Here is a 72,089-nt window from a genome sequence, read left to right as displayed (position 1 = left end):
CATCTTAGATTTCTGACAGAAACATTCTCCACAGATTTCACAGTGATAGGCCTTTTTACCAGGGTGTATTCGTTTATGGACTATAAGACTAGGATTACCAGAGTAAGATTTCTTGAGCATTTCACAGTGAAACGGTTTTTCGCTTGTGTGACTGCAAACGTGGATAATAAGACTAGAATTATTACTACATATTTCACAGCCCAACGGTTTGACTTGGGCGTGTTTTCGTTGGTGTATTCCTAAAACATTAACAGAGACAAAATACTCCTCACATTGATAATGTTTCTCTTTACTGTGTATTTCTTTATGCGTGAAGACTTCACGTTCTGAAGAGAATGTCTTCCTACAAACATCACATCTATATTCAGTAACATTTTCCTGTAACGATCTTTCTTGAGTAAATACTTCACCAAGAACAGGTTTCTCATCTATATCAGTCTGTGCAACCATATCTAAATTGTTAAAAACATTTGTGTTTGAAGTATCCAAGTGATTATCGTTCTCCATATTAATTCTTGAGGAATTCTTTAAAAACCGACACGTGTCTGTGAGTTAATCTATTATGGTTTAGTTTCCTGACTTAGATATCATATCTCCGTTTACATGTGTGGAACAGATGTAATGTAGATATACTTTCTACTCACCAGTAGAATGTTTGATATAAAGTCCGAATGAAAAGTTCATTGATTGATTTGTTGTTGATTAAAAGCCATGTTATCTGTCCTGTAAAATAGGGAACAACTAATTAACGATGTAAATCTGTGATGAAATGACATATTTAATCATGAAGGTGATAGAACGCCGAGCCTGAAACATGTAACATCACCCAGTCTTAAGCACAAACATTAACGTTCACCTACCTAAACATGAGATAATTACAACGTATGATATAATTAGCACAGTTAAAAACACAGCCTGTAGGCGGTGTCGTTGATAATTATTCCCCTTGTTTCAATGACACCGGTGACGTACGTTAAAAGTCGCCGACATCTTTCTTACATATAAAACGGTGTCACTCTTCAGTGACGCCGGAACACGGACAGTAAAACGGCAAACGGAGTGGGAGTGAGTGATGGTCGAAGAAGATAACCGAAGGCAACCAGCATTCAAAGGTTTTGTTCCGAAGATGTTAGTAGTTTAATCGAGTGCAACACAAAGTGGTGTTCCATGGACCGTGAGCTATCAGCTGCCGGTACGTGGCGAGTTTCCAGAAAAGAAACAATAGCATAATTTCCGTAATTTCGCCTTATGCACTGCAGTAAACAACTTATCAGCTTATGTAATGTTGTATTATTTGTATACAAAATAAATATAAGATAAAAAAAAAATTGTCAACTTTTAATATATTCATTATATATATTTAAAGTTTTGAAAATTTCGAAAAAAGTTCATGATTTTAAATTGGGGAGGGGGGAATAGGCGGGAGTGAAATAAATTTTTTTTTGCATATTTGTAATCTCCGACATCTAAAACGTTATAGAAAAGAAGGATTTGGTCAGAGATTTAGGGATATCTTCATTGAGAAATTTGATGAGAGGGAGGAGGAGATACAGACTTGTGACATAGAGGGTAACTGGAAATTCCTATATGACAGCTTACTTTCTGCTACAGACTAAATCTGCAGCTGGTGCAAAGTTCCTTCCAGAACTAGGGTAATGTGGTAGTGGAATAATATGGTAGACAAGGCCATTAAAGCAAAGAAACAGGCCTGGAAAACCTGGAAGAGTGGGAGTAGCAGGGAAATGTACCAGGTAGCTAGAAGGGAGGCTGGGAGACAGGTATATATAGCCAAGGGAGAAGCAGAAAAGAAGTTTGCCAATGTTCAGTGATGTGAGGGCCAAAGAACTGAAGTACTTTGGTTTGCAATACAGAGTGTGAGAGAAAATTGTGATGTTACAGGAGAGAAATATGTTCACATGAATGATGGTGCACTTGTTTTAATGATTCTGCAAAGAAAGAGGCTTGGGGAGGCCATTATGAAAGGCTACTGAGTGTGGAGAATGAATGAGAGGAGAGCCTGCCACATGTTGACCCAGTTGAGGGACCAGCTACCCGAATCGATAGCACCCTAGTAGATAAAGCAATTGAGGATATGAAGTTAGGAAAAATCCCTGGCCCATCAGAAATCACTGCAGAGATGCTTAAAATATCTGGTAGGGTGGGTTATGGTCTAGTCACCTGTTTAGTTAATCAGGTAGTTCACGAAAGAGTCATACCCAATGACTGGCATAGCAGCACCATAGTCAACTGCTACAAAGGTAAAGGTGATGCTTTAGATAGAAATAACTACAAGGGTGTCAAACTGCGGGATCAGGTGATGAAGGTCACGGAGAGGGTCATAGCCCAACTAATTAGGGAGAGAGTCTGCTTAGATGAGATGCAGTTCGGTTTTGTGCCAGATAGAAGGACCACTGATGCTATATTTCTGGTATGGCAACTGCTGGAGAAATACCTAGCTAAAGATAAACCCCTATACTTGGCTTTTGTTGACTTGGGGAAAGCCTTTGACAGGGTCCCCAGATCCTTTATCTGGTGGGTAATGCGGAAACAAGGTTAATAAGAGCTGTACCAGTCCTGTACAAGGATGCTGTCAGTAAGGCAAGGGTCAGCAATGAGTATAGTGAAGAATTCCGGGCAAAAGTAGGGGTTCGCCAAGGATCAGTGCTCAGCCCCATCTTGTTCATCATAGTCCGCCAGGCAGTAACAGAGGAATTCAAGACCCAGGAAGACATGGGATGAGGTGGTGAAGCATGACCTTCGAATGCTGGGCTTCACAGAAGCAATGACAAGAGACCAAGACCTCTGGAGATATGCTGTGATTGAGAAGACCCGGCGAGTAAAGTGAGATCACAGCCATAGCCTATACCAGTGTCACATAACCAACCTCTTTAAATAGTACCTTTGAATCATCAGGTGATACTGGCTCCTGTGCTGGTGGCACGTTAAAAGCACCCACCACACTCTCAGAGTGGTTTGCATTAGGAAGGGCATCCAGCTGTAGAAACCTTGCCAGATCAGATTGGAGCCTGGTGCAGCCTCCTTGCTTGCCAGTCCCCAATCAAACCGTCCAACCCATGCCAGCATGGAAAGCGGACGTTAAACGATGATGATGATATATATAGTCAATTGAAAAAAAAAAAAAAAACAGAAAAAAAGAAGAAACAAACAAATGTTAGGCCATAGCACAAGCAATGTATTGATATGATGCTGAGGAAGGAAGGGAGTTGTTGTTTTATGCTTTGAGCATAGCTCTTTGTTGGAGGCAAGAAAGACCAAAGAAGGAAGGAGGAGGAAGGTCAAAGGAATTGAAGTGAGGAGGAGGAAGAGTCACAGACAAATTATAATGATTCACAATCAAAGGTACAGAAATGGCGTACTGTCATATCATCATCATCAATGCCACCTGAAAGGACAAGCCTGTATGTGTGGAAGACAGCGATTTCACTTAGCTTGATGCGTCTTACCAAGTTCAGCAAATTGCCACATATCCTGATGCCTTGTCATTACCTCAGTGAGGCCCAGTGTCCTATCTGTACAATTTCAAAATAAGCAACAGGATATCGAGAGTTGATGCAGTACGACCGTTTCAAGTGGCTCCATTTAATTGAAAATCAATTTAAATGCAGGGCTGTCCTCAGCTGCATAAATATATAAATAGAATTTTTTTAATCAGTCGGACACATTTGTATAATTTTACATAGATCCTCTAGGAAGGTAAGAAGGCAGACAAAGTCCATGCTGTTGTCACTTCAGCTTAGAAGTTTCTAAGACATCAGGAAAAAATCTGTTTGGGTCATAGCTTGTCACTGATTTTGGTTCAGTTTTAATTTATTAGTCTTGTTTATCAAATCATTTGTATATCAAATCTAAGACTAGTTCATTTAAATGGAGCCACTTGAAACGGTCGTACTGCATCAACTCTGGATATCCTGTTGCTTATTTTGATACATAAGTATATATATATATATATATATATATATATACATACACACACACGTATATATAAATGTATATATATATACATATATGTATATATATGTGTGTGTGTGTATATATATATATATGTGTGTGTGTGTGCGTGTATGTATATACATGTGTGTGTATGTATATACATATACGTGTGTGTGTGTGTGTAGATATATATATTATTCTTAGATTGGTTTTATTTGTAATATAATATAAGGAGTTTTTATTTTAATCTATATTATTACTATTTTAAAAATAAGTTTTTAATTTGTTTAAAATTTTAGGTTTATCTCATATTTTGAAATGAAAAGAATTTTGCTGCAGTTATATTCTCACTTGTTTTGATTTGTTTACATGTCAGGGAAACAACTCTGCTTTACTTGACAGAAGCCATTTGTAAATATGAAGCATTCTTTTCTTTTAAAATCTTTGAATTATTGTATTGGTTACGTTTTAGTGGATAATATATTAGTTTTTAATTAGTTAACTCTATAATTCTTAGTAGTTAATGGTTTATTTTTTCATTAACTTATCTGTAGATTGATTGTCTATTCTCTTTTTTGTTTTGTATAGACGGTAATTGTAAATGTCGTTAACAAGTATTTATATATTGTGAATTGTTATTTGAATCAATGCTAAAGTGGATTTATATATTTTTCTGTTTTTGATCGGTTTGGCGTTCGGTTAATTTTTTTTCTATCATAATTTAACTATTTGCTCCTTTCTGGGCTATTGTAAAGGTCTTTATATTTTTGTTGGTAGAACCCATTCATTCTCATAATGAATTCCTGAGGAAAAGCCTAATTTGTGATTTCAAAAGGATTATATTTCATTTTGTTTTGAATTAAATAGGCTCGGAAACAACCTTTTATTGTATTTATATACCAACTTGGAATTAAGTAACGTCTACACTTCTATTTTTACTTTCCTTATTATACTTATATATATATATATATATATATATATATATATATATATATATATATATATATATATAGACACACACATATTGTATCAAGAGATGAGATCACTTCAATTACGGCCTGCATATTGTGGTGAACTGCATCTGCATCTACCAACATTATGAGGGTCTCTGAGCCCCCGAAACAACTGTTCTACTTATAACATCTTATCTTCTCCTCTTTAATTTTCTCTGTCATTTGTACTCTGTGTAAGTTTGATCTATTAAAATAAATATCTATACATTTATACTTAAATAATCAGTCTGAAAGTCTTCAGTCTTTGCTTTCTCTCATTTTGCATGTATATATACATATATATTTTATATATCAAACCCAAAGTGTTATATTTAATTTGTTTATCCACATAATTGCCTTTCTCTCTCATATATATATATATATATAAAAGATATGAGGAATTTTCGTCAGGGTACCCAAACTAATAGGTATGTGCTCTGAGTGCACAAATAGGCATGTCACTAAAATTTCAGTTTGAACTGCAGTTGAAGATGTGATTTTGTGACTACCTTTCTAAAGTGGTTAGAAGTGGCTTTCCCTTGAGCCAGTAGGTATAGATTAAAGCAGGAAAGAAAAGGCAAGCGGTTTGGTAAGATTTGACCAGGACGTTTAATTTAGCTGCATAATAAAAAGGTATACGTAATCTCTAACAGCTGTTTCTACAATATCCCAGCTATTGGAACATCATGTTGAGAAATCCTCCCTTTCTAAGCAAAATGAACCACAATAATATCACTGATGAGGAATATTCTTCCACAGACAGGTTGCCCCTGGGAGCTCCTCTATGCTGATGACCTTGCCCTAATTGCGGAGTCACTATCAGGACTAGAGGAGAAGTTTCAGGTGTGGAAGCAAGGTCTAGAATTGAAGGGCCTTAGAGTCAACCTAGCTAAAACCAAAATCCTAATAAGTAGGAAGGTAGATAAAACACAAACCCCTTCAGGTAGATGGCCCTGCTCAGTATGTAGAAAAGGAGTAGGTAGTAACTCTATAAGATGTACCCGGTGCAAGCTATGGACACATAAGAGGTGCAGCAACATCAAAGGCAGGTTAACTAGCAAGTTAGTTTTTGTTTGTGGCAGATGTTCAGGTGCAATAAAGACTGCAAACAAACAGGAAACAACTTCTATCTCATTCCAGGGTGAAAAACTAGAGGTAGTCGATAGCTTCCGCTATCTGGGCGACCAAGTTAGTAGTGGGGGTGGGTGCGCTGAAAGTGTAGCTGCTAGAATAAGAATAGCCTGGGCAAAGTTTAGAGAGCTCTTACCCCTGCTGGCGACAAAGGGACTCTCACTCAGAGTAAAAGGCAGACTGTATGACGCATGCGTACGAACAACCATGCTACATGGCAGTGAAACATGGGCTGTAACTGCTGAGGACATACGTAAGCTCGCAAGGAATGAAGCCAGTATGCTCCGTTGGATGTGTAATGTCAATGTGAATACCCGTCAGAGTGTAAGTATCTTGAGAGAAAAGCTGAACATTAGAAGCATCAGTTGTGGCGTGCAAGAGAGACGATTGCGCTGGTATGGACATGTGGTGAGAATGGAGGAGGATAGCTGCGTGAAAAAGTGCCACACCCTAACAGTTGAGGGAACCCGTGGAAGAGGTAGGCCCAGGAAGATCTGGGCTGAGGTGGTGAGGCAAGACCTTCGTACATTGGGCCTCACCGAGGTGATGACTACTGACCGAGACCTTTGGAAATGTGCTGTGCGTGAGAAGACCCGGCAAGCCAAGTAAGATCGTTGCCAGTGCCCCTGGACTGGTTCTTGTGCGGGTGGCACATGAGATGCACCATTTTGAGCGTGGTCGTTGCCAGTACCGCCTGACTGGCTCCTGTAGGATTTTCGAGCGAGATCGTTGCCAGTGCCCCTGGACTGGCTTGTGCGGGTGGCACATAAAAGACACCATTTCGAGCGTGGCCGTTTTCGTGCGGGTGACACGTAAAAGCACCCACTACACTCTCTGAGTGGTTGGCGTTAGGAAGGGCATCCAGCTGTAGAAACTCTGCCAAATCAGACTGGAGCCTGGTGTTGCCATCCGGTTTCACCAGTCCTCAGTCAAATCGTCCAACCCATGCTAGCATGGAAAGCGGACGTTAAACGATGATGATGATGATGATGTTACATATATTTAATCTATTTCTCTCCAATGACAGGATACTCAGCCTATGGAATCCTTGCTCAACACTATGTTCCAGTTGAGATATTCTAGAAGCAGCTGTTAGAGACTGTGTATACCTTTTTATCATATAGCTAAATTAAATGTCCTTGTCAAGTCTTGCCAAACCATTTGTCTTTTCATTTCTGCTTTAATCTATATAAATATATATACATTATTTAATAGACACAATACATATTTTTACATGCTACTAATAGTTTCTTGTGCTGAGAACATGCCAAAGAATGAATTACAACATGTGTAACATCTCTACACAGTCACCGGGCACAAACTACACACACACATATATATATATATGTTGGTAGAAATAAATTTAGATTAGCCAGAGAACCATTTCTCAAGTCTCGTCTTTAACAGACTTCCCTCCAGAGTGTATTTGCTTGTGTCTTTTTAACAGGCTGTTTGTGATAAACGACTTCCCACAAATCTCACAATGAAAGATGTTTACTCCAGTGTGTATTCTTCTGTGTTTTGTTAAATAACTGTTACTGACAAAATATTTGTCGCATACTTCACATTTGAATGGTTTCTCTCCAGTGTGTATAATTTTATGTCTGTTTAAATCACTGTTGGAGACAAAAGACTTGCCGCATATTTCACAGTGATAAGGTTTTTCTCCTGTGTGGATCCTTTCATGAACCACAAGACTGGAATTCTGAGAGAACGATTTCCCACACACTTCACAGTGAAATGGGTTTTCTCCACTGTGAATCCTTTCATGTTGTGTTAAATTACTCTTACTAACAAAAGATTTCCAACATATTTCACAATGATATGGCTTTTCTCCAGTGTGACTACGTCTGTGGATAGTAAGCTTTGAATTTTCAATAAAAGATTTCCCACAGATCTCACAACGGTATGGTTTTTCTCCAGTATGTATTCGTTTGTGTGTTCTTAAGACGCTGTTAGCAACAAAATATTTCCCACAAATATCACAGTGAAACGGTTTCTCTCCAGTGTGGATTCTTATGTGAACGACAAGGTTAGAATTATCAGTGAAAGATTTCCCACATATTTCACAATGGAATGGTTTTTCTCCGGTGTGGATTCTTTTGTGAACTACAAGATTAGTATTATCTGTGAACGATTTCTCACATATTTCACAGCGGAAGGGTTTTTCTCCAGTGTGACTACGTATATGGATGACGAGATGGCATTTCTGGTTGAAAGATTTTTCACATATTCCACAACGGAACTGTCTGTCTCCTGTGTGTGTTTTTTTGTGTGTGAAAACTTCATGTTCAGAAGAGAACCCCTTCCTACAAATCTCACAACGATATTCAGTAACATTTTTGTCTACAATTTTCTCATCTCCGTCCATCTCTCTAACTGTATTTATATGGTTAAAAACAGTTGTGTTAGAATTGTCCAGGTGATTAACCTCCATATTGATTCTTGAGGAATTCTTAAAAAGCTGAGAAATATCTTTAAATATCTGTCATGGCTCAGTTTCTTATCTTAGATATCATGAGATTGCTTTGACATAAATAAAATAAGCAATGTGGATGTGTTTTTTATTTACCAGACTGCTTGTTGCAGACTGAGTCCAACCTTTAAGAGACCTACAATTTGTCATAAATTTGAAGAATCATTTCTAAATGAATAAAGGTGGATATGGGTTAATGGAAGATATGTAGAGTGGAAAATGGACATCCATAAATAATTGGCAGCAGATGTTCTGGTGCAATAATTCTTCATCTGGGGATGATCTCTTAGCAGAACTGTAAAGCAAGAGAAAATATGACAACATAAGATGTCTCATAAAGTAGATGTGAACCTATGCAGATACTACTACTACTACTGCTACATGATGATGATGTGGTGCATTTTTCCATGCTTGCATGGACCAAACAGATTTTCTATGACCTGATGCCCTTCCTGTCACCAAAAGGGGTAAATATTCCCCCATGGCCAGACATGTTTGCATAACATTGGAAATGAGTGATGTTCATTTATAATAATCACAGAATTTCAACACAGGGAGGCAAAAATATATACACATGCGCATACACACACACACCTATATATACTCTTTTACTTGTTTCAGTCATTTGACTGTGGCCATGCTGGAGCACCGCCTTTAGTCAAAGAAATCTGACTTTAGGTAAAAGAAAATATAGGATGATCAGTTAATTACGATCTTACTCAACATATTCCCATCTCAGATTCAGACACTTATTGCAGCAGTCCTTCAATTTTTCTAAACCCCGTAAAACATCTTGGAAGGTTGGGCTTCCAACCAGGCCTTTCGAGACACCCTTAAAGGCAGGAAATTTTCAGTACTCCCTCGTATGTTTATAGATAAATGTAGATATAGATCGTTATGAAATCTATGACTATATCTATATCTGTTTATATACATAAGTATATAGATGTGTGTAGATATAATCAATCCTTATATTGTCTATGATTATACATTGCTGTCTATATATATAATCTATGTGAATTTGTGTAGTTGTATCATTAACATTACAAAAATATTTTAATGTTTGTTTGTAGTTTAAACAAAACAATGAAGTGTAAAATGCCGTGAAAGTGTTTGTGTCTCCCCAAATTTACCAGAATATTTTCATGATATCATTACGTATGGAGTTAATTAAAGCGATGTAGATGGGATAATAGAGTTAGATGTTTTCTGAAGTAACAGTTTATATATATATATATATATATATATATATATATATATATATATATATATATATATATATATATATATATGCCACTGACGTCCGTTCGACACACTAGAAATAGTAGTGAAATGCTTAGTCAAATATCAGTTTGTTGTTTTATAAAAGAAGACATTCGATAGTCAAGCGCTGAGTATATGAAAACGTGACAGTCACAGCTGAAACGCTTTTGAACAACAACTCGACCGAGCTGTCCTGGGACTTAACAACATCCTCTTGGCTTCTATTTGACTCAGAACCTCTAACCAAATAAGACCCTTCATCCGGTACCCATTTCATACTTTAAGTTCGGGATTGAACATCACCAAACATACTTGTCCTGATAACATTAACATTGTTAAATATTTTAATGTTTTTACTTTTAATACATAAAGCGCGATGGGCCACCATCGTGACCGTCAGGCACAGGTCGACAGGTCACGAACGTGGCCCAGGTCGATGCATTTAATTTACAGGCGTTTGTTGGGGTTTAATGTCACTCAAACGCTCTGATACAGCACCAGAATGCAAGAGGACTAATAGTTCAACTAATGACTTTTCAAAAGATGATGTAAAACTTGCCACAATTATATACTAAGAAGATATTTTAACAATTTTTGGTTTCTTAGGTGTGCATGGTAGTCACATTTTCATAAAATGTGCTCAGCAGTCCATGCTATGTCAGAGCAAATCCCATCGCTTTATAGGTTAACAACACAACAACCAAGTGTAAAATGCCATTAAAGTGTTTGTGTGAGAGGTATGAAAGATACTTACGAGACCATATCATTACGTATGGGTTAATTAAAGAAATTTAGACGAAACAAAGGCGTGAAACAACGTTTCTGGAGTAAATTATTCAACAATGTTATGCGAGGAAATATTTGAATATATATAGGGAGGGACATACAGAGTTATCATTACATTTATTTTCGTACTCATACTTATAACTTTGTGATTGCTGTAATGTAAAGGATAAGACAAATTAATACAATTTAATATAATTGTATAACTATTTCAACGAGTTCTTATCAAATAATTCAATGCCTGTCTGCCTGCTATCTCTCTATCTATCTATCATGAATAGATAGGGATATAGTATCCAGGTGGGTTCTGTACAAGCACACAGTTACAGTCCAGGTTCTGGCTAACTGCATTGAGTTTTAAAGAGCACCTAAGATTACTTTAGGTGATCAATTGCTAGTTGTCTCTGCAGCAGAAATGTACAAATTTAAACCAAATATCCCATATAATTAACTGACTGTAAAAAAAATAAATAAATGTGCAGATGTACTAGACTCCATAATAGTTGTGATTGCCTCATATACATATATGCATATGTACATATATATATATATCATCATCAACATCATTATCATTTAATGTCTGTTTTTCATGTTGGCATGGGATGGGCAACTTGACCAAAGTTGGCAAGCTAGGGAGCTGTGTCAGACTCCAGTAATGGTTTCTAACACCAACCACCCTACGGAATGTGCTGGATGCTTTTATGTGGTGCTGTATGGGTGCTTTTACATGGCACCACACAGGCACTTTGTGGTACCACAAGTGCTTTTTATCACCAGAAGGACTGGTTTTAAGGCACACACACACGCATTTATGTACTGCCACATTATTTCACATCTGCTTTCTATGCTGGCTTGAGTTGGATGATTTGACAGGAGCTGGCAAGTCAGAAGACTGCACCAACACTACTGTCTGCTCTGGCATGGTTTTTACAGTTGGATGCCCTTCCTAATTTCAACCAATTTACAGAATATACTGGGTACTTTTTATGTTGCACCAGCACTATTGAGATTATGAAGTAACTTGCAAAACAAGACTCAACTGATGGGAGAGTAATGTTTAGGGAGGTGGCTTTGTGCCAGGAAAGAGTATGATAGAAGGACTTGTAGTGGGAATGTTCAGCTGTCAGATAACTACATCCAGTGTCACAATTCATTAGAATATTAACCATGTGATCAACAAAATCTGACCAATCATGACTTTGCACAGAATAGGCTCCAACGATGATCTTATCTTTTGGCAAATTTCTTTCTGGCCCTATCCATTTGTATAAATTCAGCACACCTGGACTACTTGACTGAGAGCTTTGAACTGCAGCAGAGAAAACATTGCAAGACAGCAGAGATGAGATGGTGGATGGATGATGAACTGTTGTAGACAGCTACTGACCCGAGCTGACAACAACCACAATGAATGATTAGCATTGACACAATGACCAACAGTTAACCCTACAATAATAATCAAACTTTCTCAACATTTTGTCATTTGTAGTAACAACTGTATTTGTTTTTTTGTACAAAAGGAATAAAATTTTGTTTGACAAGAATTGCAACTTTCTCCAGTATTCTTTTTTTGCTAAAAGAAGTGCCGAGCTCTAATTGTGGAGGGAAACTGTGGAAGGGGCAGATCCAAGAAGACCTGGGACAGTGATGAGACAGTGGGCCTCACTGAGAAAATGACAAGCGACCAAGAGTTGTGGCATTCATTTCATTTGTGCATGAGTGGAGGAGAAATATTGTTTGTAAAACAACAACCAGCAGATGACACTCTAAGCTAATGAGGTGGTGGCTGTGGTGAGGGACCTCAGTGTGGTCAGTCAATTCCTGCTAGAAATAAGAACCAAATCTTCCTCCAATGACACACATCTAATGTCTTATGAAATGATGGCCAAATTAGGCAAGAAAGTCCATCATATATGTATATTTATATAAAAAAGAGATTATGATTCTGAAAAAATTTCTTTTTTTCTTTTCAAAATTTTAATTATTTTAAATCCCTCTAACCCTTGCTTTCAGAATGATGACCCCCCTCCCCCGCCCATCCAACAGAAATAAAGGATGCATTAACAGATGGTTCAAAAACTAAAATTACCACCACCACCACCTCCTCCTGATGGAAGAAGTGTGTGGATGCCAAGGATTCTGCTGCAAAATAAATTTCATTTGGTCACATTCTATGGAGTGTCTCAGCCAGCCTAAGAACTATTCAGCTGATTCTCATTTAGCAGTGGGTAGAGGTAGCAGGGAAGGGAGAAAGATGATAGCGATGCAGTGCCAAGCAAACTCTCATGGGATGAGTATAAAAGATGATAGAAAGAGTGGATCAGAAGGGTGGATGATTTTATTAAACTATATTTAGTAAGCATGCAAAAGCAGTGCTGTGATTTAATTGACAATAATGCTTTCATGTGTCCACTACATATTTTCTTCCAGCCTGACAGCATCACATGTAGTTAGCAGCTATGAGGGGGTGCTGAAAAGTTCCTGGCCTTGGGTAAAAGAAAATAGATAATTTAATTATGATTTTATTCAACATATTCTACTCTTAGATCCACACACTGCAGCAGTCCTTCAGTTTTTGTAAGATCTGTAGAAGAACTTAGAAAGTTGGGCCACCAACCAAGCCTTTTTCCAGTGCTGATGATAGCTAAGTATCTAGAAATGTGTTCCATGGTCTACAGAAGGTGCCCTGAAATGACTGTTCGTATTAACACTGTTGCCTAAAACAAAAAAATAAAATTTCTCCAAGACAAACTACTGTGAAAATGGCATTTTTCCATGTCAAATATATAACATATTTGAAGTGATCTAAAAGCTTATTAAACTTTTAGGGCAAATCTTTGAAAAAGATGGTTCCCCCAATGAGGATAAATGAAACACTGAATGAACAATTCAAATGCGTTTTCACCCACCCATGGCACTCTATCAGTTATGACGACGAGTTCTAGCTGATCCAATCAATGGAACAACCAGCTCATGAAATTAACATGCAAGTGACTGAGTACTCCACTGACACACATGCCTTTAACATAATTCCCAGAGAGATTCAGTGTTACACAGAATGTGATAAGGCTGGCCCTTTGAATTACAATAACTCATTTTTGCTGAGCCTTTCGCAATACCCTTAAAGGCAGGAACATGCTTTTTTTTTTTTTTTTAAGTTTGTGCACTTTACTAATTAAACCAAATATCTCATTTCTCTGCTATTATCGTCTGTTCACCCTCCTTACCTGTGAATCTGCAGCCCAGATAAAACGTGGTTGGTTTTCTTGGACCCCATCATCTGCATTATAGAGAGGGAGTACTGTAGTAATAATACTTTCTACTAAAGGCACAAGGCCTGAAATCTGGTGGGAGTCAATTGCATCAACCCCAGTGCGTAACTGGTACTTAATTTATCAACCCTGAAAGGAAAGGCAAAAATTGACCCCAGCAGCATTTGAACTCAGAATGTAAAGACTGATGAAATACTGCTAAGCATTTCATCTGGCATGCTAATGATTCTGCCAGCTTGCTACCTTAAATAATAGTAATGGTTTCAAATTTTGACATAAGGCCAGCATGTTTGGAGATGGGGCTAAGTCAAGTTGATGACATTATAATCATCGCATTTCACATTTAGAGGTCCTTTGTTTTGTATGAATCTTTTTGTGTTTAGATCACTTTTAGAAACAAAACTGGTTCTTTTTTTATTGACCCTGGAAAGATGAGTTTGGTAGAGTTTGAACTTAGAACGTAAAAAAAAATGAAATGCCACTAACCATTGTGCCAGCTCAGTACCTTATGACAAATATTACCTTGCCCAGAATCGGGGGTAGCAAATCTGAACTTAACAAATTCCATCTGACCCATGCAAGCATGGATGTTGAAACTGTGGTGATGATGGTGATCATGTTTCCCTGAAATAAACACACATACTTAGACAACAGGATTCGATATATTTAATCATGGTAAATATTCTCCACTGTGTGTAAGTTGATGGACAATAAATCAAAATTTGCAACAGGTGTAGGCATAGCCAACTACATAGTTCCAGGTTCCGTCCCCACTATGTGACACTTTTGGCAAGTGTCAACTATCGAAGGCTTGTGAATGGATTTTGTAGATGGAAATTGAAAGAAGCCTATTCTGTGTGTGTGTATGTATGTATGTATATATATATATATATATACATACATATAAAAGAAAAGAAAATGGTAATTGAGAAGTTAATAATTGTTTATTATCAATAGCAAATTAATCGTTTTCACTTACAGCTGTTCCAGTTGATACTCAGTAAATATGAATATTGAATTTATGTAACTTGAACATAATATCTTCAGAGGGAAAAAATATACCCTTGGATGTTTTATGCGTGTTTATTATGGATTCATTATAGCAGACTGAATAATATGGTTTATGATTTGTATTGTTATATGTTAAGACAAGAGGTTTACAGGTTGATTGGAGATAAGATAGAATAGGTAAATAGATTTAGAATAAATTAAATAGAGATTATAGAGGAAATTTAAATATAAGGTAAGTTTATTTATATATATATATATATATATATATATATACACACATACACACACAGAAGCACTTACATTTGCTTGCACACACACATAAAAATATACATAAATACATATACACATACACCCACACACGTGAATGACCATATGTGTATATGCATAGATATGAGCGTGTGTGTGTATGTATACATGCTGAGATGTTCATGAGTGTATATGAGTACATATATGTAGACATATGCATCAGTGTATGTGTCTGTATGCATGTATGCTTAGGTATGAATGTGTGTGTTTGTATGTATGTGCATAAAGGAATGCATGTGTATCATCATGTTTTCCATGATAGCATGGAAAATGAACGTTAAATGATGATGATGATACACACCTAAACATGCATACAGACACACTGATACATAGATGTACGCATATACACCCATGTACATCTCAGCATGTATACATACACGCTCATATCTATGCATATACCCACATACACAGGTGTACATGTATACATTCCCACGCACTCATGTTTGTATACAATTGCTCATACATACACAAACATATATCAATATACATGCTTATATATATATATATATATATATACACACATACATACACACACTCATACATGCATTATTAATGAAGCTGCAAAAACATCACAAAAACTTTTACTCAAAGTTTCACATTCCTGTTCATCAGACAGTTTTGGTTGAGAATGGAACAAAAAAACTATTTTTACCACCTTGTTTCACATTTATGTGCTTACTATGGTGTAAATACACATATATGTATTTCTGTACACTCAAGTGCACATGCTCATACACAAATATGTGCATTACACATATACACGCACAAAGATGTACATCTACATACATACACGTTTAAAATATGTACCTTTGTATACTCATAACTAATTACGTTTGTATGCCTATGCATACATCTACGTAAGTATAAGGAAAAGCAAGGTATTTTATTCAGCTGTATGTAAGGGTTATTATAAGTGGGGGAGAGAATTATTTTAGTGGAAATATAAGTTATAAGAAAGCATAGGGTGTGCATATAAATAGGCATATATTAATTTATGCCATCCGGTTTCACCAGTCCTCAGTCAAATCGTCCAACCCATGCTAGCATGGAAAGCGGACGTTAAACGATGATGATGAATATATGCCTCACATACACGTGTATACACATACATGTACATATATATATATATATATACACCTACATACATGCATAGACACACATGTGCATATACTCACATACACAAGTATGCCTGTTCAATTTTGTTTAGTTGTATTTGAAAAAATATATAGGAAGGGGAAGTATCATGTAAGTTTAAGAATAATTCTAAAGTATACAGAAGATGTGTATATATAAAACAAATAAATAGGTACATATTAACTTAAATTGCATATACTTATATATACGCAAATATAAATAAACAAATAGGTACATATTGATTTAAATTGTATACACACACATATATATATAAACTTGTTTTAAATTTTTCGGCAAGTCACACACATATATACATATAAATTTGTATATTTATACACACTCACATATATATATATATATATATATGTATAAAAGATAAAGAGACCAATGGCAAAGGTAGAATTATATTTTATGTATAAAGTTTTACAGCTGTTTCAGGGAAAATCCAATGTATCCCTTCATTGGAGACGGTAATAGTAGAATGGATTATTACATCTATAAGAGGAGATTTGTAGTAAGAAGTGAGAGCGATGCGTAGAAGAAAGAACAAAGAAGAAAAAGTACTTGGAGTATAGTTCCATTTGGTGTATATATATATATCTCAAAAGGATGTGTTATAATACTATTCCACAGATACAAAAACAGCCATACCATCAAACCAACATACCTCCATCATCAGCTGTCCCCTGAATATCATTATGGTCTTGACACTTGGGCAGTACCATTGAATCCGGCAGTGTCAACAGCACTAAAATAAATGCTGTTGGGGAACAAACAAACCAAAGAAACCACAATTTTCAAACACATTTACTCTTTGTACAACCGTATCGAGAAATAAATTCACTAAGTAAATTACAACCACTTCTGAATAAGTAGTTTAAAAGGTATTAAGATGTTGATAATGTGTGTAAATGTGGTTATTAATGTAAGGCAAGGAGGTAAACAATAGTCAGACAGTTATTAAATGTTACCAAGTGTGTATGTTCAAATGTTAGTAAATGGTTACTAAGAATATGTAAAGGTGGTTATTTATGTGAGGCAATGGGTGCAATAATAATTTTAGATGTAATGGTTATAGTCATTGTTATTATTAGTAGTATAGTTAAGTAAAAGTTTGGGAGGAAGGGAATTATATTAGTGGAGTTGAAGAATTAAAGGAATTGTACAAATTTTTCAGTGAGAGGCACATTTTAATGTCAAACAGTTATTTATGTTATATATTACATTATATTATATAGTATAGTTATACTATTTGATAGTTTAATCATATATTTGTTAATTACTTAAATTTAGAGAACACATTTTCCTGTATGAATACAAGAAATATTTTTCTCTTTTCAGGGCATTCTGAGAATATGGAAGGCCTCTGTGATGCATAGATTACATTTCTTGTAATTGATTTTACAAGCCATTGCTGAAGCAATGACATCCCATTTAATTTCAAATTCAATATCTTTTAACTCCCACATAAATTTACTGAATCTGGTGGAGTTTAATTTTCTGTTTATTTTAAAGGATTGGAGACGGTTAGACACACAAGTCTTTACTTTATTCTTGGTGGACCCTATGTAAAAATGTTTTTTCCCCAGAGCTTCAACTGTGCAGTGATAGACTACATTTCTTCCTTACATGACTTCTTAAATTTACAATTAGTTCCATCTCTACAGTCACAATTTTCATAAATGTTATTATGTGTGTATTATTAGAAAAATTGATATTAATGAAGTTAATATGGGTTATTACACTTCCCACATTAGGAATTATGTGGCCATTATTATTAGAGTTGGTGGAGTTTGGGAGATATAGTTTAAGTTTAGGAGAATTAGTAGAAGGGTATTTCTATTGGTGTAGAATTCATTTAATTTTCTGTTGTTAACTGATGATAAAATTGTAAATAAGTCAGTAGTTAGGCTAAAACCAATCCTGATGGTTTTGTGGTTTATGATTTCATTATATCTATTATCAGCGTTAAAATATTTATGAATGGCCTTAAATATAGATTTAACAATTATTTTTAATTTGCATTGCATGTGAAATAATTAACCAAATTTTATTAGATTTTTCAGGGTGCTTGTTATTTATAGGTATGTTAGAGTTGTTAGAGTTGATGAAATAAGTATGTGGTTTCATATTATTCAGAGCATTATATGGATCAGCAGTGGTGTTGGTATCAGAGGTAATAATTTGATTATTCATATCATTATGTTTATTAATTGTGCTTTTATCACAGTGGAGATAATTATAATTGACTGTTTTTCATTAATCTTGAGTTAAGATAATTTTGATATCAGTTTTTCTTATGTTATGTTTGCTATTGTGAAGTTGCTTTGAATTAATTTTGGGTTTGTTCTCATTATCAATTGCTGGTTTATAAGTATGTGGATTACTAGTTATATGTTTACTTTTACTTATATTTGCTGTTTGATCGAGACTTTATTTTATCTCTATTTCCACATCTATTAAATATTTCTTCATTAGAAGATAAATAGGTTAGTTTCTTACCAATGTTGGAAGATAATGCATTTTTAATTATCTTGGATGATTACTTTGGAAGTTAATGTAGCTTAAATTAGAATTTAATTTGTGGAAAGGTTCATGCAATCAGGTTGTTAGATTAAAGTAACTGAATTATTATCCTTCTCAATAGAGATAGAAAGTCTGTGCTTTTTGAAAAATTTGTAAAATCTTTTGAGTAACTCTAATTTCCTGTTAGATGCATTTTCTATAGTGAAAAGTGCATCATCCCTATATAATCCACCCCTAATTTCTGAAAATTCATCATGCAGGCCAAAAAGAAGATCGATTCCAACAAGATGTCAATTGGGTGGAATCCATGGCACACATTGTAATGTCAAAACAATTAGGAGTGTCTTTTCTAGCCCAAAATTTGACAAAATTGATTATAGATTTATGAGCCATTAGGATAACATTAATTTCATTCATACTAAGGTTAGTATATTTTTTTTACAAAAAGGGGACTGTTTAGTACGATAGGGTTGACAGAGAAATAATTGGAAATGTCTATTTGTAAGAATTTGTTTATCCTTGTTTGGAATTTCATTAAACCAGTTAACATCTTGAGTGTTAGACCATAGTTCAACAGATGTTTTATTTCTAAGTATGGGTACATATTTATCTAGCATTATTTTGCTTAATCTACCTAGGTCGGACTTACCAGGGCATATTAATCAAACTTTAGAGTTGGTTTGGAAGTTGTCTTTATGACCTTTTAGTGTTATCTGAGGTCTGGTAGGTATGAATGGTTCAGTTTTATCATCAATGCGATATTCAGACACGATTTCTTTTGCATCTAAATTAATGGTTCTAAGCACATTTTTGTTTACTATTTTGCATTTCTTTGTGATTTCATTTTCTAGTAGGTCATATGTACCTATGCTAAGGTTATATACATTATTAGTTTTATCTGAATGCACAATAATTCCGTCCTTGGATTTTAGGTTTTGTAATAAATCCTTGAGTTTTCTTTGGTGTGTATTTCTTCTAAGTGGGTGTTTGATAAACTTAGTATTTTTGATGGTGGTCCAAAGTTCTTGTTCAAATGATCAAGGTGGTTACAGGGTTTTCTTGGTTTTGAAGTTTCTAGATATTTTCTCCATTTTACTATTGGGGTTTATATTTTGTGTATCTTGTTTATCATCAAAGTACAAGGCTCGCCATCTGAGTCTGCGGATGAATTCATTGGTTTTTGATATTAGCTCCTTCATATAAACATTCTTAGGTGATATAGACATATCTTTTAAAGATGTATCAGTTTTAATTATCTCCATTTTGCCACCAGTATAGACCTTTTATATATATATATATATATATATTACTAGAGCAATAAATAAAAGTTAATTATTAAATTCAATTAGCGGTTGTTAACCTTGTGAAGAGATGGTTTCATTCAAGGAAATACTGGTCCAATACTTAGTATTTTTGAGGAATTAATTTTCTTAAAATAATAGGTGTATATATATATATATATATATATAAAAACATATTGTCTCTATTCATATAAAAGAAGAAAAGAAAATGGAGATTGGGAAGTTAATAATTGTTTATTATTAACAGCAAATTAATCATCTTCACTTACAGCTGTTTCAGTAAATATCAAATTTATATTCATATGACCTGAGCATATCTTCATAGGGGGAAAAAACAAAAATATATTCTTGGATGTTTTATATGAGGTTATGAATTCATTATAGCAGACTGAAATTATATAATTAATTAATAATAATCAGGAGAAAGGAGATTTTCCACATCTATGACCTTAAATATAGATTTAACAATGTTATTTTTAATTTGCATTGCATGTGAAATAATTAACCAAATTTTATTACATTTTTCAGGGTGACTGTTATTTATAGGTATGTTGTAATCCCTTTTAGATTTGTTAGAGTTGATGAAATGAGTATGTGGTTTCATATTATTATTCAGAGCATTATATGGATAAACAGTGGTGTTGGTATTGGAGGTAATAATTTGATTATTCATATCATTATGTTTATTAATTGTGCTTTTATCACTATGGGGATAATTATAATTGTGAATTGATTTTTATTAATCTTGGGTTTACAGGATAATCTAATATTAGTTTTTCTTATATTATTTACAGCATACTTTTGTGGACCTACACGCATTTCAACTGCACACTGTTAGATGCATTTCCTGGTGTTATGGTCAGTGCAGTATCATTAGAGCCCATTGTTTACTGCCATTCGAAGTTCTGAAATCGCACGTATTGATGGAGCTTCACATGTCGGTGTTTGTATGCATTCCTGGCATCGAATGGATTCCTATGCATCGTGGCTTGAATCAGGTGGCAATGGTCATGGTACTGGTGGTAGTGGACACTGTCTCTTATGCTTTCAGTGTACCAGGTCAGTTCTTTTAGATCTGATCTGTATGATGGCTTTATTAGGCAGAAAGGGGGTGATGGCCACATTGACACTTTTGCACTCAGCCTCCAGCAGTTCCTTCTCCTTCTCGAGGAGGATTGACTTCCTCTTCCATCCAACAACCTCTGGGGGGCTTGCCCAATAGCCCTTGCAAGTCTAGCATGATTCCCTCTCTTTTGTGCCAGTTCAACTGCACAGGATACTGGTAATGCTTGTGCTGCAATAGTCTAATTGCATACTTCACAGGGACATGGTAAGTGTGGGGTGTTGGGATCTTCAAAATCAGTGCTGCCCCTGCACTTGGCGATGTGGCACCTAATTGAGTGTAAGTGGCTGCTTTCTCTGCTACACAGGCTGCATCGATAAACAGGCTTCTTATTGTGCCTGTCCATTAAGTGGAGACTCTAGGCAATGGGACTTAAGAGGTGTTGAGGGCAGAGTGGGCATAGCAACAAGATCAATATGCATGGAATCTCGAGGGTGAAGTTGTCCATTGATGGGCTGAGGGTCACATCACTTCCTGAAGGATCGCCAGTGGGCACACTGTCCTCATTCAGTGAGGAGGGGACATGCGTGGGGAGCCTGATATCAGCAAAAGGATCCACAGCAAGATTGTCAGGGAGTTGATTACCCTGAAGAACTAGAGAATGGGAATCATAATCGAGAACAAAATGGCCCGGCCTGTCCCTTATGTAGGATCAGCGACGATGGGACACTGGTGTCAGGATCCGTTATTCCCTGATCAGGAGTAAGTTGGTCGTTCTTCACCTTGGCATGATTGGGGCTGACATGGAGACCCTTCCTTATCCCCAGAGCCACTGGTTTTACAGTGCCTGACAGCTGTATGGTATTGTGGATTTGCTGCAGACTCATTTTTGTATTCGTAGTTTCCTCAGGAATGAAGGCCATTCAACCAGGATTGCACCTACCAAGATGCTATAGGAACACTCAGGCCACCATCTGGGGCCAACCTAAGGGAGTGCCAGTGCAAACCAAAGTCCCAAGGCTGTCTATCAGTCCAGCACCAATCCATGTTTCTCATGCCAGCTTAACGTTGAATGGCAGTAAACAATGGGCTCTGATAAAACTATACTGACAATAACGCCCAGGATGCACATCTAACAGTGTGCAGTCGAAATGCATGTAGGTCCACAAAAGAATGCTGTAAATAACTGTTTAATAAAATTATAGATGTGGCAAATCTTCATTCCCCTGATCATTATTAATACTATTACTTACTCTATGGAAACTATGCAGTACTGGATAGAAGACTTGGATTTACCAAGTGAGAAAAATTACCAGAGTCTAGCAACTTATTGCTAATTTGGGTATCAACAACATTCACTGTGGTTAGCCAGCATACAAAACCGATTTAAGAGGAAACATGGTAACTGCCTGGATTACATATCCCTTTGAAATCATTTTTGGATATATATATATATATATATATTTGTATGTGTCTTTGTGTCTGTCCCATCACCACTGCTTGAAAATTGGTGTTGGTGTGTACATATCCCCATAACTTAGTGGTTCAGCAAAAAGAGACCAACATAATTAGTACCATGGTTAACAAAAAAAAAAAAAGTACTGAGGTCAATTTGTTCGACTAAGATTCTTGAAGGTGTTGCTCCAGCATGGCTGCTGTCTAATAACTGAAGCCAGTAAAAGATAAACAGAACAATTTTTCAAGTCTCCTCTTCAGCAGATTTCCCTTCAGAATGTATTTGTTTATGTTTTTTTAAAAGACTCTCAGTGATAAATGATTTCTCACATATTTCACAATGAAAGATGCTTTCTCCAGCGTGTATTCTTTTGTGATTTGTTAAATAACGATTACAGACAAAATATTCATCACATATATCACATTTATATGTCTTCTGTCTTGTATGAATCTTTTTATGTCTGTTTAGATCACTTTTAGAGACAAAAGCCTTCCCACAGATTTCACACTGATAAGGTTTTTCTCCAGTGTGGATTCTTTCGTGAACTACAAGATGTGAATTTTTGGTAAAAGATTTCCCACAAATTTCACAGTGAAATGGGCTTTCTCCTGTATGAATTCTTACATGTTCTGTTAAATTACTCTTTTTACCAAAAGATTTCTCACATATTTCACAATGATAGGGCTTTTCTCCATTGTGTCTACGCCTGTGAATTATCAACTGTGAATAATCAATATATTTCCTCCCACACATTTCACATTGATGCAGTTTATTTTCTCCATGTATCTGCTTATGTCTTTTCAAGTGACTGTTAGTGATAAACGATTTGCCACATATATCACAGTAAAATGGTTTCTCTCCTGTATGTATTTGCACATGAACTGCAAGATAAGACCTATTACTGAAGGATTTCTCACAGATTTGACAGTGAAATGGTTTTTCACCCGAGTGGATTTTTTTGTGAGCGACAAGTTTAGGATTATCAGTGAAGGATTTCCCACATATTTCGCAGTGAAATGGCTTTTCTCCAGTGTGAATTCTTTCATGCTCTGTTAAATTACTCTTTTTATCAAAAGATTTGTTACATATATTACAATGATACAGCTTTTCTTCAGTGTGACTACGTGTGTGAATTATCAATTGTGAATAATCAATATACGTCTTCCCACACACTTCACATTGATGCAGTTTATCTCCTCCATGTATTTGTTTATGTCTTTTCAAGTGACTGTTAGTGATAAACGATTTGCCACATATATCACAGTAAAATGATTTCGCTCCAGTATGTATTCGCACATGAGCTGCAAGATGAGACCTACTACTGAAGGATTTCTCACAGATTTGGCAGTTAAATGGTTTTCCTTTGGTGTGACTACGTATGTGGATAGCAAGATGAGAATTTTGACTGAAAGATTTCTCACATATTCCACACTGAAACTGTTTTTCTCCAGAATGCATTTCTTTGTGTGTTAAAACTTCTTGTTCTGAAGGAAAAGTTTCCTTACAAATCTCACAGCTAAATTCAGGAACATCCCTGTACAATGGCTCTTGTTTGATAAATGTTTCACTATGTACAGCTTTCTCATCTCTGCCTGTCTCTGTATCTCTGTCATTAAAAACATTGTTTGGAGTGTCCAAGTGATTAACGTTCTCCATATTAATTCTTGAGGAAGTTTTGAAAAACTGATAAATGTGAGTTAAACTATTACAGTTCTGTTGCTGGTCTCAGATATCACAGACTTCTGTTTACAAATTGTAGAACAAATGTGATATAGGTATATTTTCTTTGGACAATTTGAATGCTTGTTGCAAACAGGATTCTTCCTAAATGACACAAAATAGCTATTTGCATAAGAGGAAATGCTGGTGTGATTGATGAATGTTGTGTTGGTTGAAAACTCTGCAACCTCAACAAATGGCTGGAAGCAGACTTTCTGGTGGAAACTCTTCAAGAGGTTGTAATGGACTGTTCAGTTAGCACAACTGTAAAATATTTAAAAAATTAAAAAAAGAAAAATGACAATGTTAGATGTTGCAGAGAAAAATGTACCTGCTTGCATGTACACATGTATATATATGTGACAAAATGACAAAAGAAAAATGGAATAGAAAGGAAAAGACCAGAGAGAAGAGGAGACATGATGAACAGAAAGCCACTGGTTACAGAATGTGTGAAAGAACTCTGACAGAATAATCCTTTCTACTATAAGCACAAGGCCTGAAATTGGTGCAGAGGGGGACAGTTGATTACATCGATACCAGTATTTCACTGGTACTTAATTTATTGACTCCCGAAAGGATGGAAGGCAAAGTCAACCTCAGTGGAATTTGAACTCAGAACATAGCAGCAGACGAAATACCACTAAGCACTTCACCCGGCGTGCTAACGATTTAGCCAGCTCGCCGCCTTACTAATAATAAAGCTGAAGTCAAGATCAAATAAATGGTGCATGTGTTTATTGGGGAGAAAAAATATGACCATCCCTTCGAGTGAGTGGATCTACAGTAAAGAGAGAGAGAGGTAGCTTTATGCTAGAAGATAAGGGGGTTAACGTATGAAAGAAGGGTACAGAACAGGTTTTTACTGCGGAGGAAATACACGACTACTCTAAACATTAGAGCAGTAATGTATTTATAGGTACTGTTAGATTTCAGTATAGTCGTTTTTTCTTTTTGCCAAATAAACACACACATTATATATTTGTTCTTCACTTCAAATTTATTATTGTTCTTATTCATTATCCTTAGTCTGAAAATCTTTCGTCACACGTCCTGTGATTTCTTGAGTGACTTTCCATTTCTGTTCAATCCATAGTGGACCAAACAGAATAGAAGTTAGGTGGGATGGAGAGTCGCTGAAGAGGTCACAGGAAGTGTGACGAAAGATTTCCAAACAAATGACATAAAATAAGAAAATTAATAAAATAAATCTGAAGTGGAGAACGAATATAGTGTACGTTTATTTGGCAGAAAAAAAAAGGACCATCCCGAAATATAATAATATCCGTTTCAACACACAATTTTTACATCAGATATCTTGCAAAACAAATACATAAACCTCATATTTATAGGCAGTTAATTATATGACCGATCATATAGTGACCATTGGTTTTGCATCCATAAAGCGCTTAGCGTCATAGACGCGGCCATTAGAGTCTGATGAGCCGTCTTTTAGCCTAAGCACTTTTATGGATACGAAACAATCGGTTATTACTCAACTGCATATATATATATATATATATATATAATTTCTGAAACTTCCAGTATATATATATATATATATATATATATATATATATATATATATATACTGGAAGTTTCAGAAATTTTTTGCGAATTTGTGTTCGACATACGAAAAATAATACGGCTATGCAAAAACAAAATTGTGAAATTTTAAGGGGTATTTAGCTGTTATTATTAGCACGGCTCATGACCATCTCATACCGTCTTTGTCACTGATGTATTGTTTTTCAATATTTTTCTCTCTTTAAATACATTTAATGGTCTGTTGCTGGGATTTAAACAATTCCGACTGTCCGTAAACTGTTATTTAATAATAATAATAAAAAAAATAAGTTCGAAAAATTGATTTTTTTTTTGTTTTTGTTTTTGCATAGTAGTAAAATTTCCCATGTGTAGAAAACAAATTCGCAAACACTTTCTGAAAATTCCAAAAAATGAAAAAGTTATAAGAGGTTATATGGCATGCATAAAGAAAATTCCGCCCCCTCTCTCTATATACGTACATGCATATATATATATATATATATACGTACATGCATATATATATGGGTGTGTGCAGATTAATAGATTTGTTTCTTAGTTGAGGGCAAAATGTTAAAAAAAAACATTACCCACTCATTATGTTTTTAATTACATGAGCTAAGTCTCATTATTTCGTATGTATGAATTACCTCGCGTTAAGGTGAACGGTAATGTTTGCGGATAAGACAAGGCGACCTATATGTTTCAGGGTCGATGTTCCACCACCTTCAGGATTGCATATTTCATTTCATTACAAACTACATTACACTGTTAATTGTTTACAATCCATTTTAATTGACATCGAAAGTTCATATTATTTGTGTGCATAGATAATAAGTAAAAGGAAAAAGAATAAATAACACGAGGAAGCTAACTTTGTTCAGAACAAAGCAATTAAAACCCAGTCACTTTGTTCTAATTTTAAACAGAGACTGGAACCTTATGATATATATATATATTTATATATATCGCTAATGATTAATTACTTTTCGTTAATAAGTTAATAGTTCAATTACTGAATAAACTGACTGGTTTGTATTTTTCCCTGCGATTGATTTATAGCTGAAAGTTTCCTCGTTATATTATGTTATGGATTCAACATCAAAGCTGGTTGCCCTAATAACATTGTTAAATGTTTTAATATTTATAGTTTAAAAAACAGCCAAGTGTAAAAGTGTTTGTGTTAGATATATTAAAGATACTTACAAGATGATAGCATTTGGTATGGGGTTAACAAGAGATTTAGATAGGATAGCACCACGAAGCTACGAGTTAATGGAATCGTTCATGAAGTGCCGGGAAATAGCTATCATATATACATGGAGAAAGAGAGAGAACGATAGAGAGTGTGTGTATATTTATGAGAGGGACAGATAGAAAGAGACATACGGACGTAGCGAGAGAGAAAAAGAGTGTGCATATTTATAAGAGAGAGAGAGGAAGATAGAGATATAGAGAGAGTGTGAAAGAGAGATAAAGACTGTATTTATGAGAGAGAGAGAGAGAGAGAACTAGAACGATAGAAAGAGACATGGTGAGAGAGTAAATGACAAAGTTATTACTGCAGCTAATTTTGGACTTAATTCATTTGTCAGAACTCGGTTGTAGGAATATATTTTATACACTAAATTTGCAAGATCTTTCGTTTGAGGTACATATAAGCGTTATGTAGATTAAAATGAAACCAAAAGCTGCGGAATGTACAAAATTGACTTGGCTATCCTGAATGGGTGAAACGAAAAGTAGTTTTGTCCATATCTTTTACTTGTTTCAGTCATCGGACTTCGGCCATGCTTGAGCACCGCCTTGAAGGATTTGGTCGAACAAATCGATCCCAGTACTTATTTTTAAGACTGTTATTTATTCTGCCGAACTCTTTTGTCGAACAGCTAGTGTACGGGGATGTAAACAAACCAACACCTGTTGTCAAGCAGTGGTCCAGGACACACACACACATTTACGACAGACTTCTTTCAGTTTCTATTTACCAGATTCACTTTCGAGGCTTTGGCCAGCCTGGGGCTATAGTAGAAGACACTTGCCCTAGGTGCCATGCAGTGGGATTGACCCAGTACTGGATTAACCGTTAATCAAAATAAGCCCATGCTTAGAGCATCAAGGGAAGAAAGGAACCACAGAAATGGTAAATGGTTTATGGCACAAAAAGTGGTTTATATGATCAGAAATATAATTTTGAAGTGTTCATGGTGTCACAGTGAGGATCTAATGAAAGACTTTGTAGTTAAAAAACTAGGAGAAAGCTTTTCAAATATAAATAAAGTGGATGTGTGCAAAAATAAACATTATTTTCCATCTTTCTCTTGGTTTTGTTTCATTTTGACAAAATAAAAATTTATTCTGTGGTTTATTATTGTTTATATTTTTAATTACATACATGTATATCTTTGATGGGCTTAGGGTTTCTATGTGCCTTATCCGGCTCTGGACTGATGCCAAGACTAAATTGTTGGGAAGTAAACTTCTTAACCACACAGTCACACCTGATCACATAATTAGTCACATAATACTAATATAGGACCAGCACATAAGGGTATTGTAACATGGGTATTTCTGAAATTGGGAAATGGAATCGATAACAAAGATTTAAAAAAGAAAATGTAACTATTGATTATTATTCCAAATTACTTGCCAATGAAAGACATGTGTGATGTTTTCTATATGTGTCAAGGACAAGGTGGGAAATTGGTAGAATTGTTAACACGCTGGGTAAAATACTAAGTGTTATTTTGTCCATCTTAATGCTCTGAGTTCAAATTCTGCCAAGGTCCACTTTGCCTTTTATCTCTTTGGGGTTGATAAATTAAGTACCAGTTGAGCACTTGAGTTGATGAATTGATTTACACTCTCCCATGTACTTAATGGTCTTCTACTTAAAATTTGAAACTAAAATATATCATGAATGAAGATAGTGAGCTGGCAGAATCGTTAGCCGGCTGGACAAGATGCTTAGCAGCATTTCTTCCAGCTCTTTACATTCCAAGTTAAAATTCTGTTAACGTCGCCTTTACCTTTTATTCTTTCAGAGTCGATAAAATAAAGTAACAGTCGAACCCTGGGATTGAGGTAATGGGCTTACTCCTTCCTCTGAAATTGGTGGCCTTGTACCAGATTTGAAACCATTATTAAGGTGGTGAGCTGACAAAATCATTAGCATGCCAGACAAAATGCTTAGTGGCATTTATTTTGGTTCTTTACATCAACTTTGACTTTTATTCTTTTAGACTCAATAAAATAAGTACCAATTGAAAACTGGGATTGAGGTAATCAGCCAATCCAACTTCTCTGCAGTTTCAGGATTTGTCCATATAATAGAAAGAATGAATACATACATACAAACATACATTTGTAAATACGTACATAAACAAAAAAATTTAACCAGGCAACATGAGAGGAGAAGCAGTTAACATCATAGAAGCTTCTTCACGAGAAGACATAGACTCCTTCTGGAGAAAAATTTTGAGTGAAGAGATGGAGTTTAACCAAGATGCTCTGTGGCTGGAAGAATTTCAATTAAGTTATTGTCTCTGCATTACACCCAAGACATGCAGCATTGATACCCTTATGACTGTAATCCTGAAACTTCAGGATGGAAAAGCACCTGGAAGAGACTTAACCTTCTGCTGACCACATCTAATCAACCTGTACCAGCAAGCTCTCATTGAGAACAGTAACATACCACACTGGTTAGCACTGACAGAGACAAAACTGATCCTCAAATGCAGAACCACCCACATGGCAAAAAACTACTGGCTAATTACAAGCCAGAACTTAATGTATAAAATATATGCAACATGTTTGAATCACTTCCTCGAAGACCATTGTGAATGTAATAGTATCATCACAGTAGAAGGAAGTTTGGGGATGTGCTGAGCAACAGTTAATAAACAAAACTGTTATGTCAGAGGTGTAGGAACATAGAAGGAACCTCATTTCAATGTGGCTGGACTACAAGAAAGCTTTGACTGTTCCCTACTCATGGATGCTAGAAGCCCCTCAACTTTCTCTTGTATTTTTCTAATCACATTTATGTCCAGGGGTCATATCGCTTAACAACCGGTGCTGCTTTGTTTATGTCACCGTGTCTAAGCAGTTTGGCAAAAACAACTGACAGAATATTTACCAGGTTAAAAAAAAGTATTAGTTTCAATTCTTTTGGCTAAAACTCTTCGAGGAAGTGCCCCAGCATGGCTGCAGTCCAATGACTTAAACAAGCTAAGGTAAAAATAAAAAAAACAACCCAAATCTAATAACAGATAAGAGTACGAAAGTATGTATAATAACTCTGTATGTCCCTCGCTATATATATATTCAAATATTTCCACGCATAACATTGTTGAATGATTACTCCAGAAACCTCTGCTCTATACCGTTGTTTCATCTAAACCTCTTTCATTAACCCCATACATAATGATATCGTCTCGTAAGTATCTTAAATACATCTAACACAAACGCTATAACGAAATTTTACGCTTGGTAGTTGTGTTGTTGAAATTAGAAACATTAAACAATGTTAATGCTATCAGGACAAATAGCTTTGATGATGTTCACTAGGTAACGTAAAATATAAAGTGGGTACCGGATGAAAGTTCTTATTATTTGGTTGGAGGTTCTGGGTAAAGTAGAAGCCAAGAGGGTGTTGTTAAGTCCCAGGACTGCTCGGTCGAACAGAGTTTATGTTCAAAAGCATTTCAGCTGTTACTGTCACGTTTCCATATAGCAGGGCTTTACTAATGAAATTGTCTTCTTTTCACTACTATTTCTAGCATGTCAGACGGATATCAGTGACATTTATTAATATAAATAGCTGTTTATATCTAACTCCACCCATCTGTAGTGAGCAGACACAGAATACCTCAGCTATAACATTGTAAAAACATAATTGATATATACTTAATGTCCATATTAATAATAAAGCAAATATTGATCTGTATTATCACATTAATTCGTTGCACTTGCATTATGACAACAAAACACTGTCGTTACGCATAACAAACACTTTAACGGTATGTTACGCTTGGTTAGTCAATGGGAAAAATACAGACCAGTCAGATTATTCACTAATCGAACTTATTGATTGATTAATTACTATCAGTGGAGATAACACAGTCTTGAATTAATTTTTAACTGAAAACGAAAAGTAATTAATTAATTATCATCGATGTATATATTTCATAATATTCAGTCTGTTTATAATTAGAGCGAGGTGATTGGGTTTATTGCTTTGTAAAAAAAATTGGCTTCTTTGTGTTATTTATTCGTTTCCTTTTACTTATCTACGCACACAAATAATATATTAATTAAAATGGATTGCCACCAATTAACGATATCAGTTGTGCTGGAAACGAAGAGGTCCAATTAACCTTTTGCGTCGTCCGCAGACGAACATTATCGGCCACTTGTCTGCAGAATTTCTTCTCCCGCGTTACTCAACCAGTTTGTCAACAAATTTAGTTTTGAATTTGTATTTCATAATATTTCAGTCTCTGTTAAGAAATAGAAAAGGGTTATTTGAATTTCTGCGCTTTTTGACCTTCGTTGGCTTCTTCGTGTTACTAATTTTCTGAAAACTTTATCTCCACGCACACAAAGTAACACACACACACGAATAATATGAATTTTCGATATCAACTAAATGCGATTGCATCCAATTAACGATGTAAACTGTGATGAAATGAAATACTTAATTATCAAGGTGATGAAAAAAACAAAACAAAATTGATGGGTTCGCAGACATACATTCCGACACTCATCGCATATATATCTAAGAAACGAAACTTGAAATTTTGAAAAAAATGTGCGCCAATAGGTATGTGTGCGTGCTCAACATGTTTCTTTTTTCATCAGATTCTGATATAATCGCGATTTACACACTTTGAAAGGTATTTGTAAAAAAATTTATTAAAAAAAATGACCATAAGTTATGAGGAAACAAAGTCCACTCGTGTGAATTTTCTGAAATTCCTCTCCCCAGTCCCAGAAAATGTTTTTCGAAACAAATTCTGAAATAATTAGAGTGTACACCTGAAAAGTATTTTTAGAAAATTTCATGACAAAATATCAATTTTTCTGGAAGTTATGGAGAAACCAATTCAGGATGGGGGCACACTTGTATAGGCATGCTTATCATCATCATCATCATCATCGTTTAACGTCCCCTTTCCATGCTAGCATGGGTTGGACGATTTGACTGAGGACTGGTGAAACCGGATGGCAACACCAGGCTCCAATCTGATTTGGCAGAGTTTCTACAGCTGGATGCCCTTCCTAACGCCAACCACTCAGAGAGTGTAGTGGGTGCTTTTACGTGTCACCCACATGAAGGCCAGTCAGGCGGTACTGGCAAAGGGTGTGTAAGATATTTGAGAACAGATTTATATTTATAAAAAAAACATATATAATAACGTAACTTTATTTATCAAAAAATGCTATGAGGATAAAAATCTTCTTTTCTATAATGTTATTCAATAAAGCCACCTTCGGCTTCAACAACTGCTTCTATATGAGATCTGAATCATCTAGATGATTGAATCAAGTGGTCCTAGTTCATGACAGGTGCAGGAAATTTTGTATGTATAACACTTGGAATTTCAGAAGGGTCTGCATATATCTGTCATTTCTTCTGTTAACTTTTTGATCTTGGTCGAAGTTTTTCTTATTTGAGAAAAACCAAATCAATCTTCTGCTGGATTTTTCAGTTTGTTTTTAATTAGTTGTGCTAATCTAATTATATGCAGTAATTATCTCATGTTAAGGTAAACGTTTGTGTATAAGACAGGACGACCTACATGTTTTGGAATCAGTGTTCCACCACGATCACTGTTAAATATTTTCATTTCACTACAGCTTAACTCTTTAGCATTTAAACTGACCATATCAGGCCCACGTATTCTTCCTGTTTTTATCTTCGAACTGACTAGATCCAACCTCTCATACTTTTTTTTGGCCTCCTTCAGTCAGAGCTGACCATGAATAGTATCCTTGCTGTTTTCAGCTCACACTAAATTATTGTAAAAATAACAATCACATCATCAAAATCTTGGAGCTATTAGATAATAAATGATTACTTCAAAAATAAGCTTTACATTTGACAAAATAATCTAAATGCTAAAAGGTTAAATCATTTATTGCTTGTACCAAATTTTAGTTGACATGAAAAATTATACACACATACATATACATATGCACACTTTGTACACCATCTTACATAGTTACATCTTATTTTACAGTTTGTGGTAGCCGGATGCCCTGTATCAACTTGTGGTCAGTGAACACCAATTTTACTAGAATATGAGCTACCAATCCTGAACATTGTTATAATTTTACAACTAACATAACATCCGTTAACCATATCCATATTTCTTAATGTACAAACAGAAGACTTTCTGTCTACAACAAAATGTGTGTCCGTTTGAGAGAACCAGGCCATCAACAAACATCCTAGCAGTGAGTTGAAAGTTTGCATATGTTACATGTGTTCCACACTTGTCAATGGATGTCTGTGATAGCTAAGACAAGAAACTGAACCATATCAGATTAACTTACAGATATTTCTCAGCTTCCCCAGTGATTGATATGGAAAATGTTAATCACTTGGATACTTCTAATACAACTATTTTTAACAATATAGATACAGTTAGAGAGACAGACAGAAATGAGAAAGCTGTACATAGTGAAACATTTATCAAACAAGAGCCATTGTACAGAGATATTCCTGAATTTAGCTGAGAGATTTGTAAGGAAACTTTCTCTTCAGAACAAGAAGTTTTAACGCACAAAGAAATGCATTCTGGAGAAAAACAGTTTCAATGTAGAATATGTGGGAAATCTTTCAGCCAAAATTCTCATCTTGTTATCCACATACGTAGTCACACTGGAGAAAAACCGTTTCACTGTGAAATATGTGGGAAATCCTTCACTGATAATTCTAATCTTGTCGTTCACAAACGAATCCACACTGGGGAAAGACCATTCCGTTGTGAAATTTGTGGGAAATCCTTCAGTAATAATTCCCATCTTGCAGTTCATGTGCAAATACATACAGGTGAGAAACCATTTTACTGTGATATATGTGGCAAATCATTTATTACTAACAGTCACCTAAAAAGACATAAACAGATACACGGAGGAGATAAACTGCATCGATGTGAAGTGTGTGGGAAGACGTATAGTGATAATTCACAATTGATAATTCACACACGTAGTCACACTGGAGAAAAGCCATATCATTGTGATATATGTGAGAAATCTTTTGGTAAAAAGAGTAATTTAACAGAGCATGAAAGAATTCATTCGGGTGACAACCCATTTCACTGTGAAATTTGTGGCAAATCTTTCACTCAGAATTCCCATCTTGTAGTTCATGAAAGAATCCACACTGGAGAAAAACCTTATCAGTGTGAAATCTGTGGGAAGGCTTTTGTCTCTAAAAGTGATCTAAACAGACATAAGAAAAGACATACAGGACAAAAGCCATTCAAATGTGAAATATGTGATAAATATTTTGTCTGTAATCGTTATTTAACAAAACACAGAAGAATTCATACTGGAGAAAATATCTTTCATTGTGAAATATGTGAGAAATCATTTATCACTGAGAGTCTTTTAAGAAGACACAAACAAATACACTCTGGAGGGAAATCTGTTAAAGAGGAGACTTGAAAAATGTTTCTCTGGCTAATCTAAATTTATCGTCCACTAACATGTAGACATTGAAGGACATTTGTTATGGCTAAATAAGTTGGAAATCATTCTACTTGATTTCTCATCTGTTGTCTGGAAATCTCTCATTTAACGTCCATTGTCCCTTGTTAGCATGAGTTGGATGGCTTGGCCATAGCTGGAGAGCTGCACCAGGCTCCAGTCTTTCACTAAAATATCTGGGAAACCCTTATTTCTCAATGAGAAACTTGCAGTTGATATATTAATAAACGAGGCCAAGAAAGACTTTTCTGTAGTTTCTTGCTGAACAATCCATGGAGACGATCTGTTTATAGTGATCAAATGTTTGTGCTGTACATTAGCTCACAAATCGAGGTCTGATGCATGGGGTGTCACATCTCAGATGTTGAAATGATCACAGAGCAGCATAAGATGAAGTGTTTTGCTGCATGAAAAGTGAGAATTTCTGTAGTTGCTCGACCTGCTGGAAATAACCGCCAAATCTTCTTCAATGTCACATGCTAACATTTGATGGTACCTTTTGGTTATCTCACCCCCATTAAAACATTGGGTTGTCTCCGCAAGTTTTATGAGAAATATCGGTACTTTTGGTTGTCTCCCACATCTTAAAAAATTGTTTAACCCTCAATAAACCAAAAGTGAAAAGATGAAACATCTTATTGAATCTGATAACATTTTTATAACAGATTATATAAAACTGAAAAGATTAATGAACATGAAAACTGAAAAAAATTAATAAACACAAAAATTGAAAAATTAAACATCTTATTGAATCTGATAATATTTTTATAACAAATCATACCATTCCTTTTGAAGAGACCAAACGTCAACAAAGTGTTGAAGTACTGAATCAAAAGGCTCTAACTCTTTTCATCCAATCTCTTGTCACATAAACTCAATTTTTTAGTGGGGAGATAACCCAGTTTTTTTAAAGGCAATTTTTTAATGGGGGTGAGAACCAAAATGTACCCATTTGGTAAACAAGAGGACATTGGATAAGACAGTAAAAATATACTCTATAAAAGAACTTTGTTTATCTCACTCACCTCTCTCTCTCTTTCTCTATTTTTTTTTACTCCTCCCTATTTTTGTTATTTGCATCTCATTCTCTCACTGACCTCCCTCCTCCTCTGTCGTTCCTCCAGTTTTCACACTCTCCCTCCCTCTCATATAGCTGTTTAATAACCAACGTTTATCACATGCATTTACAAGATGGTGTTAATAACCATATTGCAAGGTCAGAGATTGGAGAGCTCTGTATTCTCCCTTCCAGTTTTACTACAAGCCCAAGATACATGCACAAGATGCTATGACTTATGTATTTAATTATGGGCATCCTGATCTTTCATCACTTTCACTTACAATCCTAAACTGGACGAAATCTAAGCAGAGCTTTTTCCTGGGCTGTTCTACACCAATAGACATGATCTAATTGCAAAACTGTGATTTAAGGTAGTGCTTCTCAAGCTATCTGATGTGGTGTACCGGCAGTTTTTTTTCCAATGTGCCAGAGACCGGTAATATTTCTTAGTAATATTAATTTATACTGCAAACAATATATATAATGAATACAATAAAAGTTGACAATTTTTTTATCTCGTATTTATTTTGTAAACAAATATTACATAATCACTTTATAATGTTTCTTACTTTTCTGGAAACATGCTGTGTACTGGCAGCTGATGGCTTGTGGACTGGCGCTGGCTAAGGGATCCAGTGTAGGGCACTGCCCAAGGACTTATAACAGACGAACTGTACACAGGAACTTCACTGCGGGCTCGCTAATGAGCTGGTCTGCAGTGAAGGGATTTCCAATTAGGTGGGACTTCTATGAAGCACATGTCAGCCCCCACGGTGTATAACCAAACGTAACAAAATAAATTCTACATCAACACACTCTCATTCTCCGTTGATTTTATCGTGTATAGCTTAATAACTAAGCTATGAGTGGTGACCTCACAGAACGACAACACTCTAAGTGGTGACAACAGAGTAACACATTGAAGATACTGATGAAATATACAACACAATATTAATTTTTTTGCATATTTAAAAAATATTCTAAAGTGAAAATGACTTTAAAAATATGGTAATTATTTCTTAAAAGACCTGTTTGTAATCGCAGTGTGAAATAGTTTTTTTTTCCGTAGGGTTTTTTTTGAGTGTTTTCAATGTATCTCCCTTCCAAAGATTTGGCTGCTATTTCTAGCATGCCCTGCTACCACTTAACAGCTATTTGTGATAAAGGACCTGAAATACTTATGTGGTAGCAGGGAGTGCAAGAAATAGCAGCCATATCTTTCCTTTTCGGGGGAAAGGAGCTGTTTACACATGATTTCAACATCACATTCATTGAAAGCATGTGAAATAACCTGGAAAAGAAAAAGAAAAAAAAACCCAGAAAGCAAAATTCCGTTGCTGGGAAACTGAGTTTCCTGGTGACCCAACAGGTCATGGGCAGTCTAGTGTATATATATATATATATATATATATATATATATGTGTGTGTGTGTGTGTGCTGTGCTTTTTGTACCATCTAACCCATCTCTTCTCTCTGTATTAACAACACTTATTTGTATGTATATATTTACTACATGAAATTCCTGTGACTAAACAAAAGATATGATGAGTCAAAAGCTGCAGGTCTTTGAAACTGTGCACCAAAACTGAAATATACCAGTCAATTTCTCAACAACAGACTGAAAACACCTGTAGTGTTACATCAGAGACTTATATGGAAAAAAGATCCTCAATTATTCTTTGCAAGAACCCAAGTGTTCCATGTTGGTCTAATTGTACAATGCAGGCATGTCTGCTGCTTTAATATTACTTTACAAAGTATCAAATAAATGTCTCACATAACTTCTATATCTTTTCCTCAAAATTTTTTCATATTCTTTTGTATTTTAAATACAGGTTTTTCCAAATTGCGAGTGTTTATCATCTTTGTTCCGTTCATTTCAAAGTATGTACCTAATGACACTTTTTCCTTTTCAGTTTTATTTTTGAAAGTATGTTTTAAACATACCAGGTTGCTAATCTACACAAAATATAATCTTTGGACCTGGGATTGGTATTAGGATGTAGGATTAGGGTTTAAGATTCAGAGATAAGCTGAAGGTTAGAATTTTGAAATAGGGCCTTACATTTAGGATTTAATCCTTTAACATTCAGAGTTCTTTGTCAAATGCAATACTTATTTATTCATGTTGTTTTAAATTAATCATGTATTATCTCATAGTTCCAAGATTTCGATGATATGATTGTTTATTTTTAGAATAATATTGTAGGGTAGGTATGAGAGGTTGGAACTAGTCAGTTTGAAGACAATACAGTGCCTCTGGACTGGCTCTCGTGCAGGTGGCACATAAGATGTACCATCTTGAGCGTGACCGTTGCCAGTACCGCCTGACTGGCCTTTGCAGGGTTTTCGAGCGAGATCGTTGCCAGTGCCCCTGGACTAGCTCTTGTGCGGGTGGCACGTAAAAGACACCATTTCGAGCGTGGCCGTTTTCGTGCGGGTGACACGTAAAAGCACCCACTACACTCTCTGAGTGGTTGGCGTTAGGAAGGGCATCCAGCTGTAGAAACTCTGCCAAATTAGATTGGAGCCTGGTGTTGCCATCCGGTTTCACCAGTCCTCAGTCAAATCGTCCAACCCTTGCTAGCATGGAAAGCGGACGTTAAACGATGATGACAGGTAGATTATTTTAACTGGATATGGCCAGTTTAAAGGCTAAAGGATTAAAGTTAGGGTTTGGTGGAAGCATTTAGAATGAGAGCTTTGGGTTATGGTTGAAATTGTTTAAATAAAAATTGGGGTACTGAAAATATTTAGATTTGTGTACAATGTTTTGTAGAATCATAGAAATTGTATATGTTTAAAACAATGAAATCTGAAAAAATATTCTTTGTCAAAAACTTTTTTCAAATTGCCTTTAACTATGTTGAGTATTTTTTTCAGAAGATTTACTTTAAGTTAAATAAATTGCTTTGCAATGTTGCCATTTATTCCCTGAGCCTTCAGCTCGGGCAACACTGGGTGTTTCAGTTAGTTATAAAACTTATAAAACTCTTATAAAAATTGCTCAGCTATTTTGGCTGTGCTATAAGGAAGGTGTGAGGTGAGGGCTGAGTTGCACTGAACTTGAATGAGAGGGGCAAGGTAGAAGTTGAGTGAAAGAATCTAAATTTGGAAATTTTCAAGAGGTGGGTGGGGCTTGGTGAAAGAGGACTTTATATTATGATGGATGCTGCATACATCATGAATATGAATACATAGATACCTGTATAGATACACACACACCAATACATGTACACGTGTAACTTTTAGAATACTGAAGGGAAAGTGTGAGGAATGCATAGCTTTAAGGAGGGAGGTGGTTGGTAAGTTGAAGACAGTTGTTCACATGCTGCATTACAGCTGTCCACAGAGAAACACATTCAGACACATATACAAAGGAGTGCTGAAAAATTCCTTGCTTTGAGGGTGTCTCGATAGTCCTGGTTGGAGGCCCAACCTTCCTAGTTCTTTTACAGGGCTTAGAAAAACTGAAGAACCACTGCAATAAGTGTGTGCATCTGAGAGGGGAATGTGTTGAATAAAATCATAATGAACTGATCCTTTCTGTATTTTCTGTTATCCAAAACCAGGAACTTTTCAACATGCCCTCATGTGTGTGTGTGTGTGTATGTATGTATGTATGTATGTATATATATATATATATATATATATATATATATATATATATATATATATATATATATTTATTGGGGGTGCTGTAAAGTTCCTGGCTTTAAGGGTGTTGCGAAAGGCCTGGTTGGAGGCCCAACATTCCGAGTTCTTTTACAGAGCTGAGAAAGACCGAAGGATCACGGCAATAAGTGTGTGAATCTGAGAGGGGGAATACATTTAATAAAATCATAATTAACTGATCCTTCTCTATTTTCTTTTACTCAAAATGAGGAACTATTCAGTACCCCTCATACACACACACAAACATGTCTACTATATAAATGAGTGTATGTATGTATGTATATCATGGAAAAGCTCTGAAATGGTGCATCTTAGAGAAAAACAGATTTGGATTTTGAGATTTGTGTCTAAAGATTATTAATAATCTAAAAAAAAAAAAATAATAATTTGCTATGACAAATAACTCAAAGTTCCCACTACATACTCTACAAAATGGTTGGCATTAGGAAGGGCATCCAGTCGTAGAAACCATACCAAAGCTGACATTGGAGCATGATGCAATCCTTGGACTCACTGGATTGTCAAATTATCCAACCCATACCAGCATGGAAGATGCTCATTTGATGATGGCAATGATCATCGAAGGACCCTTCTTCCATAGCAGCATCAGTTGAATGGTTTGACACGAACTGATAAGCTGTGCCAAGCTCCCCTGCCTGCTTTGGCATGGTTTTTACAGCTGGCTAGCCTTCCTAATGCTTACATGGAGCACAATGCATTTAACATATGCTTGCAGCTCACTGGATCCTGTCACACTGACCAAACCCACACCAGCATGGAAAGCAGACATTCAGTAATAATGACAAGTTGTGACTCACACCATTGATAGATGTACATGTTAGCAGATAAAGAGTTTGTATTTCAATGAAAAGTTTTTTTCTTCACATTTCACAGTTAAAAGGCTTCTCTCCAGTATGTGTCTGTTGGTGTGTTTTTAAGAGAGCATTAGTGATAAAAGATTTCTCACATAGTTCACAATGATATGGTCTTTCTCCAGTGTGACTACGTTTGTGAACTATTAGACTGGAATTAACAGAGAAAGACTTCCCACATATCTCACAATGGTAGGGTTTCTCTCCCGTATGTATTCTTTTATGTTTAGTTAAATCACTATTAGACACAAAAGATTTTCCACATATTTCACAATGATAAGTTTTTTCTCCAGTATGTATTCTTTTGTGAACAGCAAGACAAGAATTATTTACAAAATATTTACCACACATTTCACATGGAAAAGGTTTCTCTCCAGTGTGTATTCTTTTATGCTTTATTAGGTCACTGTTCGAGAGAAAAGACTTGCCACATATCTCGCAATGAAACGGTTTCTCTCCCGTGTGTATTCTCTTGTGTCTGTTTAAATCACTGTTAGTAATAAACGATTTCCCACAAGTTTCACAGTGGAATGGCTTTTCCCCGGTGTGACTACGAATGTGGATAACAAGATTGGAATTATCAGAAAAAGACTTGCCACATATTTCACAGTGATAAGGTTTTTCTCCAGTGTGAATACGATTATGAATAACAAGACGAGAAGTTCGTGTGAAAGACTTGCCGCATACATCACAACGACAAGGTTTTTCTCCGGTGTGTATCCTCTTGTGTGTTGTCAAGACACTGCTATGCACGAATTTTTTCCCACATATTTCACAGTGATAGGGTTTCTCTCCAGTGTGGATTCTTTTATGCTTTGTTAAATCACTATTATTGACAAAATATTTTCCACATATTTCACAATTGTAGGGTTTTTCGCCCGTATGACTACGTTTGTGAACTACAAGATGAGAATTATTAACAAAAGATTTCCCACATATGTCACAGTGAAACGGTTTCTCTCCGGTGTGGATCCTTGTATGGATTCTTAAAACACTGTTTGAAGCAAAAGATTTGTCACATATATCACAGTTATGTAATTTTTTGTGTTTCGTCTTAGAATTGTCCAAGTGATTAACGTTCTCCATATTAATCCTTGATGAATTCTTAAAAACAAACAAACTGACAAATGCCTGTGGGTTAATTACGGTTCAGTTTCTTGTCTTAAGATATCATAGACCTCCGTTTACACGTGTGGAACAGATGTAATGTAGATATATTTTCTACTCACCAGTAGAATGTTTGATATAAAGTCGAAATGAAAAGTGAAGAAAGGTGAGGAAAGTTCAATGATTGATTAAAAGCCATTTCTTCTGTAAAATAGGGAACAATCAATTAACGATGTGAGCTGCGATGAAATGAAATATTTAACGAAGATCATGGATCACCGACCCTGAAACACGTAGGTCGCCCTGTCTTATGCACAAACAAACATTCACTTTAACATGAGATAATTACAATGTGTCATATAATTAGATTAGACCAGTTAATTAGAAACACACAAAATAAGCGGTGTCGTTAATAATTATTCCACTTGTTTCAATATTACCGGTGACGTATGTTAAAAGTCTCCGACATTATTTAATACTTTCAGAAACATTCAATCATAGTAATTTGCTTATTTAATATCGTCAATCAATAGCAAACGCCCCACCACACACACAAAAACAAAAAAGAACCCAAAACCCCACACAAAACAACAACCAAAGCCTCCATCAACTGGCATGATAATCAGTTTGTAAATAATAAATATGCATCAACAACGGCAGACCTGGTGAAATAATAGCCAAATCACTCTCAAATCGTACTACACTGTTACTAACGGGAAAAATAAATTCAACCTAGATTTCGGTGGAAAGAAACGGGAACTGTGCTGATATATTGTGTTTTTTTTAATATTTCATTTTTAAGGGATGGACGTCGTTCTTGTGGAAGTATGTCAGGGTGTGATTTAAAAATTTCAAATTAAAAAAAAAAATTTGTTTTAGAATTTCCACGGAGTACTATTATTCTTTTACACGTTCAGTCATTACAAGAAAGTAAAAGGAAAAAGAGTTAGAATGACAGAGAGCGAGTGAGCGATAGAGAGAGAGAGAAGGAAGAGGGAGGGAGACAATGTGTGAGAGAGGGAGAGAGAGTGAGAGACGGAGAGAGTAAGACTGTTTTTGTGAAAGGAAAAGCGAAAAGCGTTTGTCTATTTTTTGTTTTATTTTTTAATTTGAAAACGCACCTCGCGCAACGCATGCGCATTAGTGAATTAAGTGTCGTCTGCTCAGACAAAACTTATAAAATATGGCCAAGACTTGATGTGAAACCCAGAGAAAGTCTGAAAGGGTTTAGGAGACGGGGTTTTTATAGTTTCTTTCCCAAATACACCATATTAAGATTTGTTAAAGACTTTACCAACGCAATGAAGCAGAATAATAATATAAATATGGTCTTTGATTTTGCTGTTTACTTCTTAACATAATGTGAAAAATAAGAGACAGCTTTACAGACGAGAAGAGGTAAGAATATAACTTTCATAGATTTTTCTGGAGATTGCACATTTAATAGTATTTGTATGGACTTTTACTCATCTCAAGGTTTCAAGGGTTCAGAAAATTATATAATTCTCAAAATAACTGTAATTTCCACGGATTTCTATTATTCTTTTACACGTTCAGTCATTTGACTGTGGCCATGCTGAAGCATTGCCTTAAAGGGTTTTCGGTCGAACAAATTAACCCCATGATTTCTTCTTTATAAACTTAATACTTATTTTATTGGTCTTTCTGCCGAACCACCAAGTTACGGGGATATAAACACACTAACATCGGTCTGGTAGGCCCGGTCGATACTAGAAGACACTTGTCAAAGGTGCCGTGTAAGGGCCTGCTTCCCAACCGGTGTCGTTAGGTTCAGTGCCAGATGTTTTAACTACCCGGCCATGCCAGTAACTCCTTGTTCCCCCGGAAAACTCTTAATTTTTTAATAGTTTGTATCTTTCCTTTGGTGCATTTAATAGTATTTCTATGGAGTTTTATAAAAGAGAGAATGAGAGAGAGAGAAAGGAAAGAGAATATTTAACTCAGGCAAGATGCGGTTATAATTAAAGGAAATTAAAGAAAGTGGGGCGAGAGAATAAGGGGTGGGGGAATAAGAAAGAGAGAGTGAGAGTGAGGGAAAGAAGAGGGGAAGAGAAGAAAGAGAATATTTAACACTGAGGAGATGCGATGTCGTTGAAAAAAAGTAAAAGGAAAAAGAGTTAGAATGACAGAGAGTGAGTGAGAGAGAGAGAGAGAGAGGAGGGAGTGAGGAACCGAGGGAGACAGTGTGTGTGAGAGAGACAGTGAGAGATGGAGAAAGAGAAGGAATGGGGAGGGAGACAATATATGAGAGAGGGAGAGAGAGTGAGAGACGGAGAGAGTAAGACTGTTTACCGAAAGGAAAAGCGAGTGGCGTTTGTCTATTTTTTGTTTTATTTTTGATTTAAAAACGCACCTCGCGCAACGCATGCGCATTAGTGAATTAAGTATCGTCTGCTCAGACAAAACTTATAAAATATGGCCAAGACTTGATGTGAAACCCAGAGAAAGTCTGAAAGGGTTTAGGAGACGGGGTTTTTATAGTTTCTTTCCCAAATACACCATATTAAGATTTGTTAAAGACTTTACCAACGCAATGAAGCAGAATAATTATATAAATATGGTCTTTGATTTTGCTGTTTACTTCTTAACATAATGTGAAAAATAAGAGACAGCTTTACAGACGAGAAGAGGTAAGAATATAACTTTCATAGATTTTTCTGGAGATTGCACATTTAATAGTATTTGTATGGATTTTTACTCATCTCAAGGTTTCGAGGGTTCAGAAAATTATATAATTCTCAAAATAACTGTGTAATTTCTACGGAGTACTATTATTCATTTACACGTTCAGTCATTTGACTGCGGCCATGCTGTAGCATTGCCTTAAAGGGTTTTCGGTCGAACAAATTAACCCCATGACTTCTTCTTTATAAACTTAATACTTATTTTATTGGTCTTTCTGTCGAACCACCAAGTTACGGGGACATAAACACACTAACATCGGTCAAGTGGCGATGGGTGGGGGACAAAGACACACACACACACATATATATAAGACGGGCTTCCTTTAGTTTCCATCTATCAAATGCACTAACATCAGTCTGGTAGGCCCGGTCGATACTAGAAGACACTTGTCAAAGGTGCCGTGTAAGGGCCTGCTTCCCAACCGGTGTCGTTAGGTTCAGTGCCAGATGTTTTAACTACCCGGCCATGCCAGTAACTCCTTGTTCCCCCGGAAAACTCTTAATTTTATAATAGTTTGTATCTTTCCTTTGGTGCATTTAATAGTATTTCTATGGAGTTTTAATAAAAGAGAGAATGAGAGAGAGAGAGAAAGGAAAGAGAATATTTAACTCAGGCAAGATGCGGTTAGAGTTTAAGGAAATTAAATATAGTCGGGCGAGAGAATAAGAAAGAGAGAGAGAGAGTGAGGGGAACAAGGGGGTGGAGAGAAGAAAGGAGAATATTTAACACAGAGGAGATGCGATTTCATTGAAAGAAAGTAAAAGGAAAAAGAGTTAGAATGACAGAGAGTGAGAGAGAGAGAGTAGGAGAGAAGGAGGGAGGGAGGGAGACAATGTGTGTGAGAGAGAGAGAGTGAGAGAGAGAGAGTAAGAGACGGAGAGAGGAAGACTGTGTTTACTGAAAGGAAAAGCGAAAAGCGTTTGTCTATTTTTTGTTTTATTTTTTAATTTGAAGACGCACCTCTCGCAACGCATGCGCATTAGTGAATTAAGTATCGTCTGCTCAGACAAAACTTATAAAATATGGCCAAGACTTGATGTGAAACCCAGAGAAAGTCTGAAAGGGTTTAGGAGACGGGGTTTTTATAGTTACTTTCCCAAATACACCATATTAAGATTTGTTAAAGACTTTACCAACGCAATGAAGCAGAATAATAATATAAATATGGTCTTTGATTTTGCTGTTTACTTCTTAACATAATGTGAAAAATAAGAGACAGCTTTACAGACGAGAAAAGGTAAGAATATAACTTTCATAGATTTTTCTGGAGATTGCACATTTAATAATATTTGTATGGACTTTTACTCATCTCAAGGTTTCAAGGGTTCAGAAAATTATATAATTCTCAAAATAACTTTGTAATTTCCACGGATTACTAATATTCTTTTACACGTTCAGTCATTTGACTGCAGCCATACTGAAGCATTACCTTAAAAGGTTTTCGGTCGAACAAATTGATCCCAAGACTTCTTCTTTATAAACTTAATACTTATTTTATTGGTTTTTCTGCCGAACCACCAAGTTACGGGGGCATAAACACATTAACATCGGTCAAGTGGCGATGGGTGGGGGACAAACACAGACACATGCATAAATACACACGCACACACACACACATATAGGACGGGCTTCCTTTAGTTTCCATCTATCAAATGCACTAACATCGGTCTGGTAGGCCCGGTCGATACTAGAAGACACTTGTCAAAGGTGCCGTGTAAGGGCCTGCTTCCCAACCGGTGTCATTAGGTTCAGTGCCAGATGTTTTAACTACCCGGCCATGCCAGTAACTCCTTGTTCCCCCGGAAAACTCTTAATTTTTTAATCGTTTGTATCTTTCCTTTGGTGGATTTAATAGTATTTCTATGGAGTTTTATAAAAGAGAGAGAGAGAGAGAGAGAGAGAGAGAGAGAAAGAAAGGAAAGAGAATATTTAACTCAGGCAAGATGCGGTTATAATTAAAGGAAATTAAAGAAAGTCGGGCGAGAGAATAAGAAAGAGAGAGAGAGAGAGTGAGGGAAACAAGGGGGGAAAAGAAGAAAGAGACAGATAGAGAGAAGAAAGGAGATGCGATGTCGTTGAAAAAAGTAAAAGGAAAAAGAGTTAGAATGACACAGAGAGAGATAGAGAGGTAGAGAAGGAGGCAGGAGGGAGGGAGACAATGTGTACGTGAGAGAGATAGAGAGAGTAAGAGACGGAGAGAGGAAGAATGCGTTTACTGAAAGGAAAAGCGAGTGGCGTTTGTCTATTTTTTGTTTTATTTTTTAATTTGAAAACGCACCTCGCGCAACGCATGCGCATTAGTGAATTAAGTATCGTCTGCTCAGACAAAACTTATAAAATATGGCCAAGACTTGATGTGAAACCCAGAGAAAGTCTGAAAGGGTTTAGGAGACGGGGTTTTTATAGTTTCTTTCCCAAATACACCATATTAAGATTTGTTAAAGACTTTACCAACGCAATGAAGCAGAATAATAATATAAATATGGTCTTTGATTTTGCTGTTTACTTCTTAACATAATGTGAAAAATAAGAGACAGCTTTACAGACGAGAAAAGGTAAGAATATAACTTTCATAGATTTTTCTGGAGATTGCACATTTAATAATATTTGTATGGACTTTTACTCATCTCAAGGTTTCAAGGGTTCAGAAAATTATATAATTCTCAAAATAACTTTGTAATTTCCACGGATTACTAATATTCTTTTACACGTTCAGTCATTTGACTGCAGCCATACTGAAGCATTGCCTTAAAAGGTTTTCGGTCGAACAAATTGATCCCAAGAGTTCTTCTTTATAAACCTAATACCTATTTTATTGGTCTTTCTGCCGAACCACCAAGTTACGGGGACATAAACACATTAACATCGGTCAAGTGGCGATGGGTGGGGGACAAACACAGACACATGCATAAATACACACGCACACACACACACATATAGGACGGGCTTCCTTTAGTTTCCATCTATCAAATGCACTAACATCGGTCTGGTAGGCCCGGTCGATACTAGAAGACACTTGTCAAAGGTGCCGTGTAAGGGCCTGCTTCCCAACCGGTGTCGTTAGGTTCAGTGCCAGATGTTTTAACTACCCGGCCATGCCAGTAACTCCTTGTTCCCCCGGAAAACTCTTAATTTTTTAATAGTTTGTATCTTTCCTTTGGTGGATTTAATAGTATTTCTATGGAGTTTTATAAGAGAGAGAGAGAGAGATAGAGAGAGAGAAAGAAAGGAAAGAGAATATTTAACTCAGGCAAGATGCGGTTATAATTAAAGGAAATTAAAGAAAGTCGGGCGAGAGAATAAGAAAGAGAGAGAGTGAGGGAAACAAGGGGGGGAAAGAAGAAAGAGACAGATAGAGAGAAGAAAGGAGATGCGATGTCGTTGAAAAAAGTAAAAGGAAAAAGAGTTAGAATGACACAGAGAGAGAGGGAGAGATAGAGAAGGAAGCAGGAGGGAGGGAGACAATGTGTACGTGAGAGAGATAGAGAGAGTAAGAGACGGAGAGAGGAAGAATGCGTTTACTGAAAGGAAAAGCGAGTGGCGTTTGTCTATTTTTTGTTTTATTTTTTAATTTGAAAACGCACCTCGCGCAACGCATGCGCATTAGTGAATTAAGTATCGTCTGCTCAGACAAAACTTATAAAATATGGCCAAGACTTGATGTGAAACCCAGAGAAAGTCTGAAAGGGTTTAGGAGACGGGGTTTTTATAGTTTCTTTCCCAAATACACCATATTAAGATTTGTTAAAGACTTTACCAACGCAATGAAGCAGAATAATAATATAAATATGGTCTTTGATTTTGCTGTTTACTTCTTAACATAATGTGAAAAATAAGAGAGAGCTTTACAGACGAGAAGAGGTAAGAATATAACTGACAATTACTATTTCTATCTCCAGTTACTATAATTTAGTAGTGGATTACAAGTGTAGACTTGCTTCATACTCAAGGATATTCCCATTTATATAATTATACACTTTTGTTACTCGATCTTTATGAATTTATCAAGTACAAGTTTATAATTAACAAGTAAGAATTTCTCAAATATTTTAATGAAAGAATTTTTCTAAAATCAGAGCACAACGAAACTGCAAAACGACAATCCAAAGAGCATCATTGCAAATATGCTATATTTACTCATGTATAAAGTTGCATCCCTAATTTAGTGTTAAATCTTGGTATGAAATTTTTTTCCACTATAGTTTTAGCTTTGCCCTGTGTAAAAGTTGCACCATAGGATTTCTTTTGGTCTTTTGAGCAGACTCAGTAATAAATGAGTTCCATTCATAAGAATACACACATATGAGGAGGTGCTGAAAAGTTCTTTACTTTGGGTTAAAGAAAATACAGGAGGTGGGTGTGTTGTAAGAAGCTTGCTTCCCAACTGTATGGTTCTGGGTTCAATCCCACTGTGTGGCACCTTGGGCAAGTGTCTTCTATTGTAGAGTTGGGCTGAGTAAAGGTTTGAGTGGATTTGGTAGACAGACTGAAAGAAGCCCATTGTATGTATATATATATATATATATATATATATATATATATATATATATATATATATATGTGTGTGTGTGTGTATGTATGTGTGTTTTTGTTTGTCTCCTCACTGCCACATGACAATTAGTGTATTTATGTGCCAGTAATTTAGAGGTTTGGCAAAAGGCACTGATAGAATAATTACAAGGCTTTAAAAGAAAGTAAAAAGTCCTGGGGTCGATTTGTTTAACTAAGAACCCTTCATAGTGGTGCCCCAGCATGGCTGCAGTCAAATGACTGAATTCCTATACATAGAACACAAATTCACAAAAGTTTTGTGACAATTCCAGAAACTAAAGAAAAGTTATAAGGGGTTGTAGTAAAGGAGTAAAGACCCCCTTTGGTCATGAATGACCATAGGATTGCACCTAGAAAGGAACTCTCTGAAGCACAAGTCCAGGTAAGGTTGTTTATGGAAAACCAGCAAGTGTCCATGCATACCAGCTTCCCCTCACCACACCACTGATGTTATTTAAGGGAAAGGCAAAGGCTGATACAGCTTGGCACCAGTGACGTCACAACTCATTACTACAGTTGAGTGAAATGGAGCAACGTGAAATAAGTGTTTTGCTCAAGAACACAACACACAGCCAGGTCTGGGAATCAAACTCACTACCTCTTGATTGTGAGACCGACATTCTAACTACTGAGCCATGCGCCTTCATGAGGGGTTATATGGAGTGCTTAGACCAGAATTCAGCCAAATGGTTGGATGAAATCAGAGCATAGCCAGGTTTGTGGGGTAGCAAACACAAAAAAAAAAAAATAAAATAAGGTGCTGTGCCATATACCAAACAATTTTTAACTCATTGAGTATACATTTTATAACAGGTGGTAATTTTGAAAAGTGTGCTTGGGTGAGGAGAGCAGTTGCTCCCTTTTAGCTATGCCACTGGATGAAATGAATACTGTGTAGTTGAAATGTCGTGTGGAACATATTTGGAATAACTAAACGAAGTTCAAGTGTCCTGTAGTGACACATTGCAATTTCTTTAGAAGAGACAGAAACAGAATAGTGGGAGGGCATAATGAGTAGTTTTTATTGCATTTTTGATAGAGACGGAATATATTTTGTATGAATGTTCACTACTTTATAAGAACTATATCAGCTAAGCAAATGGCCTTCCCTAAATGCATTAAAAGCATTATAACACATAATCTAATCATTATTATCAGAAAATTATCTTCTGTTCTCTTTGAGCATATAAAAGACAAATTTCACGGTGCTACTTTAGCGTGCAGTCTACCGTAGTATCCAGTCTATGCTGTGAAATTACTTTTAGCATGTAATTCACAAAGTAATTTCACAGCATAGACAGGATACTGTGGTAGACTGCACACTAAAATAGCACCGATTTCACTGGGGCAAAATAAGTAAGACATAATGTAAATTTGTAGCTTCAATTCTCTAGAAAACAGACTGATGCACATCAATATCAATCCTTAGACATTAGAAATATCAGAAATGTCAAATGAAAGATGAGAAGGGGAAAAATGGCACATGATATGAAATTAATGAAACTTGACTAAATGAAAAACAAAGCTCATCCTAAAATATTAACTATAGCTTGCTGGACTGTCCTCTCTGTGATATATTTACTTACCTTGAATTAAAGAATAGAAATTATTGAAATTAGACATTACTCATTTTACCCCACTTCAGACATATTTTGAAACTTGAAAATGAAACTAGACATTAGTGTCGGGTAAAATTGACTTGGAATCCGACAGAGAAAAGAATATTGATTGTTAAACATCAAAAATTATCCAGATATTTTATTAGAAACCTCAATTACAATCGGGTCAAAGTTGAAGAAAAAGATTTTATGAAAAAGAGGGCCTGCCACCTATGTTTCGGACTCCTAACCGTAAGAACAATACCTATGCTGACCATTTTCACTCCTAAAGATGATGCAACAGTACAAAATAATGATGCAGTACTTGCTATGTAATGGTTTCAAACAGATCGAGAGAAAACGAGAAATCAGAAATTACTCATTTTGCCCAAACACACTTCATTTGGAGAATAACTAAACAAAGAAGTGCGAGTGTCCTATAGTGACACATATTGTATTTACTTCAGAAGAAACAGAAATAGGGTATTTTCCAATTTGACGTCCGTAAAGTCATAGTGAACCAAAACATTTATTTCAATAAAACATTTCATAATCAGAAGTGGAACACATTGCGGATTATCTGCTGATCTGGAAGTATTTCGTTGGGATTCACCATAAAACCAGGTGCAGCAGGGCGTCCGTTCATGAGACATACTAATCGAGGTGAAATGAAACAGATTCGATTTTACGAAAGTCAAATAGAAATAGAATACATGATATTGATAGTCGAGTGTATTTTACCCAGTGTGAATTCTTTTATGCGTTGCTAAATCACTATTATTGACAAACGATTTTCCACATATCTCACAATGATAAGGCTTTTCTCCTGTGTGTCTACGTTTATGGACTACAAGAGAAGAATTATTAATAAAGGATTTGCCACAAATTTCACAATGATACGGTTTATCCCCAGAATGACAACGTTTGTGAGTTACTAGAGTAGAATTAACAGAAAACGATCTCCCACAAACGTCACAACGACAGGGTTTTTCCCCAGTGTGACTACGTTTGTGTATAACCAAACTGGAGTTTTCATTGAATGATTTACCACATATTTGACACTGAAACGGTTTTTCTCCCGTATGGATTCTCCTATGTGTTGTTAAGTGGCTGTTAGATACGAAAGTTTTCTCACATATTTCACAGTGATAAGGTTTTTCTCCAGTGTGGATTCTTTTATGTACCACAAGATGAGAATTATTAATAAATGATTTTCCACATATTTCACAATGATAGGGTTTGTTTCCGGAGTGTATTCGTTTATGCGTTGTTAAATAACTGTTACTCACAAAATACTTGCCACATACTCCACAATGATAAGGTCTCTCTCCAGTGTGACTACGTACGTGGATAACAAGACTCGAGTTCCGAATGAAAGATTCTCCACAAATTTCACAGTGAAACGGTTTTTCGCCAGTGTGTATTACTTTGTGCCTTGTTAAATAACTATTATCGACAAACGATTTCCCACATATGTCACAACGAAACGGTTTCTCTCCAGTATGTCTTCGTATGTGAATTGCAAGCTTTGAATTACAGACGAAAGATTTCCCGCATATTTCACACTGGCAATTTTTTTCTATTTTGTGTATTTCTTTATGCTTTAAGACTTCATATTCCGAAGAGAATGACTTCCTACAAACGTCAGATCTATATTCAGTAATATTTCCCTGTAACGATCTTTCTTTAGTAAATGCTTCACTAAATTCAGGTTCCTCTTCTCTATTTGTCTGTATAACTGCATCTATATTGTTAAAAACAGTTATGTTAGAAGTGTCCAAATAATCAACATTTTCCATATTAATTCGAGAAGAAAAGCCAAGAAATATTTGAGTATAATCAACAACGGTTTGCTTTCCTCCCGGGAATATTATTATCAAAGACCACTGTTTACCTTGACAACAATCAAATCAGCTGAAATTATAAGCAGGCGGTGTCATTGACAATATTTCCTTCGTTTAAATGTTACCGGTGGCATTCGTTAAAAATTCCCGAGAAGCGGTTTTAATTATTTGATAGTATAGAGCAGTGGTTCTCAACCATTTTCACCTTTGGGCCCACTTTTTATGATCAAAAAATCCCAGGCCCACTGACCTCTAAACCAGTTATCCGACCCTCTTCCGGAATATAAACCCCATAAAGTAGTAATTGTGTCCACATGCCAGCTTCATGTACAGGTATAATCACAATCGTTAAATAAATACACCAGTGTTATACTTGTTTATGGAACTTGCAAGCAAAGAAAAAAAAATCTAAAAACGGAACAAAAGTATATTTACATTTTTATATACAAAAGATGAAGAAGCAATTTAATGGCTACATTGCCGTTGGTGTCTTTCAATTAGGTTGGTAAGACTAACAGTTACCGTTAATTACATAATGAATGGCAAAAGGAGATCATGCAATCTTTTCATAAACATTTCATGGTTAGCATAACCATGCTGTGTGATAATAAGATGGAGTATTAATGATGAACTATCTATTGGCAAAAAGCAGAGATTAGTTACTTACCAACAAAAGTGAAATTTTAATCACTTCTTATGTTTTTCTCATAAGTGCATTCAAAACTGCGTGTGAATTGAAAGCTACACCAGTGACTTTGATGTGCAATTATCTGAGACTTCCTCTTTGATCTTTTAGATTTGTTACGTTTTGGAACAAATCTCTCGGCAACGCTGGTCAAGACTACCAATTGAATGCTAAAAACAGCTTGTTTCCAATCCAGAAAATTTCCCAGAACCACTAGTGGGCCTCAAGCCTATCGTTGAGAACCACTGGTGTAGAGGGCATAACTACAGATGTATACCTTCCCGACTTAGTTGCTAATTAACTTCCAGAAGAATCGATACTTTGTGACGAAACTTTCAACAAATAATCTCTTAAATTTTGTAGATTGAGTGTATGAAGAGATTTGTAGAAGACAATTTTCCGAGGGGTTTTGGAAAATTCACACGACTTGACATTTTCTCATCACTTTCAGGAAAATAGGTATTTTTTTAATGAAATTTTATACTTATACAAATACCTTTCAAACGGTGTAGATTACGATTACAAAGAAATTTTTAACCAAAATTATTTGGAGGGGGGTGAGGAAAAAATGTGATTTAAGGGAGATTTAGCTGTTGTTTCTAGCACATCGCAAGACCACCCTCGTTTTTTTTCTCACTCAAATATGTATTGATTTTTTCAATATTTTCCCCCGTAAACACATGCTCCAAGGCTGTGTATTCCTAAGCTGGTTACCAAAACCCAGCTTTTTCATTCCTTTCCTTGTAAAGAAAGAATTGGTTGTTTCCAGTTTGTGATTTTTGATAAAGCAAGAATAATCATCTTTGTTGTTTTAACATCTACTTTCTCCATTCTTGGCCAACCATATAGCTTTTGGTTCAGGCTCAGTGCATAGCACATTGGGTAAAATGTTTACTACTATAGCCATAGGCTGACCAAAGGCGTCATAGTGGATTTGGTAGATGGAAATTTAAGAAACTTGTTATGTATGTGTGTATATAACACACACACACACATATATATATATATATACGAGTATATATATATACTCAACAACTTTCATCTGAGAAGCCTACGCCACATCCTGGCAAAACAGACAATCCAACGTTGAGATCCTGAATCATGTAGGCCTTCCCAGCATATTCACCCTGCTTTGATGACACAGACTGTACTGGCTAGGACATGACCACCACATGAAAGATGGCTGCATCCCAAAGAACATTCTCTATAGGGAATTGACATCTGGAAGAAGAGCCACGGGTTGACCTCATCTGTGATACAGGGAAGTTGTAAAAAAGGATTAAGGCCCTTGTCATCAATACAGAGTCCTGGGAGAGCCTCGCAGCCGACTGACCAGCATGGAGGAGCACCCTGAATGAACACCTCAGATCAGGGGAAAAGAAGTTAATGAGCACAGCAGAAGACAAGTGAGCCATGCAAAAGGAGTGCAGTAACTCCAAAGCCCTAATGTGCTCTATGTGACAGAGACCGTCACTCATGTATAGGTCTGTTTAGCAACCAGAAACACTGTTCCAGCGAAGCTGAAAACAGCAGGGATACTACCCATAGTCAGCTCTGACTGAAGGAGGCCCATCATCATCATCATCGTTTTACATTTGCTTTCCATGCTAGCATGGGTTGGACGATTTGACTGACGACTGATGAACCAGGTGGCTACACCAGGCTCCAATCTGATTTGGCAGAGTTTCTACAGCTGGATGCCCTTCCTAACGCCAACCACTCCGAGAGTGTAGTGGGTGCTTTTACGTGCCACCGGCACAAAGGCCAGTAGGCGGTACTGGCAACGGCCACGTTCAAAATGGTGTATTTTACGTTCCACCTGCACAGGAGCCAGTCCAGCGCCACTGGCAACGATCTCGCTCACACACATACATTATATATAGTTCAAACTTTAGTATACATCTGGTAGTATGCCGATTAAGGTGCTTTCACTGTCTATGGCTATCTGATAACAGTATGGATATGTCACTGGATCTACCTCAAGAATTCCTCAGTGTCTGTTGAGTATATAACAAATGAGAGAGAGAGAGAGAGAGAAAAAGGAAGACACAAGATTCTTTATTAATCATAACCAGTTGTACAGTATCTCATCCTCAAGGGACCAATGTAATATGGGTTGAAATGATCGCTGTGATTAATAATCTCATGAATTCCATTTCTTCGTTACATATATATATACACATACACATGTTTCTTTGTCTTGAAGTCATGTGAGAGTTGTAAACAAGTATCACCATCATACAAGCAGAGTTATTTGTTGTGGTGGTGAGGTGTGTGGGGTAGAATGTGATGGCTGAAGAAGAGGAGTCATAATTGGTTCACTGAGCTGTGTGTGTTGCTGTGGATTGTTTAGGATGCAAAGAGAGTTCAGTTGCAATGTTATTACTTCACCTCGTGTTATCTTTACTGAAAACTGAGATGGATGTACTTGGGAGCACTTATGTCAGCTAATGATATGCAATTTTGGGCAAATGTTAAGGTACTATAGTCGGGACATATAACCTGGAGAAACATTTGTGTGTGTGTGTATAAAAATACTTCATCCAAATGTAAATTTTCTACTTGGTTATTTGAAAAAATTTCTAATAGGAAATTTCCTTGTGATTCCTATTAGCAAATGAAATGTATAATGGTGGATAAATAAAACCCCCAAATTTCTCAACTTCCTGTTTTATATAACTCCAACAATATTTCCAGAATTTTCAACTCTGTGTAACTCACATCAATACAACAATCACGTACTGGAATAAGCAGAAGAGTTTCAAGAGGAGACAGCATGAATTTTATCCCACTTACATTATACACACACACACAGAGGAAGGGATGCTGAAATGTTCCTGGCTTTAAGGGTGTTGCAAAAGGCCTCTTTGGAGACCCAACCTTCCAAGTTCTTTTATAGGGCTCAGAAAAACTGAAGGATCACTGCAATAAGTCTGTGAATATGGAAGGGGAAAATGTTGAATAAAATAATTAACTGATCCTCCTGTATTTCTTCTATCTCTATTCTCTTATGCCTAAAATGCAGCTGACCCACAAACTAACAACAAACATACCTTGTGTATGCGTTTGATTTTGTTTACATACCTCGAGCTGCTTCCAGTTCATATTTGAATATATATAATTAAGATTCAGTTGAATTAGGTACTTAAGTTGAGGCACCAAGCCTGTCTAGCTTAAAATTAGGTGAATAAAAAGCAAATAAGTAACAAGAATGTCCAGGTATCAGTGCATTACAGCCGTTTCAAGCAGCTCCATTTAATTAATGCACTGATACCTGGACATCCTTGCAATTGATTTGCTTTTTATATTTCTTTTTTGTTTGACATTTGACTGCAGCCATGCTGGAGCACTGCCTTTAGTCAAGCAAATCAACCCCAGTACTAATTCTTTGTAAGCCTAGTACTTATTCTAGTCTCTTTTTGCTGAACCGCTAATGTTACAGGGACATAGACACACCAGCATCAAGCAATGTTGGGGGGGGGGGGGGGAATGGCGCAAACACAGACACACAAACATATACATAATATATACGATGGGCTTCTTTCAGTTTCTAAATCCACTCACAAGGCTTTGGTCCAAGGCTATAGTAGAAGGCTTTGACCTGAAGCTATAGTAGAAGACACTTGCTCAAGGTGCCATTCAGTAGGACTGAACCCAGAACCATGTGGTTGGTAAGCAAGCTACTTACCACACGGCCACTCCTGCACCTATATATATACACATATATATATATATAAAGGGTGTTATATTATTGTGCTTTGTGTTACTGGTTTTTATTTTGAATGCTGAAGTTCCTAGAGCAGTCATATATTATTCATGTATCTATCTGACATCTATAATTTGGAAGCTGGATTTACAAAAGACTCCTCCACAGTGAAATGGACTGCCTAACTTTATTGATGTGGAATTTGGGATCCTGTGTAGGGGCTGTAAAAAAGGGAAAAAAAAAAAAATGTTAACTGAGACACTGTGATGACAATGCTATGTGTGAAAGACATTTTCATTTTATTAGTTTATGTTGCTGCCGTAGTATTGAAGTCATTTACATTTTTATGAAATGTTTATGGGAGATGGTGTTAGAATTTTTTATGCATTTTGTGTAGAAATGTGATGTTGGGAAGCAAGGTAACAATAGTATTTCTGGTTTTTATCACTGTTATTGTCATTGTCCTGCACTTATGTAGAATTTTTTTTTGTTTTTGTTTTGGAGGTTTTAAAGTTTCTTTTCGGTGGATTTACTGGAAATTACTTAAAGGGACAGAATCGTATTAAAAGATCTGGCCAGTGTTTGATATACACTTGGTAGAATTATTGGGAATCGTTATATAAGGGGAGAGAACCGCTTCTAAGTTTATTTTCTGATGTTGAGAAATCGTTATCAGGGTGAAAAGTACACATTTCCATATAATTATCCAACATGCATTATATATATGCATACACATACATGCATTATATATATATATATATATATATATATATATATATATATACACACACACACACACGGCACCTTGGTGTAGTGCCTTTGACTATAGTCCCATGCTGACCAATGCCTAGTGAACGAATTTGGTAAGCAGAAACTGTGTGAAGCCTGTCGTGTGTGTGTTTGTCAGTACCCATCCTGCTTCTCAACTGCTGTTGGATTTTTTACCTCACTATAAATTAGCAGTTTGGCAAAAGAGACTGATAAAATAAGTATCAGGATGATGGATATAAAAACAACAAAATAATGGGTAAATAATGTTAAGTACTATTTGTGAAATACAGTTTTGAATTTGCTGCAGAAAGTGGTCTATGTTTGTAGTGGTGAGTGGCTAAGAATTTGCTAAGAAAGTGGCCTGAGTGTCAAGGGGTTGGCAGCTTGAAAAAGTTTGGGAACTACTGACAGTGTCCCAGCATGGCCGCAATCCAATGAATGAAACAAAAGATATAATCAAAGTAAACTAAGAAAAAACACGCAGGAAAAGTCCAAGAGACGTCCACAGTTATTATTAGTCTGATGCGCAAGGAAGACAGTAATTGTATATGTGTGTTGAAACATTTAATACAGAGTATTAGTTGTAATATATTTTATATATGGCGTGTGCTTACTACTATGTAAAAAGCACCCAGGACACATTGTAAAGTGGTTGGCGTTAGGAAGGGCGTACAGTTGAAAAACCAAAGCCAAAACAGACACCTAGAGCAGTATAGCTCTCTGGTTTGTCAGCCTGTCAAACTGTCCAACCCTTGCCAGCAGGGAAAATAGACATTAAATAATGATATAGTTTAGTAATTGCGTGCATATAAGTTGTGTTAATATTTTATGTATAGTGTGTACATTATATATATATATATATATATATATATATATACACACACACACACACACGAAAAATGTCTGCCACAAAAGTGAATACACACTTCAGGAAAGGAAAAAAAATCTATATAAATATTTAACTTGTATAAGTACTCCTATAAATACCTCTCTCGATGTTTTACCAAATTAAAAAATATTTATGCAGATTTTTCCTTTCCTGAAGTGTGTATACATATATATTTATTAGGGATAATATGCTAAATGGTGTAATTGGTAGTTTTTTTGTAATCATTTCATTATTTACTGGCAGTGTTATGTCCCTTTTTACATTAAATCTTAATACATATTTTCATATCGGAGCTATCTATTTCTGATAGGAATGAGAAAAACAGGTTCTGTGATGGCGTTGTTGTTGAACAATTTAATGTCTAGGCAGGAATTAATTGTGTCTCTCTGAGAAGTTTTTGTAAGAATATCCCAACTGATGCTGTTCGGTGTTTGTACGCACATGAACATGCATATACTGTCCAGTGTTTTGATTTTACAGGCATGGCTGTGTGGTTAAGAAGCTCGTTTTGCAACCACGTGGTTTTAGGTTCAGTCCCATTGCGCTACATCTTTGGCGAGCGGCTTCTACAAGACCCCCCCACCACCACTCCATCCCAGGCCAACCAAAGCCTTGTGAGTAAATTTGGTAAACAGAAAGTGTGTGGAAGCCTGTCGTAAGTAGGATCATTTGACATCCGTTTGCGACCGACTGACAGAAGCTGGCAAGTCAGAAGACTGCACTAAGCTCTGCCGTCTGCTTTGGCAAGGTTTCTATGGCTGGATGCCCTTCCTAATGTCAACCACTTTACAGACTGTACTGAGTGCTTTTTATGAGACATCAGCACCAGTGAAGTCACCAAATAATTTGCAGGACAAAGATCCCTAAATATTATTTCCCCTGTTGAGTTGGGGAGTTGTATTGAGGGAGGTGGCTTTGTGTCTTGTGGTGAGAGCTTAAACTATGACAGAGGGACATAACCAGGTGTTTTGCTACAGAGGAGATACATGGCAACCCCGAGAGAAGGAAAGAGAGAGAAAGGGTGAGATGGTGGTGACATGTCAGGGCATACCCTCAAGATACAAGGAGGTGAATGTAAATGGTGTGGCGCAGAGGATTGGGCAGTGAGGGATGAGGGAGTGCATAAGATTGCAAAAAGAGAGGGGGAGGAGAAGGTGAATGCAATGAGTGGCAAACATGGGTATATAAGGAGGTGGTTGGATAGCAAATATATGGTTAACAGGGGGAGGACAGAAGAAAGATTAAGTGGCATTGAGCTGCTGGAGCAGGAGGTGGGGGAAGACACACAAACACGTGTCTGTCTCCCACCACTGTCGGTTTGTTTACATTCCCACGACCAGGCATTTCAGGAAAAGAGACCAACAAAATAAGCACCAGACTTCAAAAAATAGCTACTGGGTTTGGATTATTCAACTAGACACTTCAAGGCAGTGCTCCAGCATGGCCACATTTTAATGACTGAAACACGTAAAAATAAATGATAAAGTTTTTCCATCAGTGAATTACAAGTATTTCAAGTACTCACTTATTTCACATCAAATAATTCCTAATATATTTCACTTAGATATAATTTTACTGTTATTGACAAATATTCATAACATATTTCCAATGTTTTTTTTTTGGTAAAACAATTTCTCTAAAATAACAATTCATTTGTAGAATAACTAAAAAAAAAAAAAAAAAAATTTTCAACATATATCACCTCCATAATTGTTCTGTGCATGTGTACATCGGTGGTAGTCATTAAGTTTAGAATTGTAAGTGTAACTCATGTTTCACAATTAACAACTGGTGTTGGTGTGTTTACATTCCTTTAAATTAGCAGTTTGGCAAAAAAGATTGAATAAGTACCAGGCTCAAAGTCCTGGGTTCGATTTGTTTTGCTAAAACTTTTCAAGGCAGTGCACCAGCATGGCCACAATCAAAGGACTGAAACAAGTGAAAGATATATTTGTGACTGTTAGTAATAAATGATTTCTCAAACATTTCCCAACATGACTAAATTTGAGAAATTACAAAATTTATCAACAAAAAAAAAAAAATCCTCATGTACTTCAGGGGAACAGTGCAGATTCTTTCATGCTTCTAAGTGACCATAAGTGATAAAAAAAATTTCCCAAGTGTGGATTCTTTTGGGAACTACAAGATCAGAGAATGGAATATTTCAGTGACAAAAATTTTCTGATCGTTTCTCAAACAACTCACCAATGTTGCAATGTTTATGAACTTTCTTAAGTGGTTGCCATTAGGAAGGGTATCCGGCCTTAGAAACCACATCAAAACATGACTGGTACCTGGAACAGCCCTCCAACATGCTAACTTCTGTTGAACTGTCCAGCCCATACTAGCATGGAGAACAGATTTTAAATGATGATTAATAAAAGAATCCTCATGGATTTCAATTAAAACAGTTTTTTTCTGAGGCTGTATTCTTTCACGAACTACAAGTTTAGAGTTATCAGAAAATGGATTCCCTTATATTTCAGTGACAAAATTTTTCTGGTGGTTTCTCAAACCACTTCCCAACATGGCTATGTTTATGAACTACAAAATAAAAATTCACAAAAAAATCCTCATGGATTTCAATCAAAACAGTTTTTTCCGAGTATGTATTGTCTCATGCCTTTTTAAGTGCCCATTAGTGATAAAAGACTTCCCACACATTTCACAATGAAATGGTTTCTCTCCAGTATGAATTCGTTTATGTCTGTTTAAATCACTGTTATTGACAAAGCATTTCCCACAAATCTCACAGCCAAAAGGTTTTTCTCCAGTGTGTATGAGCCTGTGAACTACAAGGCTAGAATTCTGAGTGAAATCTTTCCCACATATGTCACAATGATACGGTTTTTGCCCAGTGTGAATTATTTTATGTCTACTTAGATCACTATTAGAAACAAAAGATTTCTCACATATTTCACAATGGAATGGCTTTTCTCCAGTATGAGTTCTTTTGTGAACTGAAAGATTAGAATTATCAGAGAACAATTTTCCACATATTTCACAGTGATAGGGTTTTTCTGCAGTGTGGATTCTTTTATGTCTGTTAAAATCACTGCTATAAACAAAACATTTCCCACAGATGTCACAATGATAAGGTCTCTCTCCAGTGTGACTCCTTATATGGATAACAAGGTTACAGTTCTGAGTAAATGATTTCCCACATAAAGCACAATGATAAGGTTTTTCTCCAGTATGTATCCTTTTATGTGTTTTTAAAAGACCATTAGTGATGAATGATTTCCCACAAATCTCACAACTGAAGGGTTTCTCTCCAGTATGTATCCTGTTATGTCGGTTTAAATCACAATTAGAGACGAAAGATTTACCACATATTTCACAGTGAAACCGTTTTTCTCCAGTGTGAATCCTTTCATGAGTTTTTAAATGACCTTGAGTGATAAACGATTTACCACAAATTTCACAATGAAAAGGTTTCTCTCCAGTGTGTAAACTTTTGTGTTTCGTTAAATAGCTATTATCTCCAAAACTTTTCCCACAGATGTCACAATGATATGGCTTTTCTCCAGTGTGGCTACGAATGTGAACAACAAGAATGGATTTCTTCATGAAAGATTTCCCACATATTTCACAGTAGAAAAGTTTTTCTGCAGCATGTGATATTTTGTGTGAATTTATGTTGCTCCTGGGGACGAATGAGTTCCCATATATTTCACAACACACGGGTATTTCTCCAGCATATATCCTTAAATTACTGTTAAATTTCCCACAGATTTCACGTTGGCAAAGTTTTTCCTTACTATGAATTTTTGTGTGTGTGAGGACTTCGTGTTCTGAAGAGAATATCTGCCTACAAATCTCACAGAAATATTCAGCAACATTTTTGTCCACAGTTTTCTCATCTCTGTCATTAAAAACATTTGTGTTTAAAGTATCCGAGTGGTTAACGTTCTCCATATTCATTCTCGAGGAATTCTCAAAAACTGACAAATGTCTGAGTATAATCTATGATAGTTCAATTTCTCGTTTCGGACATCATGGGTCTCCGTTTATATTTGTGAATTATATATAATGAAAATACATTTTCTATATACCACTAAAATGTTCGTTGCTGACAAGGCTCTCTGCAGTTAAGGCATACATATTGTTGCAGACAAAGACTTCCATTCCTCCAGAAGACATGAGCATATGGTAAACAGGTGCAGTTTGCGCTACCATATGACCTGTAGCAGACGTTCTTATAGAACTGTTTTTTAATACTGGTTCTCAGAGAACATTCAATTATCAAAACTGTGAGCAAAAAAAAAAAAGAAGAAATGGCAGTGCAAGATAAATTTCGAAGAAAGAAAATATGCGTATATGTGTCGGTGCCAAATAAATGAAATGTGTGTGAGTGTGTATATATTTAGAAACTTAGAAGTTATGACCTGTCATAGAGTGACCATTGGTTTTGCACCTACAAAGCGCTTTGCGTGTAGTCCTGATAAGTCATGTTTGTTCGCCACAAGTTAATAAAATGCCAACTGTGTACTGTGATAGCAATCTGTAAATTTACTTTCGGTTTGAAGGACGCGTTAAAAGTTGTTTTGTCAGGAAAACTTATCGCTCCCATTTCCTTTGTCTCGCAAAACAGGGAATAACCAATTAACGATGAAATGAAATACTTACACCAACCCTGAAACATGCGAGTCGCCCTATCTTATCTACAAACACTTACGTCCACCTTAGCACGAGAGAATTACTACATATGTAATTGGATCAGTTCAATTAATTAGAAACATACAAAACACAGGCGGTGTTGTTGATAATTATTCCTCGTTTCAATTACACCGGTGACATACGTTAAAAGTCCCCAACGTAATTTAATAAATTCTGAAACAAAGGATTAATCCCAATCACTTTCAGCCATAAATAACAGAGACTGGAATATTATGAAATACACATCAAGAGTAATTTATTAATTATTCTCCGTTTTCATTTAGAAGTTCATCCAAGTCATTGTTATTTCCACTGGTAGTAATCAGTAAATTAATAACTTTGGTACTTAATTAATTGACTGATTTGTATATTTCCATGCGACTAAATTATAATTGAAAGTTTTCTCGTCATTTTACGTTAGGGAGTGAACAACATCATCAATATTACTTGCCTTGAATATTTCAGGAGTAAGACATTCTTTTCTACTCTAGGTACAAGGCCCGAAATTTTTTGGATTAGATCGATCCAGTACGCAACTGGTACTTAATTTATCGACCTCGAAAGAATGAAAGGCAAAGTTGACCTCGGCGGAATTTAAACTGAGAACGTAAAGACAGACGAAATACCGCTAAGTATTTCGCCCGGCGTGCTAACGTTTCTTATTGCTTTATTGCCCACAAGGGGCTAAACATAGACGGGACAAACAAGGACAGATAAAGGGATTAAGTCGATTACATCGACCCAGTGCGTTAACTGGTACTTAATTTATCGACCCCGAAAGGATGAAAGGCAAAGTCGACTTCGGCGGAATTTGAACTCAGAACGTAACGGCAGACGAAATACCAATTTCTTTATTAAGCATAAAGCCCTAAACACAGATGCGGACACCACAAGGACAGACAAGACCACAGTGGGGACAAAAAACATAAAACGAATGTAAATGGGATGAAATTATATAATAATGAAAAAAATGAAAATAGCCACATGGGTCCCACTCCCATGCGGTACCCTTTGAACCATTATATATACTATCTACAATTGTTCTTTTTTCCTACTTTGTCACCATTATTTTCCTAAAAATAACATCATTTAACATACATTATTTTTTCTTTTAGTAGAACTTCATCAGTGGTTCAAAATCTCTCAGATTCACTACTGGTGGCAACGCTATCTCCACACAACTCCCCCAACCCTCTGCAGCTCTCCTTCCAAATCAGCACCTCCCTCACCCCCCCCCGCGCAGACGCACGAAGGTACCCCCACTCCCACCATTGAACGAAACCCAACAAAACATCCCTCCCACTGCTTCCACATTCCCCCGGATATGTCACACAACACCACACTCCATCTCCCCATCACACCCTCCTACCCCATCCTCTGGGTCCCGGCAGCCCTCAAAATCCTCCTATCCCTCACACTACATGTTACTGCTGTCATCAGCCATTCCTCTCCCAATTCGGGCGGCACCCCACCCACTCGCACCTTGGCCACACGTTTGTCGCAGTACGAAGGCAGGAGCATCCATTCTTCTGACCTTATAGCCTCTGTGGAGTGCTTTATTGCTTCCTCCTCTGTTCTGAAGTGCACCGCCACAGTGACGCACTTCCTCTCGCAATGCAAGCTGTAAGTCCCTTCAACTCCCTGACACTCCTCCACGGCCTTCATCAGTACAACCTCCACCTCTCCTGCAGTCGTCCTTATGGTTCCAAATATCACAGCTCTTCCGGACATTATGGCCGAAATCTCCCCAGGTGGCGCCAGTTTCAGAGTGCCACCTTCTTCCGAGATGAGTTCCTCACCCTCCTTCATCCCTCGAGGATCCACCCCACCTCCTGGACATCCAACTGTTGCACAAGCTGGCAGAATCGTTAGCACACCAGGCAAAATGCTAAGCAGTATTTCGTCTCTGTGAGTTTGTGCATGAGTTTATGTTGAAATATTTATTGCATTGTTGCCATTGTTATTTGATTTGAATTGTTGTTAGAACTGTTGCTGTTGTTAATTTGTTAATTGTTGTTTTGTTCCCCATTGTGGGAGAATGGAAAAGATGCAGGAGGGAGGCCCAAGTTATGCAACTGCAACGAGCAGAGGAGTGAACGTGCAAGAGTTGGAGGTCTGCAAGATAAAGGTGGAGCCTCGAAAGATGAAGGAGAGTGAAAAATTAATCCCCAAAGAAAGTAACACTCTGAAACTAACGCCACCTGAAGAGATTTCAGCCATTGTGTTAAGAAGAACTGTGATATTTAAAACCGTGAAGACAATTACAAGAAAAATAGAAGTTGCGCTGATAGAAGCCATAGAAGAGAGTATCAAGGAATTGAAAAGACTTACAACTTACATTACGAGAGGGAGAAAATACGCCACTGTGGAGGTGCGCTTCACAACAGAGGAAGAAGCAATAAAGCACTCCACAGAGGCTATAAGGTCAGAAGAATGGATGCTCCTGCCTTTGTACTGCGGCAAATGTGTGACCAAAGTGCGAGTGGGTAGGATGTGTTGAGGGGTACATTCTTCATCTGGGAAGGTTTTGGCATTTATAAGCAGTCCTCTTTCCCTTTTTCTGGCGAGGACGTAGTCGATTTGGCTAGTGTGTCTGCCGGAACGGTAGGTGACTAGGTGACAGGCAGGTTTCCTGAAGTTGGTATTGCAAACCATAAGATCATTTGCATCACAGAACTCCAGCAGTCTGGTTCCCTCTTCATTACAGGAACCAATGCCATAGCCTCCATGTACACCATAGAAGCCCCTTGCGTGTTGTCCAACATGTCCATTGAAATCACCAGCCACAAAGAGAAGGTCCCTGTCATTCGTCAATGAGGTAGTCTGCAAAAAGGTGTCATAAAATCGGTCTTTCTGCCCATCCGGTAGCCCCGGTTGAGGGGCATAGGCCGAGATAATGGTAGCTACCCTATGGTGAAGCACCAATCTAATCTTAAGTACTCTGTCACATACTCTGACTACCTTGATTACCTTATCAACCCATTTCTCCGCAAGAAGTATTCCCACGCCCCCGACCCCATCAGTGTTCTCTGCCCAGAAAATCTTGTACCTGTGTTCTTTGCCTGTGAGGAACCTAGTGGAACCTCCTCTCCACCTTACTTCTTGGATACAGCACAAATCTACACATCTCCGTTCAAGCATCTCAACAATCTCACCAGTCCTACCTTTCAGTGTGCCGACGTTGAGAGTGCCAACTCTGAGGGTGTGGGAGGTGTGGGCCTGTGAGACTCTGGGATGAGGGACAGCAGTGTCCTGTACTTGAAAAGAAAGCTTGCATTTGGCAGAATTCATAAACAAACAATAGCCTACAACCTGCATACACTACACCATTTTTATGTGCTATATGATAGATAAATCCTGGGTTGGGGTTGGGATGACATTAGGCCCTTAGATGTGTTCGCGGGAGACAACCAAGGATGACAGAGGATAGGAACTTCCGGTGAAGGTGCAGAGGGTGGGAGGGCAGGCGTACCGTGAGCCAGCAAGTTTAGGTGAGAGCCACTTCTGCACTTGTATACTATGGTAGACAAATTTAGAGAGAATGAATTAAAGAAATGATAAACTTGAATAAAACAAAATAAATAAAATGTGACGATTAACGGATATTCATGAATTTAAGACAAACAAGGAAGACTAATCTATTGGGCTATGTTTACATGGTAAAGAAATAGATAGATAATAAAGAATGAACAGGTGGGGGGATAGGGTTATGATCTCTGCAAAAACAGGAGTACATGAATGAGGTTGAAAGGATAAAATTCTTATCTGTTCATTTTCTGAATTTCGTATTCTATCAGCAGAGGAATTCAAACTCAGTTAGGGAAAGCAGAGCATTGAGCTGGTTTATACAGAGTTAGGGTTAAGGTGGGAGGAAGAGATGGTGAACCGGGTGGTAAAATCGAAGAGAGAGAGAGTGAGGCAGAGATGAAATCATGGCCAGATGGCAGCAGCATTATAGTGATGTCCTAAACCATGAGTCTGTAGTAAGTCCTGCTGTCACTGAGGGGCCTTGCACAGGCTCTTGTGACCCACCAGTTTGATGATGCATTCACTAACAAAGAAATAATGTAGATGTAAAATTGATGAATACCAGGAAAACTCTTGAAAATGATGACATTGTTGTCAAAGTGGCTCAGAAAGGCAGTAATGAGGCACTAGTGTTTTTATCTACCATATTTCATGCATAGGGTGTAGAGGGGAGGGGTCTGAATAGAGGTACTACCTTTGGTGCCTGGCAGCTGCACCTTGCTAGAGATGGTCAGGTGGAGAGGCATCACTGGTTCTCATTCAACTCCTATTATCTCACTTGATGGCTTCAGTTGGTGAGCTAAATTAAGTGAGGGGATGATGTTAACACTGCACCCAATATGTGGAAGACTCTGGGTAAGGCTTTCCAAGGAGTTACTGGCCAAGTTTCATGGCTTAGTGGTTAGGGTGTTGGATTCATGATTGTAAGATTGTGGTTTCAGTTCCTGGACTGGGTGATGCATTGTGTTCTTGAGCAAATCACTTCATTTCACATTGCTTCAGTTCACTCAGCTGGCAAAAAAATGAGTAATCCTGTGACAGACTGGTGTCCCATCCCGGTGGGGAATTTATATGCTAGAGAAACCAGGAAACCAGCCCTTATGAGTCATTATGACCAAAGTGGAGGAAGCTGCTCAGGTCAACAGCCTTGTGTTCAAGGACAAGGCATGTCCTAGGTAAAAGTATATGGTTGTGGCTTACAACTTGGAAAGGAATGAGTGCAGCCATGTTAACTTGCCCATGTTACAGTCATGGCTAAATGTTTGGGACATAGGTTTGAAAATTAGATTATAATTTTTATATTAAATGTCCAAATGGTGGTTAGAGTGTCAGGCTCACAATCATGAGGTAGTCAGTTCAATTCCCAGACTGGAGTGTATGTGTTGTGTTCTTGAGGAAGACACTTTATTTCATGTTGTTCCAGTTCACTCAGCTTTAGAAATGACTTGCAATGTCATTGATACCAAGTTGTATTGGCCTTTGCCTTTCCCTTGGATAATGTTGGCAAGGAAAGGGGAGGTTGGAATGCATGGGCAATTGCTGGTCTTCCATATACAACTTTGTCCAGACTTGTGCCTTGGAGGGTAACTTTCTAGGTGCAATTCCATTGTCAATCATTACTGAAGTGGGGTCTTTACCCTTTACCCTTTATATACATTGTATAAATTTGAATTGAATTGTACTTGGGCACAATAATTTTAATTTTTTAAAACTTATTCTAAACTTTTGGCCATGACTACATTCATGATGGTGACAACCAGACCAGAGCCCATACTGGATCAATAGTCACCTGAGTGGATGGTCCTTGATTTCAGCAACTCACAGAAGGCAACAAAAGACTGGGAGAAGTGGTGAAATCTGGTTGTGACATCATCAATGAACAGCCCAACATCACAAGTGGACAAGATGCCAAAAAGACATACGAAAATTAAAATTTAATCTCATTAAATCTTGAGTACCATATTAGTGAATTAGTCATTAAACTATGTAGGCTGGAATGTTTTTTTTTATTAGTATCTGTTCAACTTTGTGGGTGTTTGGCATTGTGTCTGTTTGGCTTCTTCGTTTTGGCTTCTTGTCCTTTGGCAAAAGTGCTTTCGGCATCCCATCTGTGCATGATGTATGCATGCATGCATGTTTGTATTTGTGTGCACGTGTGTGTGTGTGTGTGTGTGTGTGTGTGTGTGCATGCATGTATGTATGTATGCATGCATGCATGTATGCATGTTTGTATGTATGTATGTATGTATGTATGTATGTATGTATGTATGTATGTAAGAGTGCAAGGCCTAGTGGTTAGGGTGTTGCAATCAAAATTGCTAAATCATAATTTCAGTTCCTAGACCAGGTGGTGTGTTGTGTTCTTGAGAAAAACACTTCAACTCATGTTGCTCCGCGATCATTTTGATACCTGACTTGTGGCACACAGTACACCTGTTCAGATAACATTGATTTGATGGAGAGAGTGAGCTAATGTGTGGTATGAACATTTGATCACTATAAACAAATCATTTGTGCAGGTCCATCAATGGGAGAGTCCATTATGTGTGTACGTACGTACACACGTAATATGTATATGTTTATGTATGAGGGGGTGATGAAATGTTCCTGGCTTTAGGTAAAAGAAAATGCAGGAGGATCAGTTAATTATAATTTTGGCTCCTGTGCAGGTGGCACATAAAATACACCATTTTGAGCATGGCCGTTGCCAATACCGCCTGACTGGCCTTCGTGCCAGTGGCATGTAAAAGCACCCACTACACTCTCGGAGTGGTTGGCGTTAGGAAGGGCATCCAGCGGTAGAAACTCTGCCAGATCAGATTGGAGCCTGGTGCAGCCATCTGGTTCACCAGTCCTCAGTCAAATCTTCCAACCCATGCTAGCATGGAAAGCAAATGTTAAACGATGATGATGATGATGATGATATTCCCCTCTCAAATTCACACACTTATTGCAGTTGTCCTTCAGTTTTTCTAAGCCCTGTAAAAGAAGTCAGAAGGTTGGGCTTTCACAATACCCTTAAAGTCAGGAACTTTTTAGCACTCAATTTATTGCAGGTATGTATGTAAGTACGTATGTATGCTTGCATGCATGCATATATGTATGTACGTTCTCTTCTGTTTTTAATTATCTAGATTCTTCCTCTGTGGAAGGATCTGATTTCTAACAAAGATACAAAGATTCATCATTACAATGCAGATAACAAAAATGGATTCACCCTTTAAACTTGTGTAAAGTCCTGCATATTTTTACTGTTCCACTTACAGATTGTATTTGTAATGTGCAAATTAGCTAGTTGATTTCTTTTTGTGAAAATCGCAGCTTATCTGGATTGTCACTTAAAGCATTCACTCACAGAATCAAAAGTACCATTTATTATTAGTATAAATGAGAATTCATGATCTGAATATAGAAGCTGGTGGTTTCAAAGTAGTTGATTTTCAAAGAGATATTCACATCAACAAGGTAGCTGATCTCTATGCAGGTACATACTTTACTTTGTCTGTCTCAAACAACAACATCTCTCCTATGTCTGTTTGTCTGTCTGTCTGTCTGTATGTACTCTTTACTCTCTTTTACTCTTTTACTTGTTTCAGTCATTTAACTGCAGCCATGCTGGAGCACCACCTTTAGTCGAGCAAATCGACCCCAGGACTTATTCTTTGTAAGCCTAGTACTTATTCTATCAGTCTCTTTTGCCAAACTGCTAAGTTACGGGGGATGTAAACACACCAGCATCGGTTGTCAAGTGATGCTGGGGGGACAAACACAGATACACAAACACACACACACACACACACACACACACACACACACACACACACACACACACTCACACATATATATATACGACGGGCTTCTTTCAATTTCTGTCCACCAAATCCACTCACGAGGCTTTGGTTGGGCTGAGGCTATAGTAGAAGACACTTGCCCAAGGTGCCATGCAGTGGGACTGAACCCAGAACCATGTAGTTGCTAAGAAAGCTACTTTTTACACAGCCACATGTATGTATGTATGTTATTATTCAGTTTATTTCAAGATTTCTTGTCAATAGAGAAAGAGTCAGTTTCTAACCTAGATCCAAAGCTCCTTCATTGGAATTTCAACAACATCAGCAGGGTATTTATGTGTATGTATGTATGTATGTATGTATGTATTTATGTATGTATGTATGTATGTATGTATGTATGTACATATGTTTGTATGTGTGCAGATTTGTATGTTTTGTTTTATGTATGTATTCTCATGCATATATTTGCATATCTAGACATGCTCATATGTACTTAAATGATAAACTTCTGGAAAATTTTGCAGATTTTTACAGTTCAAGTGAAGGCTTGGATTTATAGTTTTCGAATCTATAGTCTTGGATCTATAGTCTTGGATCTGTAGACTTGGATCTATAGTCTTTCTCCTTTCTGGTTTTGAGAAGCCTAATTTCTCAAGATTGATATTAAGGCAGCGCGTTACATATCCCAGTGCCTCAATAATTACAGGTATAAACCTGAACTTGTAATCTGATAGAGTAACTGCAGATTTCTCAATAGTTCAGTGGAGGAATTCTCTCTTTCACTGATCTTTAGGTTTTTGTTAACATCCACTGGGCAGCTGGTTTCCACAACTGCACACAGTTTCTCTTTTCTATCCAAAATTACAATGTATGTATGTATGTATGTATGTATGTATGTATGTATGTATGTATGTGTCAGGTCACGTATGAGGCTCTCATAAGTGCTACTGGTAACATGTAATCCAATACAACCTGTTGCATGGTCGGGTTGCCGGCGACTAAACTGGCACCCCCACCAGGCCACCCTGGTGAGGAGGGTTGCTAGAAACCCAGCAGGATTAATAACAAGACCTGTTGAAAGCTCGGATGGACCTAGTGCAGGCTCAACGGCTATCTAGCAATAGCACGGATACGCAGAAATTCCGGGATGGTGTCCGGCGTGCTGAAAGACCACTGGGAGTGAGGTGCCCCTCAGCTTTTGTTGAAGCATGTCTCTAGGAGAAGGTCACTCTGATATAAAACCAAATATATGCAGGGAATGGCATTGAACATTTTGGGGATCTTTGGTCTGTGCTAGAGATTACAGCGCTCCCTAGAGATAGCGCAAGAGGTAGATGTGGCCGCATTTCATGCGACACACATGAAACCAGTGCTGTATGGTGTCAGCATGATGCAGTCATATGTATATCCAGGACAATATATGTGTGGCTGCAATTTAGCCATTTGGTCAAATAACTGAAAGAGAGGATAACAACAATAACAACGCCAACAATATCAAGTACACACACACGCACAAAACACCACCACCACCATAACCATCAAGATAATCATCGTTAATTTTAGACAGAATCACTTTTCTTAAATTAACGAGAAGAGAAGAATGGACATACCTGGGGTAAATTCATATCGTCAACTGATACTGCCACACCTGACATGTCAGTCACATTGTCACTGTGAAATCATTCAACATAAATATTACTTTACACTCTCTGCTATCTTATTTTGTTATACAACAATCAATATCTAACCTGTTTCTTTATTTTGAGTTTGTTTCAAATATTTTAAGAATTTTTATCCTGAGTAGGTAGTAACTCTATAAGATGTACCCAGTGCAAGCTATAGACACATAAGAGGTGCAGCAATATCAAAGGCAGGTTAACTAGGAAGTTAGTTTTTGTATGTGGCAGATGTTCAGGCGCAATAAACACTGTAAACAAACAGGAAATAACTTCTGTCTCATTCCAGGGAGAAAAACTAGAGGTAGTTGATAGCTTCCG

General features: G+C 36.7%; 6 protein-coding genes across 8 annotated transcripts in view; 1 reads left to right on the top strand and 5 right to left on the bottom strand.

Annotated features, from left to right (window-relative positions):
* The window catches only part of LOC149130595 (uncharacterized), a 5,863-nt gene extending 4,917 nt beyond the window's left edge, over window positions 1-946 (bottom strand). The window contains exon 1 of the mRNA XM_089343993.1: window positions 1-946. This exon is cut by the window's left edge and continues 4,547 nt beyond it. Within this exon, the coding sequence (XP_089200119.1) occupies window positions 1-507 (507 nt within the window). The 5' untranslated portion in view covers window positions 508-946.
* Window positions 947-5,205: 4,259 nt separating this feature from the next.
* Window positions 5,206-10,709, bottom strand: LOC106883059 (uncharacterized). The gene is made up of 2 exons (XM_014933931.3): window positions 10,568-10,709; window positions 5,206-8,845 (listed from the first exon to the last, which is right to left on the bottom strand). Exon 2 carries the CDS (start codon window positions 8,509-8,511, stop codon window positions 7,462-7,464), a length of 1,050 nt encoding a protein of 349 aa, XP_014789417.1. The 5' UTR covers window positions 8,512-8,845; window positions 10,568-10,709; the 3' UTR covers window positions 5,206-7,461.
* A 9,652-nt stretch (window positions 10,710-20,361) lies between these two features.
* LOC106883058 (uncharacterized) lies at window positions 20,362-27,345 on the bottom strand. The gene is made up of 2 exons (XM_014933930.3): window positions 27,136-27,345; window positions 20,362-24,648 (listed from the first exon to the last, which is right to left on the bottom strand). The coding sequence occupies exon 2, from the start codon at window positions 24,319-24,321 to the stop codon at window positions 22,909-22,911; it is 1,413 nt and encodes a 470-aa protein (XP_014789416.1). The 5' UTR covers window positions 24,322-24,648; window positions 27,136-27,345; the 3' UTR covers window positions 20,362-22,908.
* Window positions 27,346-30,225: 2,880 nt separating this feature from the next.
* LOC106883060 (uncharacterized) lies at window positions 30,226-37,497 on the top strand. 3 transcript variants are annotated; one of them, XM_014933932.3, is made up of 2 exons: window positions 30,226-30,370; window positions 33,177-37,497. In XM_014933932.3, the coding sequence occupies exon 2, from the start codon at window positions 33,730-33,732 to the stop codon at window positions 34,606-34,608; it is 879 nt and encodes a 292-aa protein (XP_014789418.1). In that variant the 5' UTR covers window positions 30,226-30,370; window positions 33,177-33,729; the 3' UTR covers window positions 34,609-37,497. The 3 variants fall into 3 exon arrangements, with proteins under 3 accessions (XP_014789418.1, XP_052833541.1, XP_089200121.1); XM_052977581.2 differs by lacking the exon at window positions 30,226-30,370 and adding an exon at window positions 31,031-31,756; XM_089343995.1 differs by lacking the exon at window positions 30,226-30,370 and adding an exon at window positions 31,400-31,829.
* Window positions 37,498-40,124: 2,627 nt separating this feature from the next.
* Window positions 40,125-52,157, bottom strand: LOC106883056 (uncharacterized). Its single transcript, XM_014933928.3, has 3 exons — window positions 50,961-52,157; window positions 48,098-48,136; window positions 40,125-41,350 (listed from the first exon to the last, which is right to left on the bottom strand). The coding sequence occupies exons 1-3, from the start codon at window positions 52,016-52,018 to the stop codon at window positions 40,267-40,269; spliced, it is 2,181 nt and encodes a 726-aa protein (XP_014789414.2). The 5' UTR covers window positions 52,019-52,157; the 3' UTR covers window positions 40,125-40,266.
* Window positions 52,158-54,790: 2,633 nt separating this feature from the next.
* On the bottom strand, window positions 54,791-62,903 carry LOC106881418 (uncharacterized). Its single transcript, XM_052977580.2, has 2 exons — window positions 59,817-62,903; window positions 54,791-56,675 (listed from the first exon to the last, which is right to left on the bottom strand). Exon 1 carries the CDS (start codon window positions 62,036-62,038, stop codon window positions 60,701-60,703), a length of 1,338 nt encoding a protein of 445 aa, XP_052833540.2. The 5' UTR covers window positions 62,039-62,903; the 3' UTR covers window positions 54,791-56,675; window positions 59,817-60,700.
* Window positions 62,904-72,089: the final 9,186 nt, after the last annotated feature.

This window comes from Octopus bimaculoides, chromosome 28 (genome assembly GCF_046866305.1).
Source record: "Octopus bimaculoides isolate indiv1 chromosome 28, ASM4686630v1, whole genome shotgun sequence".
NCBI lineage: Eukaryota > Metazoa > Mollusca > Cephalopoda > Octopoda > Octopodidae > Octopus > Octopus bimaculoides.
Note: the sequence above shows the minus strand (reverse complement) of the source record. Positions and strands in the feature narration are given on the sequence as shown.

Bases quoted from the DNA above. Each gene is read 5' to 3' on its own strand.
- LOC106883058 (XM_014933930.3), bottom strand. From the start codon at position 24,321: ATGGAGAACGTTAATCACTTGGACACTCCAAACAATGTTTTTAATGAC.
- LOC106883060 (XM_014933932.3), top strand. From the start codon at position 33,730: ATGCATTCTGGAGAAAAACAGTTTCAATGTAGAATATGTGGGAAATCT.
- LOC106881418 (XM_052977580.2), bottom strand. From the start codon at position 62,038: ATGAATATGGAGAACGTTAACCACTCGGATACTTTAAACACAAATGTT.
- LOC106883059 (XM_014933931.3), bottom strand. From the start codon at position 8,511: ATGGAGGTTAATCACCTGGACAATTCTAACACAACTGTTTTTAACCAT.
- LOC106883056 (XM_014933928.3), bottom strand. From the start codon at position 52,018: ATGGAAAATGTTGATTATTTGGACACTTCTAACATAACTGTTTTTAAC. The intron at 48,137-50,960 runs GTAAAATACACT...CTCTGATTTTAG, and splicing joins CATAAAAGAATTCACACTGG to AAAAATTCTTTCATTAAAAT. The intron at 41,351-48,097 runs GTTAATTATAAA...GAATTCATCAAG, and splicing joins TATTTGAGAAATTCTTACTT to GATTAATATGGAGAACGTTA.